The sequence below is a fragment of the Sturnira hondurensis genome, unplaced genomic scaffold (assembly GCF_014824575.4).
Source record: "Sturnira hondurensis isolate 20B ecotype Veracruz unplaced genomic scaffold, ASM1482457v3 Scaffold0007797, whole genome shotgun sequence".
NCBI classification, from domain to species: Eukaryota; Metazoa; Chordata; class Mammalia; order Chiroptera; family Phyllostomidae; genus Sturnira; species Sturnira hondurensis.
In genome coordinates, this window is record NW_028080428.1 from 3239064 (window position 1) to 3302043 (window position 62980).

General features: G+C 57.5%; 4 protein-coding genes and 1 long non-coding RNA gene across 13 annotated transcripts in view; 4 read left to right on the top strand and 1 right to left on the bottom strand.

Annotated features, from left to right (window-relative positions):
* The first annotated feature begins 308 nt into the window (after window positions 1-308).
* On the top strand, window positions 309-18402 carry GRK2 (G protein-coupled receptor kinase 2). The gene is made up of 21 exons (XM_037053350.1): window positions 309-421; window positions 9707-9783; window positions 11588-11661; window positions 11796-11897; window positions 11997-12071; window positions 12197-12258; window positions 13046-13097; window positions 13312-13403; window positions 13790-13889; window positions 13983-14061; window positions 14143-14273; window positions 14490-14584; window positions 14658-14765; window positions 14966-15032; window positions 15307-15407; window positions 15870-15936; window positions 16021-16116; window positions 16347-16509; window positions 16668-16804; window positions 16924-17037; window positions 17139-18402. Exons 1-21 carry the CDS (start codon window positions 309-311, stop codon window positions 17301-17303), a joined length of 2070 nt encoding a protein of 689 aa, XP_036909245.1. The 3' UTR covers window positions 17304-18402.
* A 3233-nt stretch (window positions 18403-21635) lies between these two features.
* Window positions 21636-33287, top strand: ANKRD13D (ankyrin repeat domain 13D). Of its 2 annotated transcripts, none has more exons than XM_037053353.1 (15): window positions 21636-21864; window positions 22425-22560; window positions 22667-22791; window positions 23785-23830; window positions 23913-24056; window positions 24286-24475; window positions 29823-29889; window positions 30285-30376; window positions 30582-30643; window positions 30791-30881; window positions 31788-31945; window positions 32072-32188; window positions 32270-32433; window positions 32512-32603; window positions 32918-33287. In XM_037053353.1, the coding sequence occupies exons 1-15, from the start codon at window positions 21775-21777 to the stop codon at window positions 33129-33131; spliced, it is 1788 nt and encodes a 595-aa protein (XP_036909248.1). In that variant the 5' UTR covers window positions 21636-21774; the 3' UTR covers window positions 33132-33287. The 2 variants fall into 2 exon arrangements, with proteins under 2 accessions (XP_036909248.1, XP_036909247.1); XM_037053352.1 differs by having other exon boundaries at window positions 30285-30366; window positions 30751-30881.
* An 874-nt stretch (window positions 33288-34161) lies between these two features.
* SSH3 (slingshot protein phosphatase 3) lies at window positions 34162-41799 on the top strand. Of its 3 annotated transcripts, XM_037053356.1 has the most exons (15): window positions 34162-34428; window positions 34858-34898; window positions 35487-35721; window positions 36644-36762; window positions 36842-36913; window positions 37281-37346; window positions 37456-37644; window positions 37726-37819; window positions 38056-38184; window positions 38266-38312; window positions 38953-39099; window positions 39273-39473; window positions 39572-39845; window positions 40825-41055; window positions 41298-41799. In XM_037053356.1, the coding sequence occupies exons 1-15, from the start codon at window positions 34363-34365 to the stop codon at window positions 41331-41333; spliced, it is 1947 nt and encodes a 648-aa protein (XP_036909251.1). In that variant the 5' UTR covers window positions 34162-34362; the 3' UTR covers window positions 41334-41799. The 3 variants fall into 3 exon arrangements, with proteins under 3 accessions (XP_036909251.1, XP_036909249.1, XP_036909250.1); XM_037053354.1 differs by having other exon boundaries at window positions 34163-34428; window positions 40825-41799; XM_037053355.1 differs by having other exon boundaries at window positions 34164-34428; window positions 34861-34898; window positions 40825-41799.
* A 4951-nt stretch (window positions 41800-46750) lies between these two features.
* Window positions 46751-52542, top strand: LOC118991807 (uncharacterized). Of its 3 annotated transcripts, XR_005067475.1 has the most exons (4): window positions 46751-47331; window positions 49764-49934; window positions 50286-50449; window positions 51141-52542. It is a non-coding gene; the product is annotated as an uncharacterized LOC118991807 (long non-coding RNA). The 3 variants fall into 3 exon arrangements; XR_005067474.1 differs by having other exon boundaries at window positions 50286-52542; XR_005067476.1 differs by lacking the exon at window positions 50286-50449.
* Window positions 52543-61864: 9322 nt separating this feature from the next.
* The window catches only part of POLD4 (DNA polymerase delta 4, accessory subunit), a 1883-nt gene continuing 767 nt past the window's right edge, over window positions 61865-62980 (bottom strand). For 2 of the 4 annotated variants that reach the window (XM_037053360.1, XM_037053357.1), the window contains exons 3-4: window positions 62738-62808; window positions 61865-62325 (exon numbers count right to left, since the gene is read on the bottom strand). In XM_037053360.1, the coding sequence (XP_036909255.1) occupies window positions 62137-62325; window positions 62738-62808 (260 nt within the window). In that variant the 3' untranslated portion in view covers window positions 61865-62136. Of the gene's footprint in view, window positions 62326-62696; window positions 62809-62980 lie in introns of all 4 variants that reach the window. The other 2 variants (XM_037053361.1, XM_037053358.1) reach the window with 1 other exon arrangement.

Here is a 62980-nt window from a genome sequence, read left to right on the forward strand (position 1 = left end):
CCGTCGCGGGCTCGCTGGCGCTGTGCGCGGCAGGCGGGGCCGGAGGCGGCTGCGGCTCCGGGGCGCGGGCGGCGGCGGCGGCCCGACTGCAGTCCCGGCGGGAGCGGAGCGAGCCGGGGCCGGGCCCGAGCCGGCGCCATGGGGCGGCGCCGCCTGTGAGCCGCGGCGAGCGAAGCCGCGGGCGCCGAGCGGGGCCGGGCGGACGGCGGCGCCCGAGGCCGACGGAGCGGCCGGGCCGGGCCGAGCGCGCCGAGTCGAGCGGAGCGGAGCGGAGCTGAGCGGCGGGAGAGGCCGCCGCCGCCGCCAAGATGGCGGACCTGGAGGCGGTGCTGGCCGACGTGAGCTACCTGATGGCCATGGAGAAGAGCAAGGCCACGCCGGCCGCGCGCGCCAGCAAGAAGATCCTGCTGCCCGAGCCCAGGTAAGGCGGCCGCCGGCTCCTTGGCCCCGCGCCCCGGCGCCCGGACCCCGCAACCCCAGTCCGCTCGGGTGCTAGCCCGTGGCCCCTTCTGCTCCAGCCGCCGCTCCGGGTCCAGCAACCCTGCCCTGACCCCTGCGACTCAGGCCCCCTGCACCTGAACCTCCAGCGCTCCAACGCCAGGGCTTTCCAGCCCCAGCGGCTCCCCAACCGTCTCAGTGGCCCCTGCCCCGCCGCTCGGCCTCCCGGTGCCCTCCTGCACTCCACCTGGTCATCGTCTCTCCCTTCTCCCGGAGGAGCCCCGCGTGCCCTCCATCCTCCTCCGGGCAGCCCTTGGTCCCTCCACAGCCCCCTCCTCCGCCTCCTACCATCTCCCTGGCCTGACAGTGTTGCCCATCATTTTGCTGCCCCTACACCCAGCCCATCTCCCCTTGGGGTTCCTCTACGTCCACTCTCAGCCCCTTCTGGTGGACACTTGTGTGAGATTTGGTGGACACAGAAGTCTTCCCCACCCTCTGATGGGTCCCTGGCTTTGGAGGTCGGTGTGGTGAGGAGCAGGGTGTGGTGTGTGCCCCAGCCCAGTGGAGGAGGCCCCTCACTGCCCCCTCGCCTTCTCTGGTGGGCCCTGCATATGGTGCCCTGTGGTGCTGCTTGCTGGGGACATCGCAGCACCCCTGCAGCAGCTGGACCACGCCGCCACCTCTCTGTGAGACAACTGATGTCATTAGACCTGGTATCAAAGTTTAAACTGCATGCAGGATGTAAGTGCAGGAGGGTACGGGATGCAGATGGTAGCCGAGGCGTGTCCAGCATGTTATGGCTTCTAGAGCATTTTCCCAGTGTTTGAGCCTCGTGACCACCCACGGACAGGTAGGATGGGTGTGGTTTTGGCCTCTCTGAACAGGTGGGGCACCTGAAGCCCCAGAAGTGAGTGGCCTGCCCATTGTCACAGGTGATCCAGGGTGGTGCCTGGCCACCAGGTCGGGGCTTCCGGCTTCTAGTTCCATGTTTCTTCCATCACTGTGGCCAGAGCCAGGGCCTGGCCGTTCTGCATCTGTGAGAGCCATGTGCCACTGCGATTTCTCGTGTCACCTGGTGAGGCCAGTCCCAGTGACTCCCCCATACCTGCCCGAGAGTTGGCATGCTGGGCCCGGGCAGCCCAGGAGCCTGGGCCTGTCCTAGCTGTCATGGCCTGATCATGTGACTTTGGGCAAGTCCCTTCGTGTTTCTGGGCCTCGATTTCCTCATCTGTGAAATGTGAACAGTGAGGCATAGGCTGTGGCTGTGCAGTGCCCCGAGGCTTTGAAGCAGGGCCCTGAGCTGCGAGGGGTGCTGTGCTGTCGCCGGTTGCCGTGTCTTCCTCAGGGCCCTGTTCACTGGGTTTCAGATTGACTGGCCACCGGGCCTGGGAGAGGAAAATCGGTCTGCTTTCTGAACAGGCCGTTAGGGCCCTTTTTTTCTAGACATTTGCAATCAGATTTCTCAAAACAGGAACCAGACTGACTGTCAGCTGGGGGCTGTCCAGGGAGCAGTGACAGTTGGAACAAAAACGAGTTCAGAAATGACAAAGCCGCGAGGGAGGAAATGGGGGAGTCGGCCTCTGGGGCTTGCAACGGTTCTCCTTGCTGGCTGAGACCTCAAGACCCTCCTGCAGGTTGGAGTTCTGCAAAGGGTGAGGCGGGGCCTTTTCTGGAACTCTCTCTCTGCCTTTGGGCAATCTCTCCCCAGAATGCATTGCCCCCGATGGGGCCCCACCTTGGGTTGGCTCTGCAGGTGTCAGCACTCTGAGAAACGAGACGTTCCTCTTTCCCTGTCCTCTTTACCATCTGCAGCAGTGATGGTGGTGATAGGAATGATGGTGGAAATTATAATAATTTATTATTTATTTTGACATCTGTCATCTCAGTTGATCCAAAAACCAACACGCAAAGTTGGCAAGGCCACGCCTTGCCTATAGCAGCTGCATGAGAACTGCTAGCACTGTGCCATGTCTGACACCAGGGTGGCAGTGGGCTGTAGGCAGGACACCGAGGGCCCGGGGTCGTGGGTTCTTGTATAGGTCACCATGCTGGCAGCATGGTGCTGGGTGTACTGCCACTTCTGCAAGACGAACTGGAGGCTCTAGGTGGGGACCTGCGGTGGGCCGAGGCCCGGAACGGCCAGAGCTGCTCCGAGCAGCATCCCTGAGCTGCCCCCAGAGTCCAGGCCTCCTGCGTCTGAGGACCCGCCGGCCTTTGCTCTGTGCTTCCCACACCCAGTGGGTCGGATGCCTCCTGCCCTGGAGAGTCACCATGACTGTATTGTTGCCTGGCACTTCCCAGTTTGCAAAGTGCTTTTTACTCCATTTATCTTTTTCATGACTGTGGGAAGCAGGCACAGCAGGTGATATTCTTCCGTTTAATAGTTGAAGCGACTAAGAGGAGATTTGGTGATGGGGGTGGGGGAGGGGGAACTGGAACCTGGACTTGGGTTGCTGGACTCCCGGGTGCTCTTCCCTGCTGTGGTTTCTTTCCTCCACACGCCCCTCTACAGCTCTGCTCTCCCCTCGCCCACGTTTTCTGGAATGTGCCAGCCGGCACCCCTTCTCCTGGGAGCCATGGGGCTGGGGAGGCAGACTGGAAGCAGTAGGGCAGCACCCGGCTCTGTCAGCTGGCCTGGTCCAGGGGCCCGCCCCTGCCCCATCGGCTGCCCTGGCACAGCGAGTGCCCAGAGGGGGCAGCTCCACACCTGGGGCCCCGTCGTCCCTCACACACAGGGCCAGGGTCCAGGAGAAAGGCTGTGGCTTGTCCGGGATGGGGCGCCATTTGGAGTCCCTCCCACCTGCAGGTGATCTTTTTTGGTGGCTTGGCTGTGCACAGCTGTCATCACAGCTCTGACTTCTCACGGCTGGGGAGCATGAGCTGTTGGGCACAGGGGCCTTCGCTCTGTCACCCTATAGAATTCGAGAAAACAGACCCATTTCTCCACCTTCTCGTGGAAGGAAGCAATGTTGTGTAGCTGGAAGACAGGAGACTCGGCTTCTAATCCTGCTGGGATACCAGCTCAATGGTACCCAGGCACGTCCCTTTCCCTGGATGAGCCTGCCTGACTCTGCTCGGAAAACCAGGAGCCGCGCCTTCACTGATGGCCTCTCGGGGTCCACGGTCTGTGCCTTTCCCCAGAGGAGCTGCTCGCTCTCCCCTTCTCAGCAGCAGCAGTCCCGTAATTACGGTCGTTTGCTTAATATGACCTTGGAGGCCTTGTGTAATTAATCTCTGGGCTCCTGGGTGAGGAGCCCGGCTTGGGCGGTCCCAGGAGGTCCCCCTGCCCTCCCCGGTGACAGTGGCAGTCCCAGCAGCAGATTGCCAACACCGGGTGCCTCTTGCAGCCTCCCATTTTCTCGGCTGCTTCCTGGTCCCTCCCCCACGTGGGTTTCCTTCCTCCTGCCCTCTTCTGGCTTCCCTGTCTCCCGGACCGCACTCCTCTGCTGCTTCTTCGTTCCTGTTAACTCTTAGCCTCCAGGACTTCCTGCCCTTGATTGGGGGGGGAAGGGGTGCAGGGGAAGTTTCCCCCCAACTCCCCCCTCTGCTTCTTCAGCAGCAGCCTCTGTTCCTAATCCAGAGCGTTCCACTCCAGTGGCGGCACCCTCCCTCCGCCTGCCCTTGAAAACAAGACCGTCTTCTCCGCAGTCTTTCCCTGCGGGCCTTCGAAGTCCCACGTTCCCCAGCAGTGGGTCTCTGGGCTGTCTTCTCCCATCTGTTCACCTCTCCCCAGTACTGGTGTTAGTTTTTGCCATGAAGTTGCTCATCTGCCCGTTTACCGAGGGATTGCGGAACGCAAGCATCCCAGGCAGGCTGGAATCCGTGCGGGGAGTCTGGGCTCTGTCAGCTGAGGAATAATGGATCCTATTATCCCCCAGTCAGTCCCTAAGGGTAAATGGCTGGTGACGCCCGTGCAGGTGCCCTCTGCAGCTGGCGGTCCCTCCTGCCCCGGGCAGGCACCCAGGTCGGTTCTGTCGAGGGTTTGAGCATCTGGCCTCGGGGGTTCGGCTGCCGTCTCATGGCCAAGGGACGCTCTCGCCTTGGACCAAACAGCGGCTGTGGCCCAAGGGCGTCTCTGGGGAACACACAAGGTCTGTCACACCTGCCCTTTCTTCCTGTGGCCCATCCCACTCTCCTGCAGCCCCGGGGGACCGAATCCTGCGCTCATCACAAAGATGGAGTTACATTCAAGTTATCGCTAAGCTGCTTCAAACCGTGACACCAAAACAGGGGTGTCGGGCAGCAGCTTTCCTAAAACTGTAGTAGGCCTTTTCCTGGGCGTCTACACGGGCAGGGGAGCCCGGCTTCAGAGTGGGTTTCCTGGTGTCGGCAGCACGTGGGAGCACGTGGGCAGCGCTGTTCCCCGAGGGGCAGTTCTCCCAAGTCTGGGCCATCCTGGGTTTGGGGAGGGGCGGCCCTGGAGCCACGGAGCGCTGGAAGTGTGCTGCTGATGCACTCTGACGCCACCAGAGCAAGGTGCAGGGTGCAGTGTTTGTGTCACATTCGTGTAGAGGCTGTGGCACATGACAAGGCCACCAGAGTGTCTCTTCCGCACACCCCAGAGCCACTCCGTGGCCCAGGTTGCCGCTGGGAACCTGGCCGGTGTGGACTGGACGTTCGTGCTGAGGAATAATGGGCCTGAGTGCAAGGTGCCCGCAGGGTGTCCTTGTCCCTCCCGGGCTGGGTCTGCCCCACATCTGGCCCGTCTTTCCCAATCGGTGTGTGTGCCCCGTCCTCGAGCTCCGAGGGCACTGGCGGCCCCAGGGAGAGTCATTGAGAAATATTTATAAGCCCCAGGAGACTTCCTCCTTCCACTGCCACCGCGGTGCCAGGTTTCCTGGAAATACCGCAGAGGAGTGCCTCAGCCTCCCCTCTGCTGGCTCATTAGCTGTCACCTCCCAGAGTGTGGCAGCTGCGACGTGGCTGCCCTGGACCCGCCAGTCCGCGGCCCCCACACCAGCTTGCACTGTCCTGGGACTTCAGGGCTCCGTTGTCCCTGTCACATGGGCACAGGAACCGTGGACCTGGCCTGCCAGGTGCCAGCCACAGCTGCCCCCAGCCTTACGGGCTCCCAGGAGAGATGCCACCTGCTGCCCACAGCCACTGCCGGGTCACAAGCCAGGGTCCCCTGAGACCCTGCACCCTGCTCTGCCACAGAGGTCAAGGGGAGGCTCCTGCCTGGTGCGAGGCCCTTTCTCAGGGAGGGTTGGCCGTGTTCTGGCCACTAATGCTGTGTGGGGCTCTGGGCAAGCTGCCAGATTCTTCAAGTCTTGATTTCCTCACCGTCCGAATGAGTGTGTTTGCCTCTGACCCACCCTGCGTCCCTCCCAGTCCACGTAGGCTGCCGTCTGTGACCCTGTATAGGGGTTACCTGAGAGGCCCAGTGCAGCCTGCCGGGCCACTGTGCCGAAGAGTGCGGGCTTTTGCTTTTCCTGTGAACCATGTGGTGCCAGAAGGTACCGGAAGTTCTTACCCCCTCCTTGCCTGCCGACCCATCACCCCAACCCGCACTCTGGGCTGAGAGGGAGGAAATGCCCCCCCAACCTGTGTCAGGCTGGGCCTGCCCCTCTGAGCAGCTGGAACCGGTGTGAACAGCCCTGGCTGCAGGTGGCCGTGCCAGGCAGCCGTCTGCGCAGCGCCCTGCCACCACGGGGTGGGCCTCCTACCGAGGGGCCCTCTGTACTTTGGCAGGGCAGGTACTGGGCTCCGCTGGGGCCCCTGGGCTAGGCAGCCTGAACGTGTGAGGCTGGTGTGAGCAGGGCCAGGCAGCAGCCCACGCGCGTGGCCCTGGCTGCGCTCCTGGGCCAGGCCCTTCTCAGGGCCCACTGTCAGAAGGCCACCAGGCCACAGGCCCGACTCCCTGAGAGCACGGCAGGTGTGGGACAGAGACCCGAATGAGACAGCAACTTATCACGGTCACCGGTCAAAGTCTAGAAGGAACCACAGGCTGTGGGCTCCCGGCAGGTGGGCTCCCTCCGAGGGGGATAAGCTGGCAGCCCTCACCGCCGCAGGGCTGCCTCTGTGCCCTCTCGGGCTTCTTAAATGGCCGGACAATTCAGCGTTTTGTTGACATCCGCATTTTACGAATGAGGAAACTGGACATTTAATGTTGGTGACCTGCCTGGCCTCTGGGGAGGGATGGGGGAAGAGCCATTTGGCACCTGGGTGCCCGGCGGCCACCAACCACTAGGAGAGCACAGGCAGCCCCAAGCCCGCCCCCAAGGCGCCCAGCTGTCTTTACACCCCAGGGGTGGCCCAGGGGCCACGTGCTCCTGTCTTGGGGTTGCTGACCCGGGTGGGCTCAGGAATGCTCCGGGCCCCCACCGCCCCAGACTCCACCAGGATCAGAGAGCAGGTGCTGGAGACAAAGGCGGCCCAGCACGGGAGGCCGTCACTGCCTCCCCTGCCCGCCTGCACGTGCCGCCCTGGCGGGAGCACCCCCCAACACGTTTCCTCCCCTGCCAGCTGCTTCGGCTGCGGGCCCTGTGGGGTCGGACAGGGAACTCCACAGCTGTCACTTGGGGGACTTCTGCCCGAGTCTGACCTTGTGTTTGGTTGGGGTCTGTGTGTATTTTATTTAGAAAACACCTTTTCCTTTTTAAGGAAGAAAGGGAAGTGCTGCGGCTGGGAAGAACGCTGCGGCCTCCCATGCAGGCCGCTGCGGGGCCCGCGCAGGGGGTGGGGTGGGCCTGGCTGCCAGGGAAGCTCAGGTGGGGGCCTCGGTGTGTGTGGTTCTCTGCGGCTCTGCGGGGCCACCGAGTCTCAGGGTGCATGCTCCCGTGGTGTCTTCTTTGCTGAGCTGGCACCTGTCTGGCCCGTTCCCAGGAAGCGAGATTGGGGCACAGGAGGACTTCCCAGTGATTATTGCAGGGGTCATGGTGGGGTCGCACGGACAGGCGGGAGTCACTCCACCTGCCATCTGCATTTCCTGGCTGGACATCCCACCTGAGCACACCTGACTGCCCTCTCACTGTGTGTCTCCCAGGAGGACGGACAGCTTATGATGCGTTTCCCTCGGTTGCTTTTCCTCTTCCCCTTCCACAGGAGGGAGGGGTGGCTGACGTGCAGAGCCCAGGGCTGGGCCAAGGGCCAATAAGGGCCCCCTTCCGGGTCCCCTCACAGGAGAAGTTCAAGCACTTGGCCTCTGCAGGGTGCCTGGGCCCATGCCTCTAACTCCCAGCTGCCTGGTCTTGCCACCTTGTGAGCCTTTGCTGCCTCGGACTGGCCTTCCCACTGAGCTCAGTCCCATTGTGCCCCCAGGCTGTCCCAGTGCCTGAACCAGAGGTTCCAAGCTGCCCTCGCAGAGCTGGGAGCCCTAGAGCCCCGCGAGGACTGTGGCCTGAGGCCTCTGGTGCCCAGGCAGGGCTCTGTCCCCGTTCCGCAGTATTCAGGCTCCTGCTGCGACCGCCGCACCTTGGGACTTGGGATCGGGCCTTCTCTCCTAGGCTCTGTCTGCCCCTATGTTCTCTTACGCGGCTTTTCCGTGCACGGCTCAAACACGAGCAAAGGCCCAGGGAGGCCGGGGCCTGGGCCAGACCATCTCAGAAGGAAAGTGCTGAGTGGAAAAGGGCAGGAGTCCTCTTCCTCCGAGCCCAGGCCCAGAGGCTGCGCAGGCTTTGCCGGTGCACGGCCGCCTTCCAGCTGGCCTGGTGCACCTTCTTTCATCCGTCCGGCAGCTGGAGCCTTCTAGCCGCCCGTTTCTTCTCTCCTTCCTGGCCCAGTGTCTTCAGGTCCCGGCGCTTCCCCCAGTGGGTCCACCCAGCGGAGCCAGTCAGCTCACTCCCTGCCCAGCTGTTCTCTGCCCAGTGCGCCCACCACGGCTTCTTGCTCATCCCTGGCCTGGCCTTCCCCTCTCTGTCCTCAGTCTACCCACCTGCCCTGGGCTGCATCGCCTGTGGACATCCTGTCCATGCTTGTCCTTCCCTCTCCACAGAGTCAGCCCGGAACATTCTTCCCTTCCAGAGTCTCTTCCAACTGACTGGGTCCCACTTGGGCTTTGGCACAATCTGTCCAATGTCACAGAAGCAGGACTGGTGCCCTGGGAGGACCTGCCTTGAGGACAGGGGTACATGGCACCTCGCCTTCTGGAGGGTGGTGGACAGCAGGTCCTGGTGGCCAGGGCCCCGTGCTGGGCTCTGAGAGGGACCTGGAGAGGGGAGGGCCCAGAGCCTGGACCATTCGTTCTCCACGTGTCCTAAGGGTCATGTGAGCCTCTCATGGTGTCAGGTGTGACTGCCCAGCGTGGCCCTCAGTGCAGGCAGCTAGGAGTCTTTCTTAGGGTCCTGGCCTAGTGAGGGCCGGATGTGACTCCTGCTGGCCACCACGACAGGCAGGCCTGCAGGGCTGCCTGCACTTGCAAGGGGTCGGGGGTGGGGGGGAGAAAGGTGTGTGTGTGTCATGAACTAGAGAGGCCTGTGTCACTTTCCCAGGCAGTGCTCGTGGGGGCCATGAGACGGGTGGGCGGGAGTGTGGGTCTGGGCCCCTGCCACCCCAGGGCAGGTGTGGGGGACCCCAGAACTGAGACTTGGCTTTGTTTTTTTAACTATTTAAAAAAGTTGAGGTGTAGTTCAGTGTAACGCAACATGTGTCGTCTCAAAGGCTCCAGTCGAGTAGGTTTTAGTGCACTCGCTGTGTCGTGTGGCACTCACCACACCTCCGGACCCCACAGCACCTGCACTTCCCCAGAAAGAGACTCGCCCCCATTAGCAGCCCCTCCCCCTCCCCCAGCCCCTGACACCCGCCAGTCTGCTCCCGGTCTCTGTGGATGTGCCTATTCTGGACACGTCGTATAAATGAAATAATACGCTACTCAGCCCCTGGTGACTCTTTCCCTGAGCAGAGCGCTTTCAGGGTTTGCCTCGATGGTAACACGTACGCCTCGCTGCGGCTCCGTTTTGTGGCCGAGCAGGATGCCTTCCATGGCCAGAATGGGCCGCGCTTTGGTTACCCATCCTCTGCTGGTAGGGAGGCCTGGCTTCTGAGGTTTGGCCGAGTCCCCAAAGCCAGCATGAGACAGCACTGGGACCACACTTCTGAGCAGCCACCTGCTGGCCACCCTAGCTTTTGGGCACAGAGCCTTAGGGGGCAAGCAGAGGCTTCCTCAGGTCCCTCCGGTGTGACTTTCCTGGAGGGAGCAGCGACACCCTGCCAACAGGGCCCTCCACTCCGGACTCAGGGAGAGAAGGCAGCGGCCTTCCAGGGAAGTCGGGCCTGGAGGCCTGACAGGCACCATGGGACGGCAGATCACCACGGCCCCTCTGTCTTTCAGCATCCGCAGTGTCATGCAGAAGTACTTGGAGGACCGGGGGGAGGTGACCTTTGAGAAGATCTTCTCCCAGAAGCTGGGTGAGTCCCTTGAGGGCCTCGACAGCCCCAAGGAAGAGGATGTGGGGGCAGGAGGACCCTGAGGCTGGCTCCCCGGAGGTTTGCCCCCTCCCGTCCCATCCCCCGGGGCAGGACCACCAGTGAGCCCTTGGGTGGCAGCAGGCCTCTGTCCCGCTGTGCCGCCCAGCCCCTGGCTGTCGGCCCAGGGAGCCCTGGGAAGGGGTGGGGGCCCAGCAGTCTTCCAGGGCCACGGGGGAAGTTCCTCCTTTGGGGTTTTTGTTTTTGAGAGTTGCAGCTTCCCCTTGGCGCAGGCACGGCTGCTCCGGCTGCTGGTAGAGCTGACAGGAAGGGGCGGGGCTCTTCCTGTGGCTCCTGCCTCGCTGTGGTCGCCCGGGGTGGCCGGCCGTGAGCACTCTTTGTGAGCAGCCTACTCGGGCTGGCCGGGTCCCTGTTCCAGTCTCCCGGAGCCTGTCATCTTAGAGTGGGGACCTGGCCTAGGGCACAGCTGGGGCGGCTCTCAGGGAAGCCGGCTGCAGCCACACATGGCTCTGGCTCTGTGACCCGCTTTCCGGAGAACGGGTCTCGGCTCCGGGAGGGGAGCAGCTTGGCCTGGAGGTCAGGCTTGGGGAGCCAGTGTGTAAGGAAGCACGCCCCTTGGGTCCCCTGCTTGTGCTGTGTGAGCTCGGACACATTGCTTAACCACTCTGAGCCTGCTGGTACCCTCACCTGGGACCTGCTACTCAGGAGCCCTGCTTGCTGGGCGGGCCTATGGGAAGGCTGGAAGAGACGATGACAGTGAAGGCTCCGTGTCCCCCTGGGGAGCCCTGTCCCCAGTCACTCAGACGTAACACTGAAGCACCAGGCCTCCCTCCCAGAAGTGATGGCCACACACTCTGACAGAGGTGCCCACGCTGTGGGGTCAGTGCCCCAAAGAGGCACAGAAAACTGCCTGTGCCAGCTGGTCACTCAGGTTGGGCTGGGGGGGGGTGCGGGACCACCCTACTTCTCCTTTGCTTTCCATCACTGCTCTGAGTGCTCTGAGGTCAGGCCTCAGGCCCCCGCTCCCTGGGAGGGGCGAGGCCTAGCCTATCTGGGGTCTGCTGTGAGCTCTTGCCACAGCCTGTGCACCTCTTCTCCCCCCCCGCCCCCCGTGGCCTGTGCCCTTCAAGGCCCACTCCCCAACCTGCCCTTCCCAGGACCTGCCACGGGGTCAATGAGCCCCATGTTCTCATGGCTGCCATGTAACGCCTGCCTGCCACACCTCCCCGAGCCTCAGTTTCCCCAGTTGGATCAGAACTCCCTGTCCACCTGTTTCTCAGGGCTGCTGTGTAAAGCAGCCAGATGATGGAAGGGGCCCCGAGGTGTGGGGAGAGGGGGCAGCCCCTCGGAAGCTGCCTTCATCCCCCTGTGCTGCAGCTCTGGCCTGGCGCGGGTGAACCTACTGCACCCGCACGGCCTGCCCGGTGTGGGCATCACCCTCTGGGAGGAGGTGCCGGCCCCTGGACCGCAGGGAGAGGGCAGGGGGTCCGGGTGCAGAGCCCACCCCCACCCCCAGCCTCACCACAGCGCTTGCCACTTTCCAGCCACCCCCCGAGGAAGTAGATTCTGAGAGGAGTATGAGTGCAGGCACCCGACCCGGCACCCAAGAGTCTTTAGTGGGTGGCTGCCTTCCCCGCCGCCTCACCCAGCCTGGCCTGGGGCAGAGGCCGCCTCCACCCCCTCCTCGTGCAGGAGCTCTGCCCAGGGAGTGCCGAGCCCACACCGCCCCTGGTGATGGGAAGCCTCTGCGGCAGTGTGGCCAGTGTGACCCTGAGCTTGTTTTCAGGGTACCTGCTCTTCCGAGACTTCTGCCTGAAACACCTGGAGGAGGCCAAGCCCTTGGTGGAGTTCTATGAGGAGGTGAGACGGGCCCTGCTCTGCCCGCAGAGGGGGGACGAGGTGGGGCTGCTTTCGTTGAACCTATGGAGTGCTTGGCCTTGGCGCCCCTAGGCTCTGCTGGGCCAAAGGTCACCCTCGGGGATCTCATGCTTTAGATCAAGAGATATGAGAAGCTGGAGACGGAGGAGGAGCGCCTGGCCTGCAGCCGGGAGATCTTTGACACGTATATCATGAAGGAGCTGCTGGCCTGCTCGCACGTGAGTGCCCCGGACCTGCGTGCCGGCCCAGAGTGACCTGGGCGATGGGAAGGGATGACGGGACCCTGTGGAGTTCACAGCCACCTCTGTTTTCTCCAGCCCTTCTCGAAAAGTGCCATTGAGCACGTCCAGGGCCACCTGGTGAAGAGGCAGGTGCCTCCGGATCTCTTCCAGGTGTGTGCTGAGCTCATTCCCCACTGCCTCCCAGCCCAGCCTGGGTTGCCTTCGGCCCTGGCCACGGAGCTGATGAGCTCCCCCTCGGGCCCAGTCACCAACCTCTGCCTCCCTCCCTCCCTCAGCCATACATTGAAGAGATTTGTCAGAACCTCCGAGGGGACGTGTTCCAGAAATTCATTGAGAGGTGAGAGTGGAGTGCACCGGGGAGAGGAGGGGGAGGAAGAGGCCATCCTGAGAAGGGGTGTGGGTGCTGCGGGGGGAGAAGCCGCCCGGCTCTAGGCCCTGGGCTCATCTGCACCCCAGTGCAGGGACTCCTGAGAGGTTAGGCCAGGTCGTCATCTGGTCCACACTCCTGCCCCCCCATCTCGGCACCAGGCCTGTCCCAGAGGATTCTCCAGGGACCAAGGGACCATCCAAGAGCCCTTCCCTTCCACGGACTGTCTGGCACCCCGCTGGGCCTCTCTGGGCCAAGAAGCATCGGGTGGTGGTAGGGGCAGATACCAAAGGACACACTGTCCCCCTGCCCCCCACCCTTATGGCCAGAACCCACCCAGTGGGTGGGAATTGTAGGCAGATTTAAGCTTGCAGTAAGGAACAGTTTTCTTAGGGTCTCAGCTCCCCAGCCATGGCGTGGTGGCTTCACAGGGAGTAAGCGCTCTGTCACTGGAGGTGTGCAAGCAGGGGTGCGATGAGCACCGTCAGTGTCGTGGTGGCAGGAAGTCTGAGTCAGGTTGGAAGACCTCTCTCTCCAGGCTTACCTGATCACAGTAGCAACCCCGGCAGAGGGGGCTGGCCCCGCTCAGCTAGCGCTCAGGATGGGGGCCCAGCTCAGGGTGGCCCTGTTCCTGGGCAGTCCCAGAAGAGGACACTGAGGCTCAGGACCCCAGGGAATGGCATCAGAGTGGGGCAAGTTGTACCTGGCATTATTCCACTTTCTGAAACTCGTCTGAGGCCAGGTTCTTCTCTTACAGTGATAAATTTACACGATTTTGCCAATGGAAGAACGTAGAGCTCAACATCCATGTGAGTGGGCTGGGTGGGTGTGGGAGCCGGGCTCCAGGGCTGGGCAGGTTGGGGCATCTGCCCTTCAACCCCCTGGGGTGGTGGCTGTGGGGTCAGGGCCAGGCTCCCTACGGGGGTGGCTCAAGGCAGGTAAGCATGTGGTGAGGGCGGCCCTGGGTAAGGCCCAGGCAGCCTGCAGTGACCCCGGCCCACCGGCTGGTTGCCGCCCCTGCAGCTGACCATGAACGACTTCAGCGTGCACCGCATCATTGGTCGAGGGGGCTTCGGCGAGGTCTACGGGTGCCGGAAGGCCGACACGGGCAAGATGTGAGCACCCATGTAGCCGCCGTTGGGTGGGATGCCAGAGGGAAGGGAGGTCCCCTGTGGGGGCGCCAGGGCCCCAGGTTGCAGGTGGCAGGGTCCTGAGTGGGCGGGTCTCTGCAAGGGGACGTGTGCCCGCTGTTTGTCCCGTGCCACCGCCCCCGTCTGCGCCTGTGCTGCTTCACCCCGGAGCCTGGAGCCCCAGCCCGCCAGCACTGTCTCCTGCCCTCTCTCTGTCTCCTGTGTCATAAGCTTGTCGTGGTGTCCCCTCTTTCCCGAAGGAGCCCCGAGGACTCGCTCCGCCCGCAGCCCTGGGCCCCAGAGCAGCCGTGGGCTCTGCACTGGGGGCACCTCTGGACTGACTCCCTGACCCCCTCGCCCCCATCCCCCAGGTACGCCATGAAGTGTCTGGACAAGAAGCGTATCAAGATGAAGCAGGGGGAGACCCTGGCCCTGAACGAGCGCATCATGCTGTCCCTTGTCAGCACCGGGGTGAGCTGGGCGGGCCAGCCACCTGGGCAGCCTTTGGCTCTGGGACCCGGGGCTGCACCTGGGCTGACGTCCCCCGGTCCTGTCCCCTTCCAGGACTGCCCGTTCATCGTCTGCATGTCGTATGCCTTCCACACACCGGACAAGCTCAGCTTCATCCTGGATCTCATGAACGGTGAGTGTGCGTCGGGGCCCCGGGTGCTCTGGGGGCCTCCCGGCAGGGCCCCGGGCGGATGCTGAGTGCTGCCTCCCCCAGGCGGGGACCTGCACTACCACCTGTCCCAGCACGGGGTCTTCTCCGAGGCCGAAATGCGCTTCTACGCAGCGGAGATCATCCTGGGCCTGGAGCACATGCACCATCGCTTCGTTGTCTACCGGGACCTGAAGGTGAGCCCGGCCCGGCCCGCCCGGCGGGGCAGTGGCACTCCTCCCCACGGTGCCCTCCCACCCGCCAAGCCATTTTCCCGATTCAAAGACCCTGCCGGGGCCTGGGGCCTGGACACTCGTCTGCCTCTAGAGTGAAGGCAGCGACCCCACTGGCATCTTGCCTGGCTGGGCACTGTCCCGAGCTGCCAGGGGCCACTCACTGGCCTTTCTCCGCAGCCCGCCAACATCCTGCTGGACGAGCACGGCCACGTGCGCATCTCGGACCTGGGCCTGGCCTGCGACTTCTCCAAGAAGAAGCCCCACGCCAGCGTGTGAGTGCCCAGCCCCTGCCTGCCCCTCCCACACCCTCCGCCGCACCTGCTCACGGCCTCTTTGCTTCCACAGAGGCACCCACGGGTACATGGCCCCCGAGGTGCTGCAGAAGGGTGTGGCCTACGACAGCAGCGCCGACTGGTTCTCCCTGGGCTGCATGCTCTTCAAGCTGCTTCGGGGGTGAGCGGGCCATCCCGAGTGGGCGGGTGCGACCGGACAGAGCAGTTCCACCCAGCCTACGGAGGAGGCTGGGGGAGGAGCCCACAGCTGCCTGGGCGTTAGGAATGGCACCGACCCTGGTTTTGGAGGATTATTGATGCCACCTGCCTCAGTTTTCCCATTCCTGTCCTGTGACCTCAGCCTTGGCCTCTCTTGCCCAGGCACAGTCCGTTCCGGCAGCACAAGACCAAAGACAAGCATGAGATCGACCGCATGACGTTGACAATGGTGAGTGTGGGGCAGCTGCCCAGCGAGCTGGGTGGAGTCCGTGGCAGGCCACAGTGGGGCTGGGGTCCCTGTGGGTAAGGGTCGTGGACTCTTGGTTCTCACCACCGGCGACCTCAGGCTGCCCATTCTCACTCTAGCCTCCTGCCCTGGAGGCTCCCTCTCCCTGTGCTGTCAGAGAAAGCATGGCCGCGGATGGCAGCTAGGAAACTGGGCCTGCCTCTCCTCTGCTCTTCCTCAGCCCCTACTTCTAGCGGCCCACTCCCCCTTCCCGCAGGCCGTGGAGCTGCCGGACTCCTTCTCCCCCGAACTCCGCTCCTTGCTGGAGGGGCTCCTGCAGAGGGATGTCCACCGGAGACTGGGCTGCCAGGGCCGAGGGTGAGTGCTGGGCACTAGGGCCACTGCCCAGCCAGGCCCCTGCAGGGGCTGCTGGGGCCGCTGGGCCTGCGCCTTTGAGGAACTCACAGGTTGGGGCACAGCCAGCTCCGCGTCCAGTGTCCTCGGGGTGCAGCTGCTGGAGCCAGCTGGAGACTGGTTTCTGGAGAGGCCCTTGTAACAAAGGTGGTGGTAATGGTGATGACAGCAGCTTTTCGTGTTTATTAAACATTTACTAAGTACAGGCACGATGTTGCAAGACGCGCAATACGAAAACTCCCAACAACCACCCTGCAGCGCGGGGACGCCTATCCTCCCCCGTTCGGAGATGAGGAAACAGACTCAGGTTTCAGGAACTTGCCCAAGGTCGCACAGCCAGAAAGTGGCTGAGCCAGGACTTAGCTGGGGCCACCTGCCCCACCCCCGGACACAGCCCCTGCCTAGATGACCTGGGTCTCCCCACAGGGCCCAGGAGGTGAAGGAGAGCCCCTTCTTCCGCTCCCTGGACTGGCAGATGGTCTTCTTGCAGAAGGTAACAGTGGGGGCCAGGGCTGGTGGGGGGCGCTGAGCCCGGGTCCGGCGGCCCGTGCTGACGCCCAGCCCTGTGCTGTTGCAGTACCCACCCCCGCTGATCCCCCCGCGCGGGGAGGTGAACGCTGCCGATGCCTTCGACATCGGCTCCTTCGATGAAGAGGATACAAAAGGGATCAAGGTACTGGCCTCACCTGTCCTCGCCCCTCAGCCCTGAGCCCTGAGCCCTGAGCCTCGGCGAGTCCTCGTTCCTCCTCTGCCCTCGTGAGACCCTTCAGCCAGCCCTGTCAGCTGCTGGGCCCCAGGCTTCTTGTCCCCAAACATCCACCCCCGAATGTCCCTGGGGGTGGGCCAGATTGTCCTGCCCAGAGCCCATGGTGATAAGTGTCCCTGCCCCTCCCCACGATGCAGTTACTGGACAGCGACCAGGAGCTCTACCGCAACTTCCCCCTCACCATCTCCGAGCGGTGGCAGCAGGAGGTGGCCGAGACCGTCTTCGACACCATCAATGCTGAGACAGACCGGCTGGAGGCCCGCAAGAAAACCAAAAACAAGCAGCTGGGCCATGAGGAAGGTGAGCGTTTGTGGCTGGCGTGGGTGCCCACCGCCCATGTTAGATACGAGAAACAGGCTCGGGTTCGGGAACCTGGCCCAGGTCGCAGCCAGGGAGCAGCCAAACCGGGTCCCAACGCGGGCGGGGCCCCTCTCGCCCTCCCTCCCTCTCTCTGCAAGACTACGCCCTGGGCAAGGACTGCATCATGCACGGCTACATGGCGAAGATGGGCAACCCCTTCCTGACCCAGTGGCAGCGGCGCTACTTCTACCTGTTCCCCAACCGGCTGGAGTGGCGGGGCGAGGGCGAGGCCCCGGTAAGGACCCGGGCCGGGGGCCGTGGGGCCCGGGGGCCGCGGGGGCCCCGGCTGGCTGGGGCGGGCTGGGCTTGTCCTGTGCCCTCACGCCCCCCTGCCCACCCCTCCCCGCCCTGCAGCAGAGCCTGCTGACCATGGAGGAGATCCAGTCGGTGGAGGAGACGCAGATCAAGGAGCGGAAGTGCCTCCTTCTCAAAATCCGCAGCGGCAAACAGTTTGTCCTGCAGTGCGACGTGAGTGGGGCTGTGGGAGGCTGGTGGGCAGGGGTGGCGTGGGGACAGAGTGGCCTTCGGGGCACCCAGGCCCCACCTGATGGACCCCTGGGCGTGTGCAGAGTGACCCGGAGCTGGTCCAGTGGAAGAAGGAGCTGCGGGACGCCTACCGAGAGGCTCAGCAGCTGGTGCAGCGCGTGCCCAAGATGAAGAACAAGGCCCGCTCACCTGTGGTGGAGCTGAGCAAGGTGCCGCTGGTCCAGCGCGGCAGCGCCAATGGCCTCTGACCCCCACCCGCCCGCCTTTTATAAACCTCTAATTTATTTTGTCGAATTTTTATTATTTGTTTTCCCGCAAAGCGGAAAAGGTTTTATTTTGTAATTATTGTGATTTCCTGTGGCCCCAGCCCCCAGGGAGGGGCCCGCTTGCCTCGGCTCCTGCTGCTGCCAGCCCAGCCATTCTCCAGCCACCCTGGCTCTGATGCCCCGGGGGCACCCGCTCCCAGCGTCTTCCTGTGGGGGAAGGGCAGCAGCCCCCGCAGTCCCTGCCCCTTCCTGGGGACAGTGCCACGTCAGGCCCTGCAGGCTGTGCTCTGCACCCGTGGCACAGTTGGGTGGCACAGTTGGGTGGCTCGGCCTCCCCGCCCCGGGGGAGGTGCAGCCCGGGAATACTACCTGACTTTCCCCACCTCATCCCCTCCTGTGACAGGGACACAGCCCTGCACTGTCCTGCCTCTGGCCAGTTGGAGGAGGAGCCCTTGTCTCCCTGCCCCCGGGGCCGCCGCAGTGACTTGGACCCCTGCACCCTCACTGGGGAAGAGTCCCCGAGACACTGGCGGCCTTCATTCCCGCCTTCCCTGGACGCTGGGGTCTGCCAGGAGGGTACCGTCGGCAGCAGCACCTGCCGTCCCCACAGCCCTGCTCTTCCTCCCGCCCCAAGTGCCCGGGCTCAGGAACCGTAGAAAGGCAACTACGGGTTGTGCCACACTGGCCTAGCCTGGCCCTGAGGCCCCTCTGTCCCCAGGCTGGGCAAGGCCCTGTCCACCGGGACCACAGGGGTCAGCCTGGGTGGCCTGGCAGCACAGTGAGAGGGGCCAGTTGGGCCGGCCCTTGCCACCGCAGGCCAGCCATTGTGCCCCCTGGGCTGTCCAACCCCGATCCCCATGTCCCGTCAGTGCCACCACCCACAGGGCGCCACCTCGCCCGCCGCATGCCCCCTCGTGCCAGTCGCGCTGCCGTTCGTGGTGTTGAGCCTTCTCCCCCAGGGGCTGGGTTGGCTCACCCCCCACATCTGCTCACTCCCTGGGGCGTTTCTTTGCCGATTTTTGAATGTGATTTTAAAGTGGAAAAATGAGACTATGCGTTTTTATAAAAAAATGGTGCCTGACTCCTCGGCTGTGTCAGACTCTTTTGTGCCCAGTGGCCATTCCCAGCCACCATCGGGCTGGGGCCTGATGGGAGAGCGTCTTGCCGCTGCCAGGTCCCCCCACTGCCATAGCAGGCGTCCCGGGCCAGCCCTCTCCAGGGTGGGGGTGGAGGCGGAGGCTCCCACTCCCCCTCCTCCCATTCTGGAAGCCGGCAGGGCCTTCTGCCCGCTGCCCAGTGAAGCAGAAGGAGGTCCCCGAGTTTGGTGCTTGGTGTCGCATTTGGTCTGAGTGAGCACCCCAGCTCACCAGGCACGGTACTAAGGATGCTCGTGGACACACGGGCACCTCTGCCCTCAGCCTTCTCAGGCTGTGGCCTCCCCTCGGGCCTCTCAGCATCAGTCCTCTCGTCTACCAAGAGACTCTGGTCAACTTCCTTTTTCTTTTTCAAGTTATTGATTTGAGAGAGAGACCAATTTGCCGTTCCTCTTATTGATACCTCCATTGGTTGAGTCTTGTATGTGCCCTGACTGGGGATTAAACCCTGCAACCATGGAGAATCTGGATGGCACTCTAACCAACTGGCTACCCGGCCAAGGCTGCTGGGCAATTTCCTTTTCTCTGAGCCCTGCCCTGCAGCCCCCCATGGGCGATGTCTCTCGCTGCCCACCCCATGTAGGGCTCTGCTGGGCAGGGCTCAGGGAACCACCTCCAGAGCACAGTGTGGCGGAAGGTGGCTGCCTGGGAAAAGGCCCTTTTGATTTTTAGAATTTTATTTATTTTTAGAGAGAGGAGAAGGGAGGGAGATAGAAACATCAATGTGTGAAGGAGACATTGATCAGTTGCCTCTCACACGCCCCCAGCAAGGGACCTGGCTCACAACCCAGGCATGTGCCCTGACTGGGAATCAAACCAGTGACCTTTTTGCTTCAAGGTACCACACCCAACCAACTGAGCCACACCGGTTAGGGCGGAAAAGGCCTTTGAACTGGGCTTCCAGTGTTGGGGTGGGGAGGTGGGGGAACGTTTCTGATTCAGGGAAGGGTCAGGCGGTTGGGAGTGCTTCCTGGCAGGAGCACAGCAGGAAGGAGCCAGGCCTGGGAGGCCTTGAATGCCAGCCTCAACCTGGCCCAGAGCCCAACAAGCAATTTGTGACTACTGAACGAAGAAGGGAATGGACATGGAGTCTCAATGAACTTGGATAGGCTCAGGGAGGTCCTTGCAGGCCCTGGACAGGGGCTGGGGTGATGAGACCTGGCCCATGTAGAACAAGTCGTTGGTCATCGTGTGTGGGATGCACGGAGGGAAGCAAAGCATAGGAGGCCAGGAGACAGCTTCCGTCCAGGGAAGAGGTCACTGTGGCAGTGGTTGTGGCTGCACCCAGAGAGGTGCAAAGAGGCCTGATGGGAAGAGCAGGGCCTACCAGGAATGGGTGGGACTTAGGGGTGAGAGGGGGAGGAGTCCAAGATGCCACCTGGGGAGGTCCATGGCACCATTTAGAGTCAGGACAGCGGGAGGAGGGGGGCACCACTGATCTGAGGGAAAGGGGGCAAATGTGGCCTGGTCTGGTTTCAGACATGCTGATGTAATAGCATGGGACACCAGGTACAAAGATGTCCCAGAGGGAGCTGAAATGCAGTTGTGAAGGTGGCATCTGGGTGCTGGTGGAAACAGACAAGCCTTCAGCCAGGAAGATGCTTGATGAGGTTGGGAGTGGGGGGAGAGGCCCTGGAAAAGAGTTGAGAGGACAATGGAATTGGGAGCCAGGGGTGGATGGGAGGTGTGTTCACGATGGCAGAGGTCAGAGGCGCTGGGCCTGAGAAAGTCCTGATAAGGCGGAGAGGGCTTGCTGGAAGGACAGCCCCTTTGAAGAAAGGTGGAGGCCTAGGAGGACTGCAGCAGCGACAGCCAGCAGGGCCTGACTGTACAGGTCCGGGCATTCAGAGGCCTCTGTGCTGCTGTTAGACCCAAGGACATTACCCACTGTCACCTAAGTGACCTTGTAACACCACAGGATGGGGTGGCAAAGTGACCCCAAGCCCACAGATGCCACCTGGCCATGTGAGAGGGCAGGGTGAAAATGGCCACCAGCCTCCCAGCCCAGAGAGGAGCTCAAACTTCCTAGATCAGACTGTCTGGTCATTTTACCAACAGGGACATTGAGAACAGAGGGACCACCTTGGTCAGCCCTGGCCCTGCCTCATCACCCAACAAGACCAGGACCAGACCCCTGGCTGAAGCGTGGGTAACAGGGCCAGCGCTCGGCCAGTGCAGCCTGCACTTCGGTTTTACTCAGCGCGAGGGGTCGGCTCTGATTTCAAAACTACCCTTCCCCCTGACACTCGCAACAAAGGGCAAGCTCTGCAAAAAGGGATCCACGCGGCGGGTGAAAGCCCTTCACAGTGGGCAGTCATCCACCAGGAGAGGTCTAGAGCTAGCCAGGCCTGCTCTCCCCACTCCCCAGTACTTCTGTCCCTGACTCCAGGGCCCCGGGGCGGGGGGGGGGGGGGGGGGGGGGTGGTGCATCTCCCTGCAGCGCTGGGCTGTCTTGGGGTGCGGCCACCACCAGACGGGCTCTGGGCCCTGGGGAGAGTGCTTCATGCTATGCTGGCCATCATTTAGAGGCATCTTGAAGGTGCCCGGGAGGCCAGCCAGCACCTCCCGCCTCCCACCCGCACTCACAGGCATAGTCGATACCCATGGTGTTACGAGGGTAGGAAGCGAGAGGGGGCTAGGTTAGGAAACCAGCGGGTGGAGGGGGAAACGGGCAGGACAGCCGCAGAAATACGGTAACCCAGGGGCAGCCGAACGGCGACCCACTGCGCGCACACTTCCCGGTCCCATTCCCCGCCCCGCGCCCAGCCGCCCCACCCCCGGTCCCCCTCCTTCCCCTGCGAGACTCGCTAAGAAGGGTCTGCCCTGGGCCTGGGACGCCCCCTGCAGGACGCGGACAGCGCGGTAGCCAGGCCCCGCCTTCCGGACCGCCCCCTGCAGACCCTTGTTTCGCCGAGGCCGAGACCGGTGAAGACCGAGGCCCGGCTTCCCTCCGACGCGCGTGATTGCCCCGGTTGCTGCGCAGCGCCCCCGACCCGATCCCCCGGCGCACGAGTCCCGGTGCAGTTGCCATGGCTGTGGGTGGAGAGGGGCGCGCGGCCCGAGGCCCCGCCCCGGCTCAGCCCCGCCCTCCTGGCCCGCCCTCCTGGCCCGCCCTCCGCACCGCCTGCGCCGCCTGCGCCGCCTGCGCCGCCGCCGCCAGCCGCCGCCACTGCCGCCACTGCCGCGGAGGTGCCGGGGTTCAGGGGCTGCGGTGGGCGTAGCTCAGACCCGCTGAGGCTGGGCCGGACCGCCCCCGTCACGCCCGCCCGCCAGCCCGGGATGCGGCGGTAAGGTCCAGCATGGCGGGCCCGGGCCCCACCTTCCCGCTTCACCGGCTCGTCTGGGCGAACCGGCACCGCGAATTGGAGGCCGCGCTGCACAGCCGCCAGGTGAGGCCCGCCGGGCACCCCGGCCGTCCCACGGGCCCCCCAGCCAAAGCCGTGGCCTCCATCCCTGCTCAGAGCAGGGACCTGAAGGCCTCCGGTCCCTGCTCAGTGCCGCAGCCGCTAACCCGCTCACCCTTCCCGGCCTGATCGGAGCCTAGGTGATCTGCCCCTCTCACTTGAGCCTCTTGGTCTCGGCTCCACCGCGCAGCCTCGCCTGTCTCCCGGCTTCACACTGCATCCAGCCTCTGATCTCTTGCGCACCACCCCTAAGCAGGCTGAGAACGGGCGGCCCGGTCCTTGACACCCGCAGCTCCACCTCTGCCTGACCAGGCCCCACCGCTGGGCCCCCAGCTCTGTCACTGGCAGGGCACCGGAGAGGTGGGCAGGTCCTTCGCACCTGCCCCTTCCCCATTCCTGCAGGGACAACCAGGCTACCCTCTGCCATTTCCACCGCCCTATCTGCCTTATTTCTCATAGCGACTCCCATCCCTGCCCAGCACAGTGGTCTTCTTATCTCTGCCTTTTCTTGCTTGCCCTGTGCTGAGTTGTCCTATCTCCCCCAGCATGACATTGAACAGGAGGACCCTCGGGGGCGCACCCCCCTGGAGCTGGCGGTGTCCCTGGGGAACCTGGAGTCTGTGAGAGTCCTCCTTCGACATAATGCCAACGTGGGCAAAGAGAGCTGCCAGGGCTGGGCAGGTACTGCAGAGGGCCAAGGGGCTCCCCCAAGGCCCACTGTGCGGTTGGTGAGGGGCCAGGCCTGGGGTCGTCAAGAGAGTGCCGCTTAGCAGCTCGGTGCCCCCAGTCCTGCAGGAGGCGGTCAGCACTGGGGACCCCGAGATGGTGCAGCTTGTGCTCCAGTACCGGGACTACCAGAGGGCCACGCGGAGGCTGGCTGGCATCCCGGAACTGCTCAGCAAACTCCGCCAGGTACAGCAGGGCGCGGAGGTGTGGCCCGGGAGAGGGGTGAAGTGCCATGGCAGGGGGCAGTGACAGACTGCATGGGGGTCACCCTGGTCGCTCATGCCGTGCTTGGTGTCGGAAGGGAACCTCACTTGTGCAGCATGCTCTCCCTACCCTGTCCACAAGGTCCTCTCTTTTGACCCCAGCCTGGGGTCGTGTAGGAAAGAGAAGTGCAGGCCCCTATGGACAAGGGTGGGCCCTTTGGGAGCGAAGTCCATTCCAGAATCGAGGGTCTCCTAGTGCTAGAGATCTCAATGGAGCTATAGACTGGGGGCTTCCTGGAGACAGCAGATTTTCTGGAGGGGGGTTTCACCCAACTCCACGGTTGTGGCCTGGACTGCCTGTCTACCCCTCTCAAAACATGCGGGGTCGGGCCAGAGTGGGGGCTGGGGCTGGGGGAACATGTCACCTCCTGCTCTCCAGGCCCAGAGGAGGTCCTTGTGTCGCCTTTACAGGAGACAAGTCTAGGACCCAGAGCAGACAGGAGCTCCCCCAGGGCCTCCCAGTGGGCCAGTGACCAGGTTGAGCCTGGCCCCCAGGCCTCCGGAAGCTTATAGCCAAGTGCAGGGCATCAAACTCATTGTCACCAGGGGCCACATCAGCCTCGAGGTTGCCTTCAAAGGGCTGAATGTAACTTTAGGACTGTATAAATGTAACTACTCCATAGCAGTTAAGCGAGAGCTTGGTGCTGCTGCCAGGTGCCAGGCCTGATGAAACAAGGTGGAGTTGGCCCGTGGGCCTTGTGTTTGCCGCCTGTGGTTTAGGGGCTTAAAGACCTTCTTAGGCCCCACTTGGCCCACCCTCTCCTGGGTGGGGCTTGGTTATGGTGGGGCCACAGCAGTGCATCAGGACTTGCTGAAGGGCTGGGCTTCCAGGAGCTGGGCTGCGGACCAGAAGCCACCCAGGCCCAGTGGCTGCCCGCACTAGGCAGGGCCCTGACGGTGCTCTGGTCTATCCCAGGCCCCTGATTTCTACGTGGAGATGAAGTGGGAGTTCACCAGCTGGGGTGAGTGGGGACTGCTCGACTCCCAGGGGCCTGGGGTGGGGCCCTTGGGAAAGAACGCTGGTGACCTCTGTGCCCTCTGCAGTGCCCCTGGTGTCTAAGATGTGCCCCAGCGACGTGTACCGCGTGTGGAAGCGGGGTGAGAGCCTGCGGGTGGACACCAGTCTCCTGGGCTTCGAGCACATGACCTGGCAGCGTGGCCGGAGGAGCTTCATCTTCAAGGGCCAGGGTGAGCTCTCGGGGAATCACTGCGGGTCTCAGAGAGTCTCCTGTCTCTTGTGAAGACAAGGCTGTCCTTTCTGTCCCTTCTCCAGATGTGGAAACAGGTTGGGGGTGGAGGGGGCACAGGGGCTGTGGCCGAATCTGTTGGCCAGGTGGCCGAGGGTACCATGACGGCCCTCTACCCACCTCCTGGGACCTACTGATTTCCCTCCCGCTTCCCCTGCACTGGCTGGCAGAGGCAGGAGCCCTGGTGATGGAAGTGGACCACGACCGGCAGGTGGTGCACACGGAGACGCTGGGGCTCACCCTGCATGAGCCAGAAGCGCTGCTGGCCGCCATGCGGCCCAGTGAGGAGCATGTGGCCAGCCGCCTCACCTCTCCTATTGTCTCCACCCACCTGGACACTCGAAAGGTGGCCTTTGAGAGGTTAGTCAGAACCTGGCCACACTGTGGGCAGTGCCCTTGAGGTTCCTGGTTCGGGACTTTGGGAGGCTAAGCCACTTGCAGAGGCTGCCTACGTGGGGGACAGGGACCAGTGTCCCCCTGAGACTGGTCACCTGCACGTCCTGTGGCAACCTTGGAGCTCGTGTGTGCCTGTCCGTACTGGAAACTGGCTTCCTGGGGAGAAGGCTGGGTCAGGGTGTCGCCAGTTCCTTGGCTCCTGACCTCACGTTTTCCCATAAAAACAGGATTCAGGCTGTGGTTCAGGGCAGCTGTTTGCACCCAAGTCCACTCCTTGGCGGCACAGCTGTGCCTGGGCCAGAGTCCCTAGTGCGCAGCCTTGGAACCCGACTGTCCCCACCAGAGTGGCATCTCTGGGACTGCGTGTGCCCCAGTTCCAACAACGGACATCAGAAACACTTAAAAGGGAAGCCAGTTTTATTGAGATAAAATTTTCATATACCATCCAGTTCACCTATTTCAAGTGTACAATTGAGTGGTTTTTAGGGCATTCACAGATACGTGAATTTTAGGACACGTCAATTTTAGGACATCTCCTCATCTCAGACAGAGACCCCATCCCCGATCCCTCCCCCATCCCTAAGCAACTACGATCTACTTTCTGTCTCTCTAGATTTGCCTATTCTGGACATTTCCTGTGAATGGAGTCATGTAATATGTGGTCTTTTGTAATTCGCTCCTTTCACTTAGCATAATGTCCTCAGGGTTCATCCAAGGTGAAGTGTAGAACTACTTTGTTCCGTTTTATGGCTGAATACGTCGTATGAGTATTCCACGTTTTGTTATCCGTCCGCCCTTTGACATACATTAGGATTGCTTCTACCACTGGACCATGTGGAGAATGCTGCTGTAAACATTAGTTGTAGAGATCTTTGTATGCATGTTATGTTTTGATTTTTCTTGCGTATATATACCCAGGAGTGGAATGGCTGGGTCATGTGGTACCTGGATGCTTCATTGTTTGAAGAACTCATGGCTGCTCGCCCAAGGGGCTGCAGTATCCCCCCCCCCCGCCCCCTGCCGCCCTGTGTGTGGCTTCCGGGCACCGCACATCCTCCTCCACCGCTTGCTCGTTGTTCGCTTAGTTGCTCACTGTGGATTATAACCCTCCTCTCGGGCGGGGTGGTATCCGGTCGTGGCTTTGACCTGCAGTTCCCTGATGAGTGCCAACAGTGGGCACCTCCTCACGCGCTTTGGCCACTCGTGTGTCTTCTCTGGAGAAGTGTCTGTTCAGACCCTTTGCCCATTTAAAAAATCGGGTTATCTTGCTATTATTAAGTTGTACGAGTTCTTTATAAATTCTACATGGGAGTCCCTTATCAGACAAATGATTTGCAAATGTTTTCGCCCGTTCTGCGGATTGTCTTTTCACTTTCTCGACGGTGTCCTTTGAAACATAGTTTTTAACGTTCACGACGTCCAGTTTACTTACTTTTTTCTTTTGTTGCTTGTTATGTTTTGTTGCTTGTAAATTTTTAGTCTCATAGCAAATAATGCTTTGCCAAATGCAGCCGAAGTCATGAGGATTTTCTCCTGTGTTTTCTTCTGAAAGCGTTACAGTCTTTGCTCTTACATTTAGGTGTTTGGGCCATTTTGAATTAATTTTTACATGTGGTGGGACGTACAGGCTCAGCTCCATACTTTTGCCGTGACTCTCCAGTGGTCCCGGCACAATATATTTATTTATTTATTTTAAATATTTTATTTGTCTTTAGAGGGGAAAGGAGGGAGAACGGGAGATATGGATGTGCGGTTGCTTCTCGCATGCCCCCCATGAGGAACCCGGCCCACAATCCAGGCACGTGTTCTGACTGGGAATCGAACCAGCAACCCTTTCGTTCACAGGCCAGCACTCTGTCTACTGAGCCACACCAGTCGGGGCCCAGCACGGTTTACTAAAAGAACTGTTATTTTCCCATGTGACGTTCATGACATCCGCGTGGAAAATCAGTTGACCATAGATGTTGGAGTTTATTTCTGGACTCTCGGTTCTACTCCATTCATCTATATGTCTGTCTCTGTTCCAGGACCCCCCTATCTTAATTGGTATTGCTTTGAAATAAGTTTTGAAATCAGAATGTATGAGTCTTCTTACTGTTTATCTTTCTCAGGATTATTTTGGATATTCTGGGTCCCATGCAATTTCATATGAATTCCTCATTCAGCTTCTCAGTTTCTTCAAAGAAGTCAGTTTAGATTCTGATTCAAAAAAATTTTTTTAGCCCTGGCTGGTGTAGCTTAGTGGATTGAGCACAGGCCTGTGAAGCAAAGGGTCACTGGTTCGATTCCCAGTCAGGGCACATGCCTGGGTTGATGGCCAGGTCCCCAGTAGGGGACACATATGAGGCAATCACACACTGATGTTTCTCTCCCACTCTCTCTCCTTCCCTTCCCCTATATCTAAAAATAAATAAATACAATATTTAAAAAAGTTTTTTTAGATTTTATTTATTTACTTTTAGACAAAGGGGAAGGGAGGGAGAGAGGGAAAGAAACATTAATGTGTGGTTGCTTCTCACATACCCACTATTGGAGATGTGGCCTGCAGCCCAGGCATGTGCCCTGACTGGGAATTGAACTGGCGACCCTTTGGTTCACAGGCCAGCATTCAATCCACTGAGCTACACCAGCCAAGGCTCTTTCCTTTTTGAAAAAAAAGAAAGTTATTGATTGATTTGAGAGAGAGAAAGAAACATATTTGTTTTTCCACTTATTTACGCATTCACTGGTTGCTTCTTGTGTGTGCCATGACCAGGGATTGAACCCACAACCCTGGTGTGTCAGGACAATGCTCTAACTGCCTGAGCTACCCTGCCAGGGCTTGGACTTCTTTGATTTCTTTTTCTCGCTTGATTGTTTTGGCTAGAATCTCCAGTAAAGTTTGGCATAGAAGTGGCATGAGGATGTCCTTGTCTTGTTTCTGACCTCAGGGGGAAGGGGTTCAGCCTGTCACTGTTAAGTAGGAGGGCCCTTTAGGCTGAGGAAGTTTCCTTGTATTTATACTTTGTTAAGTGTTTTTTTTTTTAATCAAGAAAGGGTTTGATTTTGTCAGATGCTTTTTTCTGTCTGTTGATGATCGATCCTGTACCTTGAGAAAATTCTACTGCCTTGTGTTATATCAGTTGATTTTGAGATGCCGAATCAACCTGTACTCCCGGGATAAACCCCACTTGGTCGTGGGGGTGATTCTTCTCCTGTGTTGCTCGGCTTGGTTGGCTCGTATTTTATAAGCATTTAGTACAGGATTCGGGCCGTCGCTGTCACGTGGTGTGTCTGGTTTCGGTGTCTGGGCAGCGCCACACAGGATGGGTCAAGCAGTGTTACTGCCTTGTGTGTTTTTTTGCAAGAGTTTGTGAGTAATTGGTATTAATTCTTCTTCAGCGTTTGGTGGGATTCATGGGTGAAGCCCTCTAGCCTGGGCTTTTCTGTGTGAATAGTTATTTCATTACCGCTTCAATCTCTGTACTTTTTACAGGTGTATTAGGTTATTTCTTCTTGAGTTTGTTTTGGCAGTTTTTGTCCCTTTAGGATTTGTCCATTTCATCTAAATTATCGAATCGGTTGGGTACAATTGTTCATTGTATTCTTTTATAATCCTTTCTATTTCTGTAATGTCAGTGGGAATGGCCCCGCCTTCATTCTGATTTCAGTAGTTTGAGTCTTGTGTCTTTTGTTGGCCAGTCTAGCTGAAGGTGTGTCAGTTTGGTTGACCTTTTCAAACAACAAGCTTTTGGTTTCATTGATTTTCTCTGTTGTTTTTCTATTCTGTATTTCTTTAATTTTCAATGTCGTATTTACTTTATTATTCCCTTCCTTCTGCTTGCTGTGGGGTTAGTGTGCCCTTTTCCCAGTGCCTTAATGCAGAAGGTTAGACTATTGATTCAAAATTGTCTTCTTTCTTAATATTGTCATTGACAGCTCTGAGTTTTCCTTTAAGCGCTTCTTTAGCAATGTCCCATGAGTTTTAATATGTTGTGTTTTAACTTCCACTCATCTCAAAGTACTTTCTGACTTCCCTTTTGATGTATTCTTTGGTCCTTTGGTTATTTAGGAGAGTGCTGTTTGCTTTCCACATATTGGTGAGCATCCCAAATATTTGTTTCTGTCATTGGATTCTAAGTTCATTCCATCGTGACTGGAGAACACGCGTGGTGTGACTTCTCCCCTTTCGATTTCACTGAGGCTTCTTTCACGGCCCAGCAGACGGCGCCCCCAAAGAACGCCCCATGTGCCCCTGAGGGGACGAGCGCCCTGCTGTCGGTGCTGGAGTGTTCGAAGGAAGCCCATCGAGTTCTGTCTGTAGTGGTTGGTGCTCAGGGCTTCTGTCTTCTTGTCGGTCCTCTGCCTACTCATCCTCTCCATTAATGAAAGGGAGGTGTTGAAGTCTCTAACTATTACGTCAAGTCAGACATACTTTTATTTTTAACTTCTTATTATGGAAAATTTCAAACACATATGAAAGAAAAGAATATTATGATTACTCATTACCCAATTTCAACATTATCAGCATTTTGCCAGTCTTGTTGAATGTGTCCTTCCTGACCTTTTTTCTTTTTTTCTGGACTGTTTTAAAGATTTTATTTAGCCCTGGCTGGTGTAGCTCAGTGGATTGAACATGAGCTTGCAAACCAAAGGATCGCGGTTCGATTCCCAGTCAGGGCACATGCCTGGGTTGCAGGCCAGTTCCCAGCAGGGGACGCACGAGAGGCAACCATACATTGATATTTCTCTCCCTCTCTCCATCCCTTCCCCTCTAAAGATAAATAAATAAAATCTTTACAAAATAAATAAAGATTTTATTTATTTATTTTTAGAGAAAGGGGAAGGTGGGGGAGAAAGAAAGGGGGAGAAACATCGACGTGAGAAACATTGATCGGTTACCTCTCGCACGTGTCCAACGGTGGACCGAACCCGCAACCCGAGCATGTGCCTCGACCAGGAATCAAACCAGTGACCTTTTGCTTTGCGGGACGACGCCTGGCCAACTGAGCCACACCAGCCAGGGCTCCCTGGACTGTCCTGAAGCACATCCCAGATGGCGTATCACTTCAACAGCAAATGCTTTTGCACGTGACTCTGACAGACAGGGGCGTCTTTATATCCAGCCCCAACGCCATCATCATACCTAACAAAATAAAGTGATTCCTCAGGACTTTCAAGTCCCCAGTCCTTGTTCAGTTGTCCCAGCATCCTCTTCAAGATCCCTGCGGTCTCACAGTGAGAAGGCTAATTGGAGGGGGTCTTCAGAAGGGAAGGCTGTGGCGCGGGTTGGCAGGGGGGATCCTCATGAGCCCTGTTTGGTCTGTTTCAGGAACAAATGTGGTATCTGGGGCTGGCGGTCTGAGAAGATGGAAACCGTCAGCGGCTACGAGGCCAAGGCAGGAGATGCTGGTGGTGGGGGCTGGGGTGGGAGGCAAGGCCTGGGAACGCCACTGCTTCCCCACATCCACTGTGTGGAACGGGAGACAGAGGAGCCCGTGGGCTTGGGAAGCCCTATGCGGCCCCGGGACTCCATGGGGCCCGAGCACCCAGCCCCTGCTGAGCACGTAGGGATCACCGACAGCATGGGTCCCCACCCAGGGTCCCAAGATGAAACTGGGACCATTTTCCCCTCATTACTAACTTCCTGGGGTTCAGAACCTGCCCCCCTCTCCACTGCGCGGAGCAACATCTCCTCTGTTCCTGGGGACAGCAGGACTTGGGCCCTGGCTGGTGCGGCTGAGTGTGGGGAGCAGTCTCTGAGCCCCCAGCACCCCTGTGCTCTCCTCTCCAGGTGTACAGTGCCACCAATGTGGAGCTGGTGACACGCACACGTACGGAGCACCTCTCTGATCAGGACAAGTCAAGGAGCAAAGGTAAACTCAGGTGCGCCTGCTTGCTGCCCAGTCACACCATGCGGTGGGTCGCCCGGGTCTGGGAGGGCCAGAGTATCCGGACAAGCCGGGAGGCCATCCCATTTCTGCTTGTTCTGCCTCCCGCCTGACAGGAGGCTCCCAAGGTCAAGGGTGGGTGGGGACAGTCTGGGTGCATGGCTCAGAGTCTCCTGATGGGCCCCTACTCTTCTCCTTAGGGGGAAAGACTCCGTTCCAGTCCTTCCTTGGGATGGCCCAGCAGCACTCCTCCCACAACGGGGTGAGCCGAGGCCGGGGGCGGGGCTGGGGCCGCTGGGCAGGGCAGGGCAGGGCAGGGCCGGGCAGGCACTGACAGGGGCACTAAGCCAGGTCCTGGGGCCCACCCAGGTCCCCGTGCAGCAGACAGCCAGCCCCACCAATCCCACAGCCATTTCCCCGGACGAATACTTTGACCCCAACTTCAGTCTGGAGTCACGGAACATCGGCCGCCCCATCGAGATGTCCAGCAAAGTGCAGAGGTGAGGTCTGGGGGCTAACTGGGGACTTCCCTCAACGACAGGGACCCTGCCTGATCTCCCTGGTTCTAACCGACTCCTGTCACAGATGAGCCCACTGGAGTGGGGGACCTGCTCACTCAGCTGACTTCCCTCTAGACTCCACTCCTTGGGGACAGGAGCCAGGTCTGTGTTAGCTGTGGTCCTCGGCACCCAGCTTGGGGCTTGGCCCAGAGCACTGGTCACTCTCCTTTGGGGAATGAGTGAATGAATGGGTGAGCTACACCACCCAGGTATGGTTTTCTATTCAGTTTAAGGAGCACTTGCTGGGGCCAGCTTGGAGCAAAGTGGGAAGGGCCCAGAGCCCTACCACCTCCTGGCTTTATGGCCCTCGAAAGCTTGGTCTCCAGTAAAGGAGAAGTCACACTTGGCCACCTGCTCACAAGGGCGCTGTGAGGGTCTGATGAGCTATGACACAGAGCTTACAATGGTCCCAGCACCGTCCCAGGCACCTCACGTGACTCTCAGCCACCCAGTGCATTTGAACCCCAGCAGTCCTGGCCCGTGGGCTGTGCTGCGCCCAGAGGTACTGCAGAGTGGGAGGCGCCAGCCAGCTGCAGGCTCAGGAGGACGGGGCTGCGGGCAAGGCCAGACCGAAGCCGGCAGCCCAGCCTTGCCCTTACCCAGACAAGTAGAGCTGGCACCGACCGTCATGGCTCCAGCCAGAGCTCAGGGCCTGGGAGCAGCTCAGGTCACAGGGCCAGAAGGACACAAGGTCCTGGGGGAGGCAGGCAGGGGCGGCTGAGCAGAGAAGAGGGTACCCCAGGCCAGGCGAAGGACAAGAGTAAAGGCAGGTGTTTGGAGTGGGTGGGCTGCAGCAGAGAGGCCACCAGAGGTTCCTTGACCCACGTCCTGTGGTTGGCTGGGCAGATTCAAAGCAACACTGTGGCTGAGTGAGGAGCACCCGCTCTCCCTGGGTGACCAGGTGACGCCCATCATTGACCTGATGGCCATCAGCAACGCTCACTTTGCCAAGCTGCGCGACTTCATCACCCTTCGCCTCCCACCTGGCTTCCCAGTCAAGATTGGTGAGCAGGTGGTGGGGAGGCAGGGTGCCTTGGGCAGCTCCGGGGAGTGGGGTGGCTGTGGCCACAGGGGCCCAGCACAGGTGGGTCTGTGGCCACAGTGGCTCAGGCTTGGCTGTCTCCTCACAGAGATTCCCCTTTTCCATGTGCTCAACGCCCGCATCACCTTCAGCAACCTGTGTGGCTGTGATGAGCCTCTGAGCTCGGTGTGGGTGCCGGCCCCTGGCTCTGCTGTTGCAGCTTCAGGTACTACTGCGGAGGGAGGGGCCCTGTGGCCTGCAGGTATGTGAGTCCTGGGGTCTGAACGTGGCCCCTCTGCCACCCCAGGGAGCCCTTTCCCGTGTGAGGTGGACCCCGCGGTGTTTGAGGTGCCTGAGGGGTACAGTGTGCTGGGCGCAGAGCGCAGCGAGCCCCTTCGTGACGAGGACGATGACCTGCTGCAGTTCGCCATCCAGCAGAGCCTGCTGGAGGCAGGCACAGAGGCCGAGGAGGTGGGCCGCAGGCAGGGCTGGGCCCTGGGTATGGGCAGGGGTGGCAGGGGTGACAGCTCCGGGCTCTGGCTGCTGCAGGTGACTGTCTGGGAAGCCCTGACCAACACCCGGCCTGGCACCCACCCTCCTCCCCAAGCCACGGTGTACGAGGAACAGCTTCAGCTGGAGCGGTGAGGTCCTCTGGGACCTACTAGGTCCCTGTCTCAGCCCTGCCCACCCTCTGGGACATGCTAGCCAGGAGGTCCTTGGCTGGTGGGGGTGGGTAGCCGGGAGGTGCCGGTTCCACCAGCATCACAGCCCACCACCGAAGGCGGCATGTGGGATGGGAAGAGAGGGCCCCACCTTGTCTCTTCTCTCTGGTCTCCCAGGTCCCAGCTACCCTGTCCTCGTCCCTGTCCTTTAAAGCCCTGTCCTAGCCCTCAGCCGCCTCCCCCCAGCCTTGGTGCTCACGGGTCCCTTTCCCCTGTCACGTCTTGCCTGGAAGGGCCCTCCAGGAAAGCCTGCAGCTGTCCACCGAGCCTGGAGGCCCGGGCCCCCCTCACAGGACACCCCCAGCCCCAGCCCCACCGAGCTTTGAGGAGCAGCTTCGCCTGGCCCTGGAGCTGTCCTCGCGGGAGCAGGAGGAGCAGGAGCGGCGAGGGCGGCAGGAGGAGGAAGACCTGCAGCGGATCCTGCGGCTCTCGCTCACAGAGCACTGAGTGCCCAGCCCCTGGGAGGGCTGTCGGGGCCACTTCCCCACCCGCTTTTGTAATTTATTTATTTATAAACTGTCTGCTACTGAGTTTGGGGCCTGGAGCCCTGGGGGTGGGCTTGCACTGGAGACCAAGATGGAAATAAAGAGACCTTCAGCAGCAGGCTTGCTTGCTCAGTGTGGGGAAAGCTGAGGGGAGACGAGGTCGATGGCCTCAGACCCAGGTTCGCATCCTGGCTGCGACCCCCTTAGCTTCTCTGAGCCTCAGTTTCCTGTAAAATGAGACCACTTTCCACCCCCACCCCCTCAGCTGCCGGGAGGGGAAAATGAGCCAACGTGTCAAGTACCCACACAGAGCCGGTGCTCCGTAAAAGCCAGCTCTCCTGAGCCCCGTCCCACCTACTGGAGACCCGGGTTCCTCCTGCTACCCAGTCTCACTTCCCCAGAACCCACTCGTGCTCTCGTCAGGAGGGGGAGAAGCTGGGCTTCCGGACCCTACTTACAGTCAGAAGCCCCTGCACCTCAGGCCTGGGTTCCCGCTCTGACTCCAGCGTATTCCGTGGGAGTGCTCGGGGCAAGTCACTTCCGACTGTGACCTGCTCAGCCCTGCCCTGCCCACCTCCCAAGGTGGCCTTGAGGATTCCCGCGGGCCTCAGGGGTTAGTCCTAAGCTCTGCTGACTTCCCCTGAAACTCTGCACGTCTCCCAGTGATTCGTGCAGACAGTGGAAGCACCCACCAGCATGGAGAACTACGTTTGGGGCACCCCCAACTTAAGAGCCACTCAGTCTCTCAGACCCGCGTACCCGCCCTGCTTTCCCCACCTCCGCTGGGTAATAGACCCGCTGCGGCCCAAAGCTGAGCCCAGGTGACCTAACTGGGCGTGGCAGGGACGGAGGTGTTTCCTGGGAGGAGGGACCGAACCTTCCGGCCTCTACCCTGCAGGTCCCGGGTCTCCGCACCTGTGCCCCGCCCCCGGCTCCGCCCCCAGCGTGTTTGCGGGGCTGGGGCGAGGCGGGCAGAACCGGAGGAGACGGGAGGGGCGGGGCGGCGGCTGCTTAGTGCCGGCTACGCTGGCCGGGCTGGACGAGCGTCTGGCCCTTTAAGGGCCGCCCCCAAGGAGGTGCCAGGCCCTGGTGGCTCCCGTCTCTCCTTCCTGGTCCTGCAGGGCAGGGACTGTCCTGTGGCTGTAGGAGGGCTCTGTGCCCAGTGCCGGCCCGGGTGTCTCCCACCTGACCCCATGGCTCTGGTCACAGTGAGCCGTTCGCCCCCGGCCAGCGGCTACTCCACGCCTGTGGGTCCCCCGGTGAGTCTGACTTTGCCGTGGTGCTGCCCACGTAGTCAGCGACCAGCTGGGCCCGGGGGAGTGCGTCCCGCCTACGGGCAGCCACCTCTCGAGGCTGCGGGTGTGGGGTGGTGGACCCCAGGTTTTAGGCTGTAGGGGATTGGGGCCGGGGAGAGGGCTTGCGGCTCCCACGTACTTTGACCAAGGCAAGACCCTGAAGCGCTCGCTGAGCGCCAGAGCAACCAGTGGAGGTCCTATCCCCTTCTGGCCCAGATCTGTGCCAAACCCTAGCACCTCACCCACATTTATCCCCCTGCCGCCCTGGGGGCGAGTAGATTGGGGTGAGAAGGGTATCTGACATCTTTTCTGGTTCACTCCCCACAAGGGTGGGTGGGGCAGCAATTCCTCCCACCCGCACCCCCAACTCTGCCCTGGGGGCCACTTTCCCAGCAGGACCAGGTCTCTAAGCGCAGAAGCCGGCTCCAGAGAAGGTGAGCATCTCCCTGCAACCTCCATCCAGCCGCCAGGCCTGGCCCCTGCCCTCCTCGAGGGCTCCGCTGGCTGCCAAAGACAACCGCCAGATAGGTGGGGCGATGTTGCCAGTGCGCATGGCTGCCTTTGCTTTCATCTTCCCCCTGGTCATTCGGGGTACCTTCAGCCCTTCTTCTAGACCCTGGCTCAGGCCAGTGGTCACAAGCCAAAGAGCAGGGTGGGGTCACAGGGCCAGAGGACTCCTGGGTCCCTATCAAGTTTACAGCATCTTCTGAGTTAGGTAGGTGGTAAGGGAAAGGGAGCGACAGGCAGTCCCCTCAGACGAGAGTAGGTGAACTGGGGTGCTGAGAGTAGGTGAACTGGGGTGCTCGGGAGCCTCCAGCACAGTGCCTCTCGAGGTGTGGAGGCGTCACCTGGGCACTAGTAGGAAAGTCACCTTCTCAGGCCTCCACACTCCATACCTGCTGACCCAATGCAGGTGGGGCCCAACACCTGTTTTAACGGGTCCCCTCCAGGGGTTTCTGATGCACCCCTGTCCTGAGGGTCTCCTACAACAGGCCCTGAGGGTTTCCCCACTGCCCTGCCAGGCAGAGCTTTGCAGTGCTCCACGGGGCCGTCCTGGGACTGCAGGATGGAGGCGACAGTGGAGATGCAGCCGAGCCCAGCCCTGAGCCGGGGGAAGAGGAGCCCTTGGGTGACAAGCAGCTCCACAGGGACCAGACAGACAATGGGCATGAGCCCCAGAGTCCCCAGAAGCAGGAGCAGAGTCAGCATCTTCATCTCATGGTGGAGCTGCTGAGACCGCAGGATGACATCCGCTTGGTGAGGGGCCCTCTAGAGACCTCGAGGGGGGAAGAGAGCCACCCCTGGGGTGGGGGGAGGAGAGGCCAGAATGGAGCCCAGTGTGTGTGTGAGTGTGTGTGTGTGTGTGTCTTTGGGGAGCAGCGGTGGGAGGGAAGGGAGCACCCTTGGGAGTGAGGGGGTTACCCCAACCCTGGCAACCATGCTGGAGTTGTTTTAACAGGATGAAGGCCTGTCTTCAGGTCTCTGGAGGGCTGGGGAAGGACGAGGTTTGTTCTGCCCGAGTTCTGGGGGCCCAGTTAGGCCCAGGAACTGGGGTTGCACAGGGGCAGGTTTCTGTGCACCCCCAGCAAGACCTTCCTGATGGTGTGAGTTGCCCATAAACAGACTGGAGCTCAGGGGGCCTGCTGAGCGCCCACCAGGAGCGGGTATGCGGGAGGGGCCAAGTGGGCTGGGACGCAAGGGCGGGTGGGAGGACTGGTTCCCAGCTGCCTGTGGGACATCTCACTGCAGCAGAACGGGTAGAAAGAGGCTGAGCTAGTTGCACAGAAACACCGTCTTTTATTGTGACATTGTGTTCTTAGTATTTCTTTGGTGAGAAACATTTCTGGAATGAAATGATGGTAAGGGCAAGTGAAAGGGTTATTTTAAACCTCCTTCTTGGGCTGAAGTAAAAAGTGGGCAGTCTTTATTAGGCTTCTTCCTTTTTTTCCACATGCACATACCCTTTAAGAAAAATCTAAGACATTTTGTTGAACCATGAATCCAAAAGTTGGGAACCACTGGAATGTAACCACGGATCTGGTATCTGGGAAGAAGGGGATGGGCATGGAGGGAGCAGGCAGCGGGTCTGTTCCAGGCCCAGTGTGTGTCAGGCGGGGATAGGGACGCAGGGCCCTCTGGGCCACTGTGACCCTGGGCTTCTCTCTCCCCACTTTCCCAGGCGGTCCAGCTGGAGGCAGCACGGCCTCCCCGGCTCCGCTATCTGCTGGTAGTTTCCACAAGAGAACGCGTGAGCCAGGATGAGACGGTCCTCCTGGGAGTGGACTTCCCTGATAGCAGGTGGGAGCAGGGAGAGGCAGGGGTGCGGCGAGGAGGTAAGGTGCTGGGGGACAACAGCTTTTCCTCTGTGTCCTTTCAGCTCCCCCAGCTGCACCCTGGGCCTGGTCTTGCCTCTCTGGAGTGACACACAGGTGTACCTAGATGGAGATGGGTAAGAGGAGGAAACTGGAGCGAGGGGAAAGGAGAGAGGAGGGGCCAGAGGGTGTGATGTGTGTGGTGGGGGCAGGGCACTGGGGAGCCGCAGGGCACTGGGGAGCTGCTGCAGAACGCCAGGCTGGGTGTCTGGGGCCTGGGCCTACTCTCGGCTCTACCTCAGATTTGCTGTGTGATCTTGGGCAAGTCACTTAACTTCTCTGAGCTTCAGCCGCCCCATATCTGGCAAAAGGGCTTATTTTGAAGCTCAAATGATGGGCACATATTCTGAGGGCCAGCCTCATGAGGTGTCTAGTGGGTGGGCTTCTTAAAGGCTCTGTCCCAGGGCCCAGAGTGGGGTTCCACCCCTGCCTGGTCTCCCTCAGGGGCTTCAGTGTGACGTCTGGTGGGCAGAGCCGAATCTTCAAGCCGATCTCCATCCGGACCATGTGGTGAGAGCCAGGGCCGTCAGCCTCGGGCTGGCCTCTCTTTGGAGGTGGCTGCAGGGTCTGGGTAGGAGCAGCAGGGAGGGCAGTGTGACCCACCTCTCCTCTGTCCCAGGGCCACGCTCCAGGTATTGCACCAGGCGTGTGAGGCAGCTCTAGGCAGTGGTCTTGTGCCAGGAGGCAGTACCCTCACCTGGGCTGGCCACTACCAGGACAGACTGAGCTCTGACCAGAGCTGTCTCAATGAGTGGATGACCATGGCCGACCTGGAGTCTACGCGGCCTCCAAGCGCCGAGCCTGGCCGGTCAGTGTAGGGAGGGGAGGAGAAGGGGGTACCATGGCAGAGCAGGAAGGGGGCCCCTGGACTGACGGGCTTGGCTCCCAGGTCCTCAGAACAGGAGCAGATGGAGCAGGCAATCCGGGCTGAGCTGTGGAAGGTGCTGGACACCAGTGACCTGGAGAGCATCACCTCCAAAGAGGTAGGCAGGGGGCTGGGACCAGGGCGGAGCTGGGCCTGGAAAGGGTGAGGGGACCCTCCAGCTGGGGGCCAGAGTCTTCCTCTCTGTGGGGCCTTCCCACCTAGCTTCCCTCCTGTCCTAGCCAGTCCCGGATGCTTGGCCTCAGCTCTTAGGTCTAGAGGGGATGGCTGCTGTCCTCAGAAGCTCTGGAGGGAAGGGTGAGGCCTCAGAAACCTCTCGTCTCCTTCGGCCTGCAGATCCGGCAGGCCCTGGAGCTACGCCTGGGACGCCCTCTCCAACAGTACCGTGACTTCATCGATAACCAGATGCTGCTGCTTATGGCTCAGCAAGACCGGGCCTCCCGCATCTTCCCCCACCTCTACCTGGTGAGCTGCAGGGTGAGGGGTGGGAGGTAAGGACCACATGGCCGGGGCGGAGGGAGACCACTGCTCTCTCCCTGTGTACAGGGCTCGGAGTGGAATGCAGCAAATCTGGAGGAGCTGCAGAGAAACAGGTAGGGTCCTGAGCCCCCTCAGGATTGCCCACCCTCTGTCATGCCCCATGCTTAGCTGCCCCTCGAGGGGCCACCTGGTCAGAAGCCCCCAGGCCCCCTTCAGCAGCTGACAACTCAGCTTCCAACTCTGGTCCTGGGGCCCTTCCTCCCCTCAATGCGGACTTGGGCCAGGCCGGAACAGACACCATGCTGGCCTGCTGGCAGCTCCCTGGCCCACTCTCCTCCCTCCCCATGCTGTAAAGGGCAGATGGAAGTGCCTTTCTCCAGGGACCCCTGGCCACCTGCTCCCGTGCATTCCCGTCATTTGTCCACCATGGGCTGCTGGGAAACCGAGCTGCTGCAGACCCACCCAATCTCAGCTATGCTCAGAAGTTGTTCTTGAGCTGACTTCTGAGACTAACAGAGGGCTCAGGGTCGCAGGCAACCCCAGCAGCCACCTGGACGAGTGGGGAAACAAGCCCGCTGGGTGAAGCGATCGGCTCGGGGTCAGAGTCCTCTCCTCCTCCCACCAGCCCTGTGCCATCCCCCACCGGACTCAGAACCAAGACCTGAACAGAAACACCCAGGTTGGCCGGGGCCGCTGGCCAGTGGGCCAGGGGCACCTGGCCACGTCAGCCTGGCCTCGCACTCCCTGCTACAGGGTCAGCCACATCCTGAACATGGCCCGGGAGATCGACAACTTCTACCCCGAGCGTTTCACCTACCACAATGTGCGCCTCTGGGATGAGGAGTCGGCTCAGCTGCTGCCTCACTGGAAGGAGACCCACAGCTTTGTGGAGGCTGCGAGGTCAGGCTGTCCGAACCCCGACTGCCTACCCTCCTCCTGGGTGCTCTGGCCCTCAGGATCCTTCCTTCCCTCCCTGTCTTGGGAATGAGCCTGTTGCCTTCCCTGCCCCCACGCTGCAGGGCCCTCCCAGAGAGGGGGCAGGGAAGGGGGCTGACCGCGTCCTGCACCCACAGAGCGCAGGGCACCCGAGTGCTAGTCCACTGCAAGATGGGCGTCAGCCGCTCGGCAGCCACGGTGGTGGCTTACGCCATGAAGCAGTATGGCTGGAGCCTGGAGCAGGCTCTGCGCCACGTGCAGGAGCTCCGGCCCATCGCCCGCCCCAACCCCGGCTTCCTGCGCCAGCTGCAGACCTACCAGGGCATCCTGACTGCCAGGTACAGAGTGGAGGGCAAGGGGGAGACCAGTGGTGGAGGTGGCTGCTGGGGGTGGCTACTGGGTCCCTCAGAGCTGACTCAGGGCCACCTTCCCACAGCCGGCAGAGCCATGTCTGGGAGCAGAAAGTCGGTGGGGCCTCCCCAGAGGAGTCCCTGGCCCCCGAGGTCTCTACACCGTCCCCACCTCTTCCGCCAGAACCAGGGGGCAGTGGGGAGGTGATGGCTGTGGGGTCGGAGGAGAGCCAGGCATCCACAAAAGAAGAGCCTGGGCCAAGGCCCCGCATCAACCTCCGAGGAGTCATGCGGTCCATCAGCCTCCTGGAGCCCCCCCCGGAGCTGGAGAGTGCCTCAGAGGCTGGTGACCTGCCAGAGGTGAGGCTGGGGCTAAGGAAGGAGCCCAGGCTGGGGGGGGGGCGCGGTTGGATCCAACAGGAGGAGGGGCAAGTGGCAGGAGGATAGAGAAAGAGCAGGACTGATGCTCAGCTTTCAGCCCCAAGCGAGGGGCACCCGGGCAGGGGGACCATACCCTAGGCAGCTCCCTTTGGTCCCCTCAAGCAGCCAAGCAGACCTAATGGGGTGGGTGAGGGCTGCCTTCCATGGGAGCTGGAGAGCGGTTGTGGGACCAGGGGCACCCAGGGGACTCTCTGGGACCCAGCCCTGGGCTGGAGGCTGCGGGCAGGATTTGCTCCCGAAGGGACAGGGCTGCCCCGCCATGCAGGAGCATCCTCCCCAGGCCAGGAGCTAGACCACTGACTGCTGACCCCAGAGGGGGCAGATGGAATGATTGCAGCAGCCCCTCCCAAATCTGAGAGGCAACACGTTGGGGGCCGTGCAGAGGGGCTGGAGTGCCAATGCACCCAGAATCCTGGCTGGCCTGGGGGGCAGAGGGCTCATCTCACAGAGGGCGGGGATGTTTGGGCGAGTCTCCCTGGAGGGGTTGGCACTGTGTGTGGAAGGACTGGGAAGGACGGATGGCGGGTGGGTGTGGGTGCTCCTAAAGGCAGGGTGTGCTCACTCTGCACCCAGCCCAGGGCCCGGCACCTGGAAGGTGTTTCACAATTGACTGTTCAAAGGCAGAGGGTACAGGAGGAGGAGATGAGGACCTCAGTGGCGTGGCAGGTGCAGGGGAGCCGGTGCAGGGGAGCCGAGGAGGCTCCTGGGCTGGAAAGAAGCTGTAGACGGGTGAGCGCTGCCAGGCGAGCGCAGTAGGGTTGGGGTGTTGTCTCCCTCCTAGGGAAGTGTGACTCATGAGTAGCTCAGTTTTTTTATTCAGTCAACAAACACTCTGCACTTGCCCTTTTCCAGGCGCTGTGCTCCATGACTCCTCTTCCTTATACTTTCACTCTTCCAGGTTTTCTCTTCAAATGAATCTTCAGAGAAAGACCCTCCTCAGCCCTTCCCTCAGCTCTCAAAGGCCAAGGGAGGCCTGCAGGCCCACAAGGGGTCTTGGCCTGCCCTGAAGTCTCGCCAGTCTGTGGTTGCCCTCAACAGCGCCGCCCTGGTAGCCAGCCGGACCCGGGCCTTCCAGGAGCAGGAGCAGGAGGAGGCTGGCCATTCCTCCACACCCAGGGTCAGGAAGGTGGTGAGGCAGGCCAGCGTGGATGGCAGTGGGGAGGAGGGCGAGGCCTGAGCCCTCACACACGCCCACGCCCCCTTAGCCCCAGATAGAGATGCCTGAGCTCAGCCCCTGGGAAGAGCGCCCTCACTCCTGTTGGCCCATCCACACTCCTCTTAGCTCCGCCCCAGGAGGTCTGGATCCCATCACTCAAGCCTCAGCTACCACAGCCTGAAGTCTCAGACCTGTTCCCCCCACCTCGGTCCGAGGGCTCAAGACTTTCTCTGAAACTGGGGGTTCGGTAGAGACTGAAGGTGTTCTGGGGGCATTCTCAACTGCTGCCTGAGACACCTGCAGCCACAGAATAAAACAGTTTCCCGGTACCCCCTCATGCTCCCTCCCTCCCCCACGCCTGCCTGCCTCACCCTGGGGCCCTCCAGGCCAGAGTCCCAGTGGCCCCCAAAGGCCTAGGGTAACCTCTGTCCTCAGCCCCAGGTCCTGGGAGGCTCTGAGGGACAGAGAGCTGGGCGCTCTGACAGGGTGGGCAGGTCGACCTCCCTCACACACCTACAGCTGGCCTGAGTGTCTGCTGCTGCCCCTCCAACCCCCACCCATGTCCCTCCCTCCTTGACAAGGCCCTGGGACACAGGGCACCTGGCCAGGAGAGCCTTCTGTCTGTTCTCCATGGCCTCTGACCAGTTTTCGTAGTCTTAACAGTATATGGCTTTGTACTCAGAAATAAAAGACATTTTCATATTATTTTCAATTTTATGATAAAGCCACTTCCCTGTCAGTAGGTTCCTCTGGTTGCACGAGGAATTGGCCTCTTTTTGCCCCTTCCAGGCTCCTCACAATTCGCAGGTGTCTCAAGACAAGCCTGTTTCCGGTGGGGTGCAGGGAAGAAGGGGAGGAGGGGAGGCCAGTGTTGTCCCCTAATCGCAGAGGGCCGGGCCTGGGTAGATACTAGCTGCCCACGGCCCGTCAGGCGGGGCAGGGCGGCCGGGAACAGGTTTGCACTGGGCAGCAGGGGTTAGGCGTGGTTGGACAGCTGAGGGGGGTCACCTGGGAGGGAGTGGCACCAAACGTTGTCACTGACTGAGACCTCGTGCCTGGTTTTAAGAATGAGTCTCTCCCCCACCCCTGGTGCTCTGACCCTCAAGTTCCCAGGGGCAGGAGACTTGGTTTCTAACCCTGGCTCTTGATGACTTACAAGTCACTGCACCTCGAGTCTCTGTTTCTTTCTCTAAAACAAAAGGGCTTAGAACAGAAAAACCCTGGGTGCCCCTCCCACTTTGACATCACATGCTCTTCTGCATTGACAGAATTCGTCCTCAACGTGCTCTCCAGAATCATCATTTCTACCTGTGCTTGGCATGCCTGTGGTCACAGGGGGCGGGGGACGGGGAAGCTAGTTCTGAGTCCTGGTCCACTTGGCTGGTCCGCCCTGCTGAGCAAACACTGGGGCTTGTCTGCCACCCACAGCCAACCAGGACTCCCGCCCAGACCGCGCTTCCAGTAGCCCCAGGCTGCCGCTGGGGACAGACAGGAGCGAAGCCGAGGCAGGGTCCAGTCTCGAACTCAGAACTGTGGGCTCTGTGCACCTACACTGTCCTAGCATCTGTGGAGGGCTCTTGAGAAGTAAGAGTTCAGCATGGGGGGAACGAAAACTGGAAACTGCATTAAAATGCAAATGATTGAGAACTATTACGTATATACAAACACAAATTGCTAAAGGGGCCAAAAAGTGTTTTTTTAAAAAAGATACAAAATGAAAAGTGTCTTCCTCTGATTCTGTCCCCCAATTCTTCACAGGCAACCATTGTTACCAGCTTCCTGAGTCCCCCTAGAAATATTCCATGCTTATGTCATCAAATATATTTGTGTATTGTTTTTAAAAATATAAATTATGGACTTCCAGGCATGGCTCACCTCTTCGCACAACCACATCAAAATTACAACTAAAATATTGCCCTGGCTGGCGTGGCTCAGTGGATGGAGCACTTGGCCTGAGAACCAAAAGGTTGCAAGTTTGATTCCCAGTCAGGGCACATGCCTGGGTTGTGGGCCAAGTTCCCAGCAGGGGCTGTGTGAGAGGCAACCACACACTGATGTTTCTCTCACTCTGCTTCTCCCTCCCTTCCCCTCTGTCTAAAAATAAATAAAATCTTTTAAAAAAGTTATAACTAAAATATAGAGCCATCACTCAGAACCATCAGAAATCAGCTCAATGGAAGTCTGACAACTACGGAATTAAAGGAACCACATCTATCCAGACTTAGCCAGTGGGCTGGTGCCACATCTGAGACTCCATCAACCTGGCCAACACTGTCTGACCCGCCTTAAAGATCCCTAGAGACTCTGTCCCACGTAAATCACTGAATCACCAAGCTGCTTTTCTATGTGAATGGCTGGTCTTGGCTCATGCCTCACAACCTCCTAAATCCTATCAAACAAGCAACAGACGGCCTCAGTGAGCCCCAGGCCCCGCACTATCAGCAGTCAGCTTAGATTCCCAGCTTGGCTTTGCCTGGGAAGTTCGAAGCCCAGCACAAGTAGCAGCCACCTCAGATTGTGTTATAGCTCAGGCAGGGGGGCCCGGGGAAAACACGGGTGAAGGCTGACCTTGGCCTGCACCACCCGGGAAACCCCAAAGCCTGTGCACCCAGTGGACAGCTAGAGACCACACTGAAGCATCACCACCCTGACCCTGCACAGCCGATCCTCCCTGGAGGGCAGAGGCTGGTGACCAGTGGGCACAGCCAGTCCTTGCAGCTGACTGGCCTGGGTAAATCCCTCTCATTGACCTGCCAACAGCAGCCAAGGCTCAACTACAAGAGGAGGGTGTTCCCAGCCCACAGGAACGGCATATACCTCGAGTACCCAGCTTGGGTGTTAGGGGAGGCTGTGCCACCAGACCCTACAGGACACCTGCTACATTAGGCCGCACTATCAAGACATGGAGTCGAAGCAGCTCTACCTAATACATAGAAACAAACACAGGGAGGCTGCCAAAACCAGAAGACTAAGAAACATGGCCTGAGTGAAAGAACAGATCAAAACCCTAGAAAAAGAGCTAAATGAAATGGAGATAAGCAACCTATCAGATGCAGAGTTCAAAACACTGGTTATAAGGATGCTCAAGCAACCTGGTGAGGACCTCAACAGCATAAAACAGATCCAGGCAGAAATGAAGGATATGCTAATTGAAATAAAAAACAATTTACAGGGAAACAAAAGTAGAGTGGATAAAGCTGAGAATCAAATCAATGATATGGAACATAAGGAACCAAAAAACAACCAATCAGAACAACAAGAAGAAAAAAGAATTAAAAAAATAATGATAGTATAAGCAGCCTTTGGGACAATTTCAAGAGGTCCAACAAGCACATTATAGGGGTGCCAGAAGGAGAAGAAAAAGAGCAAGAAATTGGAAATCTCTTTGAAAAAACAGAGAAAGAAAACTTCCCTAATTTGTGGAAGGAAATAGACATACAAGTCCAGGAAGCATGGAGTCCCAAATAAGATGGATGCAAATAGGCCCCAAGACACATCATAATGAAAATGCCAAAGGTTAAAGATAAGGAGAGAATCTTAAAAGCAGCAAAAGAAAAGAAGTTAGTCACCTACCAGGGAGTTCCCATAAGGCTGTCAGCTGATTTCTCAAAAGAAACTTTGCAGGGACTGGCAATAAATATTCAAAGAAGGGACTGGCAATAAATATTCAAAGTCATGAAAAGGGACTGGCAATAAATATTCAAAGTAATGAAAAGCAGGAACCTACAGCCAAGATTGCTCCACACAGCAAAGTATCATTTAGAATCGAAGGGCAGATAAAAAGCTTCCCAGACAAGAAAAAACTAAAGGCATTCATCATAACCAAGCCATTATTTTATGATATGTTAAAGGGATTATTTAAGAAAAAGAAGACCAAAACTATGAACAATAAAATGACAAAAAAATACATGTCTATCAACAATTGATTCTAAAAAATAGCCCTGGCTGGTATGGCTCAGTGGATTGAGCCTGGGCTTGTGAACCAAAGTGATTCCCAGTCAGGGCACATGCCTGGGCCACAGGCCAGGTCCCTGTGTGGGATGCACGAGAGGCAACCACACACGGATGTTTCTCTCCCTCTTTCTCCTTTCCTCCCTGTCTCTCTATAAATAAATAAATAAAATCTTTAAAAAAAACTCACTAAGCAAACAAGAAGAACAGAGACAGAATTATGGATTACAGAGAACATTTTGATGGTTGCCAGATGAGTGGGTGGGGAAGAATGAGTGAAGAGGTGAGAAGATTAAGAAGTACAGATAGGTAGTTATAGAATAGCCATGGGGATGTAAAGTACAGTGTAGGAAATGGAGTAGCCAAAGAACTTGTATGTGTGACCCATGTACCTGAACAATGGAGGGGGGATTGCCTGAGGAAGTGGGTATTGCTGGGTGGAGGGGGGCAAAGCGGGAAAAATCAAGACAATTTTAATAATGTAATGAATAAATTAAAAATAAATTATAACATTAACATTCTATTCTGCACTTTGAAAACATTCTAATATCATGAAGAGTTGCACGCCAGAAAAGCTCTGCCTTATTCTTATTTCTTTTTTTAAGAATAAAAAGCATTTATTTGAACAAAAGGAACTGTTGCTCTGCCTTATTTTAAAAAATAAGCCCTGGCTGGCGTAGCTCAGTGGATTGAGCGCGGGCCTGCGAACCACACGATGGTGGTTCGATTCCCAGTCAGGGCACATGCCTGGGTTGCAGGCCAGTTCCCAGCAGGGGACTCACAAGAGGCAACCATACATGGATACTTCTCTCCTTCTCTCCTTCCCTTCCCCTCTAAAGATAAATAAATAAAATATTTTAAAAAATAAAACGAAAACAAAAATGTTATTTAAAACAAATAACCATGCATTCCATTTTATTGAATCCATCACTTACTTAAGTGGTCATCTACTGATGAACACTTAGTTGTTGATGATATGTTTTTTCCCCACTCCAAGGAAGTGCCCTTATATAAACTTTCTTGTGTACACATGGCCACTAAATCTGTAGGACATACCTATTTCTAGAATTGCTGAAGCAAAGGCTCTGTGCATTTTTCATTTTGAAAGGCGTTGCCTAATTTCCTTCCAAGAAGTTGCACCAATATACAGCGATTGGGAATGGCTGTTTCTGTCCACAGATGACCGACCAGCCTACACATCAATGTCATCTCATTTGAACCTTACAACACCCCCAGGGAGAACGGGCAGGCATTATGACCACTGTTGCAGAGATAAGGAAACGGAGGCCCGGAGAAGTAACCGAGTCTCTGGCCCACCCTTGAATCAGATCCTAGGTTTCTAGGTCTCAGTCCAGAGATCTAACTAGGGAGTGGAGAGGGTGGCTGCGGGCAGTCAAGACACGGAGTTCGCAGTTCTGCCCCAGGCAGGCTCGGGGTCCGGAAGCATTAGGAGGAAGTGTGGGAAGGTGTGTGTGTGACCCCTGCGCACGTAGTCCCCATTCAACTCCCACCTGATACAGGAGCCTCTCAGGAGCCGGAGCGGTCGTTCAGCCCCCACTTAACACTCGTGCAACGAGGAGCTCGCGCCCCTCGGGCGGTCGCTACCACCTTCAGATCCTCCTCCCTACGTCGGGCTCGGCTCAGCCCAGGCTGGGATGGGACCAGAGCCAGGGCGGCCCCGCCTCTGAACAAGTTTTCGAAAGGCAAAAGTGAACGCGCCTAAGAGACCGCGCCCCCGTCTCTGCCTCCGGCATCCCAGACACCGCAGAGCCAAGAGAAACTACTTTTCAGGCCTCCGCGGCCTCTCCTACGCCGGCGGCGCACGGTGGCCCGGGAACCCAGCGACTTGGAAACGACCGCGACGCTCGGGCGCCATCTTGCGTCAGTTCCCCTCGCCACCGAGTGACAGCCCGGAAACCACATTTCCCAGAGTGCCTAGCGCGTCCGCGCAGGCGCCTAGAGCGTCCTTAGGTTTCCATGGGAACCTGGCCCTTTCAGAGTCCGGGCAGTTAGACCCTGGAGTGCCAAGCTGTCGCTTCCCCTCAGGTGCCTTGGCGCTAGGACGGGGTCAGCCGCCAGTTAAGGGAGAAAAGTAGGGTACCTGAGGGGAGGAGGCCAGACGGCCTTGCCTCCCGGGACCGGCGCTCCCAAATTGTCCCGGCGTCCTCCGCGTGCTCCTGGGGCCTCCGCGCCCCTTTGGCTGGGCGAAGTCAGTATCTGTCTCTGGTCCTCACAGCCCCGCCCGCTCGGTGCCAGCGCCTTGTCACCCCTGGCCGAGGGCCTGCGCGCCGCCGACAGGTATTCCCAGGGCGCGGGCCAGGCGCGGCAGGTGGACGCGCAGGGAGAGCCGGCCACGGCAACCAGCGCGTCCGGGGTGGGGTCCGGCTCAGTCTCTGCAGGATCCTGGACTCGGGGCTCAGCCTTCTGGGCGTCAGGTCTCCTTCTTGGAAAACGGGGCTTGGGCTGGAATTCTAGTGCATGCTTTGATTCCGCTGCACAGTGGCTCCATGTGACCCGAGGAACAAGCCCCTCTATCTCTCTGAGCCCAGGTTTCCTTCTCTCTAAAGAAAGGAGGCTGAAGCCGCCGATCCCTAAGGCCTCTTCTAGCGGGTATGGCAGCGTTGTCCCTCACTGCCGGCCACGTTCAAGGAGAAAGGGAATTGATGGGTTGGGCTAGAGTCTCAGCTCAGGGTCTAATCAGAGGCACGTGGGTATGTGACTTCGGCACAGTTATTATATCTCTTGAGCCTCCCCTTTCTCATTTGCGAAACGGGTAATAACAGTATCACCTCAGGTTTTTGAAAACTAGAGGAGACAATCCATATATAAGTTTAGCCAGAGGACTGTACATAGTAAGCAGCGTCCCGAGTCCAGTTATTATTTGATACTTTAAAAAAAAAGTCCCTTAGCCACTATGAGACTTTTTCCTAATTGTTGGAGCCATTTCTTTTTATGCTGGGCAAATCCCGTTTTCTAGGCAGGATGGTTTTGTAGGCCGATGCTGATGGGGAGGCCCATGTCGTCTTACCCGAGACTAGATGCCCTGGCTGGTGCATCTCCTCCCTCAGCTGTGGCAGCACCCGAGAGGGTGCCAGGCTCCGTACCACTACTGCCGGAGATACTGTACTTTCCCTTCCGTCACATTCATAGATCTAGGACGTCAGCCTTACGTATTGTGACGCAGAAACAGCTGAATACAGAACGATAATCTCTGTGTACTGTTGTAACGATCTTACATAAGGCTGGACACACACAGTTGGAAGAAATACGTGAGAATCCTATGCTACTGGCCCGGAGCTCAAGCTTTGTGTTAGTTGGGAAAATCCTAACAAAGAGTTTTAAATTAGTTAATAAAGGTTTTTTTTTCCAAACCTGGAACTACCAGTAGCTCCACAAACAAGCCTTCACACAGGCAACAGGCATCCTTATGTGGACAACTGAGTATTTTGAGCTTTTCTCATCTCCCTGGTACTGTGTAGGTACTGAGCTGTGTAAGACAGTTTTCGTGCTAAGAAACGTAGAGTCTAGTAGAGAAGACCCACTGTGCATCCAAACACATCTACTGCAAGTACTTCTCATAATGTGTCCGGAGACAGCTGGGAGTAATTGTGCTGTGCGCATTCAGAGGCAGGACAGAACGCTGCTCAGTGGCTGTACAATGAGAGCATCATGGAGGGGACAGCATTTGAGTCAGGCCTTGAAGGATGCAGAAAATGTAGATATGCCAAGAAGTAGGGACAAGGTATTCCGGGCACCGTCCCCACAGCCCTGAGACCCAGCAGAGAAATATCTGCAGCACCGACTACACGGTGAGCTCCTAAAAGGCAGGGTCTGGGTTTTGGCCAGTATTTTATTCCAGCTCAAGGCATGGGCGGCGCACAGTAGATACTAGTGCAGAAACAGGAGTTAACGAATTTCCTGCAGAGAGGAACTGAGATGGTCTCTCTATTACCCTGAGGCCCTTCTGATAGGCTCACATGCCCCTTTACAGCCACTGTTCTCAGGGAAGGATGGGAACAGACAGATGATTATGGGATAAGGGCCATATTGTTGGCATATTTAGTGCAGTACCAGGCAACTGGGAGCAGAGTGAACAAGGTTTGGTGAATAAGTAGGAGGGTTTGTGAGCCTTTTTTCCTGGAAATGAACTGCAAAACACAAGGGGAGGAAACTGCAGCGCAGGGTCACAAAGCAGTTTTGACAACCCGTGATGGATATTTCTTTGGCATTTGTGGCATTTGTGTCTTCTCGTGGCCTTTCTTTTTCTGTGGCTCACTCCTCCTCAGAGACGATTTCTCCAGTCTGTGGTAGGAGACTGTGTTCACCATGCCAACAGATCACCCAGACCTGCTGCAAAGGAATGAAGTTGGCTTTAGCAGGACCATCTTCAGGCTGACTTCCGGGCCCTGGCCTTCGTCCTGCCCTGCCTAGGGCTGAACCCGTGCCAGGAGCCAGTACTGAAATAGGCCACTCAGAGCAGCGGCCTGTTCCAATGACCTGGGGAGGGGAGAAGAAGTACCTTAGGCCCTGGGTGGAGATGTCACTTGAAGAGGACAAAGCAGAGAAGATTAAAAGGAGAATATCTTGAGGACAGGGGAAATGCTCCTAAGTCCTATTTAGACTTCTCTCCTATTTAGGCTCGCAGAGGGTACAGGGTGTTCAGAACGAGGAATCCAGGGAGAGGTTTTAAGAAGGGCTGGGGCACTACTGACTGCCAGTCCCATCTCCAGGTGTGGGATGCTGCAGGACCTCTGGGAGCCCTAAAAGCCCTCTATCCCATTGCTGCAACCCAAGGGGAGCTGTTGTGCCATCTTCCCGACAGCGACAGTCTGTGCTCTGCCCCCGGAGCTGCCCGTCCTCTTCGTCCCGCCTCCAGCTCCTGCCCACTCTGCTGGCTGCGGGTAAGTGCCCGCCAGGTGTGCCCAGATGCCCTGCAGCTAGGTGCCACGTGGAGCCCTGGTAACTCTAGGGAAGAGGTTACTGCAGCTCAGCGCCCACCGTGGAGGCCGCTTCAGGCCACTTCGGAGGCATGATGATCCTTTACAATTTCCACGGCCAGAAAGTCTTGTATTACAACTTTTGCTTTTCCATCTGAGAGGCCTGAGTTTTCGGGTTGTCAGTCAAAGAGCATTGAGACCAGTGATTTTTCCAGTGCTCCAATTGTCGCTGAAGGGGTGCACTGCCTACTGGAGAGACTGCAGTCCTAGACTAACCCGAAGTTAGACCAAGACTCTCCTTCCTTCTCTTTTCAGCCAGAATTTCCTGTCCATCCTCCTGAGTTTTCCAGCCCAGCCAGCTTCCCTCTGTCAGAGACATTTGACTAGAGTCTCTCACTGTCCAGCACTTGCAGGGCTGGTGTGTTCCCATGGCAGCAGGTCCCATCAGAGAGCAGGTGCTCCTCCCCTTGCTCTTCCAGGTTTGTCCACTCCCAGGCAGTCACCCTGGGTAGCTGGGATACTTTAGGGGATTCTGTATCTGGGCTAGAGGACCAAGAATACAAAAGCTATTCTCCCACCGGGTAGGGAGGCAAGTTGGCAAAGTTTGCCCAGTGCGATTCCCTGGCCTGGGGAGTCATGCCACACCCCCGCCCCGTTGACACCCTGGCAGCAGCTCAGTGAGCCTCAGAGGTGAAGGTGGGGAGGTGGGAGTGGCAGAGACGGGCATGCAGGACAAGCCCAGACTAAAGCAAGGCCCCGCGTGCTGGCCTCCCTTGAGCTAGATGTGACTGGGGGGGTAGGCAACAGGCTGAGTGAGGGGGGTGCTCCTGAAGGCTGGGGTGAGGAGACAGAGCTGATTGTGATGTTCATGCATTATCTTGACGTGGCCTGAGAAGGCTTGGAGCTGGGCGTCTCCCCAGGCAGCGCACACTGCTGCGCAGCTCATCCCTGGGTCGGGCAGACAGACCCTCGACCTGATGAAGGCCTCAGAAGGCTTCTCCACAGCTTCCACTCTCACCGTTGGCTCAGCTAGATGCCTCCTCCAGGTATGTGGATGCTGTCCACAGGCTGGTGATCTCAGGCTCCCAAACGGGCCTGTGCTGGGCTGCACTCTCCCTCATCACAGCGTCTGCACTTCTGCCAACCTCAAACTCTTATTTTCTTACACAGAAATGGGAAACTGGAAGAGGGAGGTAGAGTGCCGTGACGGAGTGAGTGGTTTGGGGCAACAGATGGAATTATTCTGGGGTCAGTGGGATGCCTGAGCTGACAAGCAGAGATCCCCACCCCAGGACCGCCGGCTGTCCCATGTGGAGGGTGGGGCTGGTGAGAGCCAGCCAGATGCTCTCCCTGCTGCCCTGCCCGCCATTCTGCTGCAGCCTCCCCTCAGCCCCGCGCTTTTATCACTTTCCCCCTCCCTCCACCCTGCCCTGCCTGCAGATGAGCTTCTTAGGAGGGCTCGTCTTAGCCTGCGTGCTGCAGGGCTGGTGCTCCTGGGCAGGTACCTCTGATTCCTCTCTTACAAAGGGAAAAGGACTTAGATAAGAGAGGAGGTTATGGCAAGGAGACAGAACTACATGCAGGCGACGGGGAAAGGAACCAGAGTGATGGGACAGTACTGAAGGAGGACTGGAGGTACCAGGTAGCACTAAGGGCTTGCTGATCCCTGGGATGGGTTGTGGGGCCAGGTGAGGCTGGTCCGATGGGGAAGCTGTCCTTGGAAAGAGCATTCTGTTTCTAATTGGACCCCTCTTCGACAGGCTGAGGGCCTGCTAATGATCCATTTGACAGGAAGGCTGGGTAAAACTAAACCCATTCATCTTCCTTACGGTTCATTTTTCTGAGTCTTGAGCTGCAAACTGGCCCCTCCTGCTGACTTCCCATTTCCTCTATTCTTCTATACCCAGGTGTAAGCCTCGGGGTGATAATTCTCATTTAGCACATTTAACCAATTACCAAATTCTGCTGGTCCTTCGCAAAAACAGTTTCCTTTTATTCCTGCTTTCTCTGCCTAGCCCGAGGCCCTGCTCCCATTACTCCAAGCTGCTTACATCCTTTAGTCTGTCTCCCGAACATCATGACTAGAGTAATCTTTTTGGATATTTCATCGTTTTACATGTTACTCCCATGTCTGTTGCCTTCTGGGGGGCCCCCACTGCCTGCCAAGTGCAGTGCAGACTCTGTTCTTCTGCTCAGGGGCTGTCCCAGCCTGGCGCCAGCTGGCCTCTCTGGCTTCATCACGCAGAACGTCCCGTGCACACCTTCCGCTCAGATCCAGCAGACTGCCGGCTGCTCCTTGAAAATGCTCTTCCCATCTCTTCGCCTTTTTGCTCATACTGTTCTTTCTATCAGTGGGAAGGGAGGTGGGGGTCCTCTCTGACATTTATTTATTCCTTTAGAAAATTTGTTGAGTACTTTCTTTTTATTTTGAAAAAATTCAGAGCTACAAAAGTTGAAAGGATAGTGCAATGAATACATTTACACTCTACATATAGAATCATCAGTTGTTAGTCTTCTGCCACATTTCTCTCTCTCTTCTCTTTTTATCTGGACCCATTGAAAATAAGGTGTAGGCAGCCCTGGCTGGTGTGGCTCAGTGGATTGAGCGAGGGCCTGCAAACCAGCAGATCACAGTTCGATTCCCAGTCAGGGCATATGCCTCGGTTGCAGGCCAGTTCCCAGCAGGGGACGCATGAGAGGTGGCCATACATTGATGTTTCTCTCCTTCTCTCCTTCCCTTCCCCTCCAAAGATAAATAAATAAAATCTTTAAAAAAAAGAAAAGAAGGTATAGGCATTAAGGCACTTCACCCCCAAAAGTTTGGCCCATTTCTCTTAATAAGGACATTGACCTATGTAACCACAATATACTTTCTTTGAAAAATTGTGGTAAAATACACATAACATAAAATTTACTATTTTAACCATTTAAAAAATTTTTAAATTGTGGTGTTGAATACATTCAGGGTTGTGTAACCATCACCACTATTTCTAGAACTTTTTCATCACCATAAATAGAAACTCTGTATCAGTTAAGTGTCCCATCCCCCCATAGCCTCTATTCTACTTTCTGTCCATATTGTTTTGTCTGTCCTGTTTATACAGGTGGAATCATACAAAATTTGTCCTTTTGTTTCTGGCTTATTTCACTTAGCGTAATGTTTTCAAGGTTCATCCATGTTCATATATGTAGCGTGTATCAGAATTTCATTCTTTTTGAAGGTTACATGATATTCCAGTGTAGGTGCATGTGACATCGTGTTCAGCCGTTTGTCTGTTGATGGACCACTTGGGGCATTTCCCCCTTTGCTGTTGTGAACGATTCGGCTGTGGCCATGGGTGCAGTGGCCTCCGCGTGAGTGCCAGCTTTCGTTCTTCTGGGACGTACCTAACGTGGCACGGCTGGATCGTATAAGTCTATGTTTAACTTTTGGAGGCACCACCAAATTATTTTCCATAGCGACCAAGAAATTTCACAGTGTTGCAATATTATTATCTAGACTACAGACCATAATTACATTTCTCCAAATATCCCTAAATTTTCCATTACAGCTTCTTAAAAAATTTGATTCGGGATCCAATCCGGGATCACAGGCTGTATTTGGTTGTTATGTTTCTCGGTTCTCCTTTGATCCAGAGTAGTCCTGCCTTTTTGTTTTTCGTGACCCCGACATGTTTGAAGAACCCAAGCTGGTTGGGTTGTAAAACATATCTCCATTTGGATTTGTTTGGATGTTTCCTCAAATTAGATTTGGGTTAAATCTTTTGTAAGAATATTACATTACAGCCCTGGCTGGTGTGGCTCAGTGGACTGAGCACAGTGCCTGCAAACCAAAGGGTCACCGGTTCACATCCCAGTCAGGGCACAGGCCTGGGTTGTGAGCCAGGTCCCCTGTTGGGGGCATGTGAGAGCCATCCATTTGATGTTTCCCTCCCTCTCTTTCTCCTTCCTTTTTCCTCTCTCTAAAAACAAATAAAATCTTTTAAAAAAAGAATATCATGGTGCGTAAGTGACATGTTCTTTCTGTTGCATTTCTTTAGTCATTTAATCTTGCTTTACCCCGTTGTTGTCGATGCTGCGTTTGCGTCCTTGTTGAAGACGGGATCTGCCGGGTCTTCGTTGTCGAGAAACACTTTTCCTTTAGAGTCACAAGGGACCTGTTGGGTGACAAACTGCGACCAGGTGAATCTGCTGCCTTCAGCAGCCTGCCGGTTGTTAGTTTCAGCATCAAATAATGATCTTTGCCTAAATTATTGATGTCATTCTTTCTGCATTTAGCGTGCATTTAATATAATAAGCTATTATCTTCAGAAAAGAAATTTCCCTTGTTCCCTTCTCAGTATAATTATAGGTTAATGTATTCTTTTTTTTATTCCGTGTGTTATGAGCCAATACCATCATTATTGTTGGAGATGCTCAGATTTTCTTACACTGGTCCAGTGAGAGCTCCTTCAGGCTGGCCCCAAGTCCTTCTGTCGTATCCCTATTTGTCTCTGAGTGCTGCGTCGCACGACATAATGTTCCAGCGGCGGGATTTTCCCTGTCTTAAGTACGGAGTCAGCCATTTGTCCCAAGGTCTCTAGTTTTTCATGTGGGAAAAGGACCTTTAGAAACTGAGTTCCAGGTTCTAGGTTTACTTGTTGCTACTAGGGGTCTGTTGCTTCTAGGCTTTGTCAATGGGCAGAGAATGAATTTTTTTAAATCATTAGATTCTAGGACTCTGCTTTTGACCACGTCCAGCCTTCCCATTATAAACAGCTTTAAAAGTGGGATATGTATATGGGTCAACTAGTGTAAGGGTCCGAGCAGTGAGCAGAACTGTGAGCCCCGAGAGAAGGAAAACACTCGAGGTGGGCCCCTGAGCTTTTGCCTGGGGACAGGGTGCCGACCACAGCATGGAGGTGGGGTGCATGCAGAGCACAGCCCCTCTCCTGAGCTGATCAGACAGAGGTCGGAGTTGACGGCTGTTGAAGCAGCTGGCTTCAGGGCAGGGTGTCAGGGGGGTGGCCGCTGTGTAGGGGGCAGGATGCCCAGAAGTCCATGAGTGGGTTCTCTACAGGTCTTCAGCTGAAAGTTGGGCTGCATGTATGTTGGGTGAGACTCTGTCAGACCTGCAGGGAGCTGCTGTGCGGGTCTGGGAGCGGAATGGAGATGCTGGAGGCTGTGCAGGGCTGGGGCCGTCTGAGTCCCGGCCTAGCCAGACTAGAAATACGTCACTGATCCTCTGGGCGCTGGGCTGAGAGAGCAGGAAGGCCACGACCCAGAGCAGGGGTTGGCGAACTGTAGCCTGACAGAATCTTGCCCATGGTGGCCCACTATTTGTTTACGTATGTCAGTGGCTGGTTTCACCCTGCGGTGGCAGAGCTGAGGAGTTGTGGAAGTGAATCTTTGGTGTAAATTTCTAAAACTGGGATTGCTGGGCCATAGGGCGAGTGCTGTGCCTTAACAGTGTGACCGGATTCCGCCCCAGCCACGTAGCGGCTCCCGTGTGTTTCCCCAAGTCTGGACCACATACACCGTCCCGTGTTTTAGCCTTTGCCAATTGTACTCAGAGTGAAGGGTAGAGTGATCGCTCTTCTGGACTGGGGACCCGAGCTGTGTGCGCCTCATACTGTTCACTCCGACGTGTGGTCCGCATGCACCTGATAAAGTGAGAAAGGAATGAACTGGTGGGACTTACGCTGGACTCTTGTGAACCCTGTCACCGTGACAAGTGAGCTCCTGTCGCGTGTGCGGCAGTGCCCGGCGCCTGGCAGAGACTTTGCAGAAGAGGCGCCGGGCCTTCTAGAGGGCCGCTCTGGACCACCCCACTGCCAGGACCCCCAAAGGACAGGTAGAAGACATCCTCTCCTAGTGGGATGTGCTGAAATGAGGATGGTGTCGTGAGTCCAGGGACTTCCGCGCAGCTACTGCAGTGCCTGACACAGAACCCTTTTTACCTGGTGGGATCATTCCTGTTGTTAATGTTTGTTAGATGTGTTAACATGCGCACGGTAAGACTTTTTTTACTGATTGATCAATTAAATAGGTAATATAGGGACACAGTTCAAAACTCATGCTTTTTGGAAATCCTTTTTCTCCACCTAGGTATTTTAGAGATCATCTTACCTGTACCAGAACAAAAAGAGCTTCCTTGAACTTTTCACAGCACGGTACCCATTGTGCACTGGTTCCTGGTTCCTGATTGACAGCCATTGAGGCTGTTTATAGGCTTTGCTGCTGCAAACAGTGCTGTAATAAATCATCTTATATGTGTTATTTTACACATACACGTATATGTATAGGGTAAATTTCTAGTATCGACTGAATGGGGCACCTGCATTTGGATAAACAATGCCAAGTTGATGTTCTTGGAGTTGTGTTACTTTATGCCTCATCACTGTGGGACTGCAGTAGTAAGAGCCTGAGCAGCCATGGTCGAGAAAGCCTGTGAAGACGTGGGCAGGATGGCCCTGTGTTCTTGGGATATGATGACCGTGTCTACTCCGCATCTGAGAGGCCCTCAGATGAGCGCTCAGCTGACTGGCCTGGTGGGGGCACAGGCTTCGCAACAGGAGATGAAAAGGAGCCTGCTTGCTTCTGAAGCTAACTGCTTTGATGCCTTCCTTGCTGAGGAGGTTCTAGGAAAAGATGGCTTCTACTACCAAGGCGAAACAACCCCTCGGAGAACTGACTTAGATAGAGATCAAATTTCACTCAAGTTTAGGACCGGCCTTCACAGTTGGTGCCTCAGTGGTTCTCAGCCTGGACAAGACCAACAGACCAAACAGTAGGTACGAGTGAGGTGGAAAGGTTCTGTTGGCTTACTACCAGGGGGGTGCTTGCTGTGTAGCTGGCCCCGTGCAGGCACGCACAGATGTGGCTAGAGTATGCTCCAGCAGCGGAGGCCGCGAGATGCGTTGTTGTGGCAGTGCGATGTGCAATAGTAAAATATAAACAGGTTACCACAGGGAGCAGAAGGTGAATCCTTACCTCTCAGGGAAGACAGCACAGAGAGGAGCAGCATGAAATCAAGGGTGGGACTTGCAGGACCAGGGGCCACCAGAACCTCCAGGCGAGGTGAGGGAGGCATCCGCCCCAGAGGAGGTTTCTAGGACATGTCTTTGCCTTCAAGAAACAAAGGACTAGAGGAGGACTCAAGGACTCAGGACTCCACACATGGTCCAACATCACGTCCACCTTTTGGAAACTCCTGCTTGGCCTTGACACTCAGCTAGAGGGCCCTCTTCAGGAAGTCTGAGTTCCCTTCCTTTGTTTACTTGAGTTTCTTGGTAAATTAGCTCCTCTAAGCCTTCGCACTGCTAGTGAGTTTTTGTGGGTTTGAGGCTGAGTAAATGTTGCCACACCTGAGTCAATAAAGACTGAATCAGTAGGCTCTCACTGATGGGTGTGGCCCTGGTAGTCAGTTACTATGACAGCTGGGAATGCCAGAGGGAACTACAAAATGGGGACAGAATTAGGGGACAGAAACGCCATCCTGTGGCGTTATTTTTTGACATCTCGGCAGTGTCACACCACCCATTAGCACTGGTGAAGTTCTCGGGACCCTCCTAGACACCGCTCTCCCTTGCCTCTCCTGCCACTCTGACAACTCCCCTCTCAACCACGGTCTTCCACCCAAGGCCATTTTTGGTCCTGACTTTGCACCTTCCCCCTGTCTCTCTTCCCTCTCTCAGAGAACTCATCCATGCTCATGGGCTCCGGTGTCAGTTCTGAACAGCTGATTTCCCTTTGTGCCCTGGATACCACATTTTCTCCTGACCTCGCTGCTAGACTTGACCTCTGGATTTCCATGGCCAAGTAGATGTTTCCATCTGGGTGTCTTGTCGACATCTCAGACTAAACATGCCTGAAACTGAACCTCCCAGTTTCTGTTCCTCTGCCCGTGGTATGAGTATTCTCTCACCCACCCAAGTTCAAAACCTGAGTCATGTTCGACGCCTCCTCCCCATTCTTCCTTTCCCAAACGCAAGTCTTGCCAACTTTCTTTGCACATCTCTCTAGTTTTTCCATTCTGTCTGCTAATCCAGGACCCCAGGACCCCTGTCTTGAATACTGAACGGCTTCCTGCGTGGTCTTCCTGCCTGCAGTTTCTTCCCCTTCCCCTTTAGTCTTTTGTACCTGGTCAGAAACATTCTCTAGAATGATTATTTTTTTAATCTGCTCTCTCTCCTGCTCAGAAGCCTTCAGGCGTTCTCATCAGCACAGGTAAGTCCGAGCCCCTCAGGCCCAGACCCTGCGTTTGATCCCAGCCCATCTCACTGGCATCCCCCCTCACAATATGAGTGGAGGCTCTAAAGCCTCCAGGGTCATCTTATTCTTGACACTTCAATGCTGCATAACCCTGGGCAAGTTCTCAACCCCTCTGTGTCTGAATTTCTTCTTTAAAATCACTTTATAAAAATTGTATAATCATTTCTAGGTTTGCTGTGAGGATTAAAGGCATTTAGAACAGTGCTGGATGCATAAGCACTGAAACGCTAGTTTTTGTTGTGCTGATTTTCACAGAGTGTGTGCTGCAGTCTGCGCACCTCTCCCCTGGTGCGCCATGCCTTTGCTCAGCCCGCTCCTGCAGTCTAGAATGCCCTTCTCTGCTGGCTAACTCTTACTCACCCTTCAAGGGCCACTTATCACGCCTTTCCTTCCGGTAAGCGATTGTGTGGGGCTTTCTGCCACACTGCTCAGCCTGGGCTGGGTGGTGGTGGACATGTCAGGGTATCGAAGCCATAGGCCACACAGGGGGCATCCTCCTGGCGGCTTCATTTTTACTTGGTAAGTTCATTTTTATATCCACATGTATCATGGAGTAGCATGCAAAATTAACGGAAGGTTTTTAAGATCAAACACACAACGACTAAGAATATTCAGAGCGGAGGTGTCTGGGGCCACCCCCTAGATGTAGTGGGCAGTCTGGGCTCGCCCTGCTGCAGACGGGCCTGCCGGGCAGGGCCATGGTGAGCGGAAGGGGCTGGGCCCCGAGGAGGTGAGGCAGAAGCAGTGCCCGTGCAGTCGGGGTCCCTTTAACAAGTGGTGCTCCCGAGAGGATTTGTGTCCGTACCACTCCCAGCTGCCCCGAGGTGGCCCTCACATTGCATTGTTCTTTCACCTTTTCACGTGGGCAGGTCTGATCTCCCCAGCACCTTCCTAAGCACCTGCAGCACAGGTGCGGGTGGCAGTGCAGGTGCAGGGTGCTAGACTGGGAAGGCAGACCTGGGTCTTACTGGTGAGCAAGTCACTTTTCCTCTTAGCCTCAGTTTCCTCATCTGAGAAACATGAGTAATACTTACCTAATGAGATTGTCCTAAGGAGTCAACTAGATAAGCCATGCGCAGCAGATGACATAGATGGCACCTCGTAAACACCAGATCTGTCCTAGTCATACCTGGCTCTCAGCAAACATCTGATTCTCCAATGTTCTCACTCCCAACTGGATCCCTCTCCTGGGTCTAGTCCCGCATCCTTGGCCTCTCTCCCTGTCACAGCGGATGTTTCTATCTAAGGTCATCTTCTTCCTGGCTCTTCTCACCTCCACAAAGCCCTCCTTCATATAACTGCCTCCTCAGCTTCCCTCCCTATTGGCTCACTCTATTTACTATGTAATTATGCTGGACTTACTAAAACAAAAAACAAAACACGGTAAATTAAAAACCCTCCTTTGGTGCCACGTCCCCTCCTAGTTACCACTCTTTCTCTGTTCCCTTTACAGTCAAGGTCCCGGAAGTTGGCGCGCTCCCGGTTTGCACTTCCACCTTTCCCTCTGAGCCGCCCTAGGCACACTCCCCACTCGGCACTTCAGGACCTTGCTCATCTGCAGTGACCTCTGCATCGCATGTGCAGTGTGCTGTTCTCAGGCTTCTTTTACCATGAGACCTGAAACGCCTCCTGCCCAGGCCTCCCAGGCCCTAATTTCTCCTTATTTTCCTCCGTCCTGCAGCTCCTCCGCGTCCTTTGCTGCATGCCCTCTTCTCCCTCCTCTGTCAGTGGAAGGTCCCAGGGCTGTCTTTGGGCCACTTCTTGTCTCTGTCTGTATTCACTCAGGTAATCTCATTCACCCTCATGGCTTTAAATGTCATTGGAAAGATGCTCAAACTTATGTCTCAAATCCACAGCTCTCCCCAGAACTCCAGACTTGCGTATCCACTGCCTGCTCCCGTCCCTGCTGGGATGTGTCACAGATGTCAAATCCAAACTCTTAATTCCCACCCCACCCTTCCCTTCCCACAATCTTTCCCATCTTCGTAATGGGAACTCTGTCCTTCCAGTTGCTCAAGCCAAAACCTTTGGCGTTATCCTTGGCTGCTTTCTCATAACCCCACAGCCAACTAATCAGCAAGTCCTGTCAGTCAGTGATTCCTTGGAAATATAGAAGGAATCTGGCACTTTGTACAACCACCGTCTCCCGCGCTGGCCCAAATCACCGCTACCTCTCACGAGGCCAACTGGAATAGCCTCCCGAGTGGTTTTGCGTCTTCTTCTCCCAACCCCAGGATCTCTTCTCCAACAGCCAGAATAATGTTTTCAAAACATGTTTGGTTATGTCATTTATTGGCTTCATACCCACCAATGCCTTCCTCTGACTCAGAGTAAAATCCAGATTCCTATCCGAGCCTGCAAGGCCCTGCGGGACCTACCTGCCGCATTTCTGGCCTCATTTCCCACCACGCCCCCCTCGCTCCCTCCGCGCTGGCCGCACTGGCCTCGGTGCTGTCCGTGACCAGGCTGGAAACACTGCTGCCTTGGGGAGGGTGTGCTTGTTGTCCCTTCTGTCTGGAGCACGCACATAGGTGCAAGGCTCACTCCCGTACTTCCTTTAGCTCTGCCTCAAGGCTGTCTGCCGGAGAGCCCTCCCTGACCAGCCTCTCTGGCGCTGTCTGGCCTCTCACACCGATCTCGCTTACCATGGACCACCGCCCGACATATTGCGTACGCGTTTGTTTTTGTCCACCTCTTCACCACTAACAACACCCCAGGGAGCCTCTAGGTCCGGCACATCCGGGCTCTCGGCGGATGGGCAGGACATGGTGTAGATGGGAAGAGCCTGTGCACGCGGACCGCGTCCGTGCTGCCGGGTGATTTTGCACAACCTTCCTGGGTTTCAATTTCCCTCCCTGCAAAATCTGCCTTGAAGGCTTTTAAGGGAGTTTAGAGATAAAACATTTAAAGTCTTTGAGGCATGATGAGTGCTCAACAAAATGGGGGCTGGAAAGACCACTTGGTCATTCTCTAGGCCTGTTTCCCCAGGAATTCATCATACTTCTCTATCTGCCCCAGAACGGGGGTGGGGGGGGTGGGGGGTGGGGCTGGAACAGCAAACGAAGGTGACCTCATGTGAGTACTGATTACGTTCTCCGTCTCACACTGTCCCAGGGTCCCCTAAAGTTGCTGCTGGCTCCAGCCAGATCTCTTCCATCCCAAGTACTATCCAGTTCCCTACCAAAGACCCTCAGACATCGACAATCTCTGAGCAGGTCCTGTGGGTCAAAACCCCCCTCCAACCCTGCTTTGAACCCCCCATGTGGGAAGCAGAGGTGCTTGCTGGGAGCGTGTGAGTTTGTCTGGACTTTATGAGCCATGGGCGCCATGGATCCTCTGACAAAGGACCTATTTTTGTGAGAGGGAGAACACTTGGCAGGCTAGATGGCTGGTCTCATAGGTTTTCTCTGGCTGGTCCGTGTAGGTGACAAGAGTATTTTCCCTGTGCACCACCAGGGGGCGCCAGAGTTTGCGAAGGGCTCCGGAGGACCTGTTCGTTGGGCTTCAAAGATGTCTTTCTCTCAGGTCTAAGGTTAGGCAGCGGCGGGTACACGCACGTTGTAAAAAAGCGCGCTGCTGGCGCTCTCCCACCTCCCAACTTTCTGCGTGCTGCCAGCCCAAGCAGGGACACATTAAGGGACTGGAGTTTAGCCTTCCGGGCTGTGTTATTTATTGATAAGCATTAGTGAACCCCTTGCCCTGTGAGCTCCACCAGTTCTGCCATCAGATTCCTTAGGTGGGGATGTATCTGCCTGAGTCTGCTCAGCTAAGGCTGTGCCTAAATTGCTACCCCGTACCCAGGATCACAGTGTTTAGGTCAGAGAAGCGTGTGGCAAGCATCAGAATCGTCAGGGCTGGATCCTTGTCCTCAGCAACCACCCCCGAGGCAGGAAGGGCTCCTTGGCTCTGCTGGTTAGATGGAGGGCTGAGCGGGGAAACCCCCAGATTCAGCTCTTTCCTTCCCTGCAAGACTCCTTCCTGCCAGACGTTCTCCGCAGCAGAGCCCAGCTGAGGGGCAGCAGTGGGCTCTTACTGAGGTTCTTGGGTAGTGGGCAGGAGATCTCAGGTGGTGGTTCCTCAAAGTGGGTAGAAATGCCAGAGGCTGTACAAGGGGAGATGGGGGGAAGGAGAGACCAGAGAGGGTCGTTAAGTCCCTTGACCTGATTTCAGCAGCACCAGGTCCTGGCCATGGCCTATAGTCGTTGGTCATCCCCTCAGTACGAAGTAGTACCTTGCGCCTGGGTGTACCCTTCCCCCACCATTAGCTCAGAGATAGGAACTATTAAAGCAACAGCAGTGCTGCCCTCCTGAGCCAGACACCTTGTAGAACTTTCTTGCCTGCTCTGCCAGGACCTCCAAGCCAGCACCCACCTCTCCCTCAGGTCAGGGCAGCCCCCACCCCAGGGTCAGCAGACTGGCATGCCTGGAAGAGGCTCCAGCTCCCCTGAAAGCCCTCCCTGGCCTGTCTCTGACCTGAACTGGAAGCGGGGATCTCCGAGGTGGGTTTGCAGCACCTGACGCACTTCTGGGGGGGGCTCCAGGCCCATCTGCTGCGCCCGGTGCCAGCGCTGCAGCCTTGTGATCCCTGTCGGGGAGGGGAGAAGGCGGTGGGGCCTCAGGGTGGGTGGGGAAGAGTCCAGGCTACAGAATGTGTGTGGAGGGGTGTGGAGGGACACTCCCCAGGCTCAGAAGATGGTGCCCGAGAGGGTCAGGCAGGGGCTTGGGTTATTTCAGAGATGCGGGTGACAGGACTGGTT

What these genes read in the sequence shown, in the direction of transcription:
- GRK2 (XM_037053350.1), top strand. Translation starts at nt 309, where the DNA reads ATGGCGGACCTGGAGGCGGTGCTGGCCGACGTGAGCTACCTGATGGCC. An exon ending in CTCTTCAAGCTGCTTCGGGG is followed by an intron (nt 14,766 to 14,965) that starts GTGAGCGGGCCA and finishes TCTCTTGCCCAG; the next exon opens with GCACAGTCCGTTCCGGCAGC. An exon ending in GCAGCTGGGCCATGAGGAAG is followed by an intron (nt 16,510 to 16,667) that starts GTGAGCGTTTGT and finishes TCTCTCTGCAAG; the next exon opens with ACTACGCCCTGGGCAAGGAC.
- ANKRD13D (XM_037053352.1), top strand. Translation starts at nt 21,775, where the DNA reads ATGGCGGGCCCGGGCCCCACCTTCCCGCTTCACCGGCTCGTCTGGGCG. An exon ending in TCAGCGGCTACGAGGCCAAG is followed by an intron (nt 29,890 to 30,284) that starts GCAGGAGATGCT and finishes TCTCCTCTCCAG; the next exon opens with GTGTACAGTGCCACCAATGT. An exon ending in CTCTGCTGTTGCAGCTTCAG is followed by an intron (nt 32,189 to 32,269) that starts GTACTACTGCGG and finishes CTGCCACCCCAG; the next exon opens with GGAGCCCTTTCCCGTGTGAG.
- SSH3 (XM_037053354.1), top strand. Translation starts at nt 34,363, where the DNA reads ATGGCTCTGGTCACAGTGAGCCGTTCGCCCCCGGCCAGCGGCTACTCC. An exon ending in AGAAGCCGGCTCCAGAGAAG is followed by an intron (nt 34,899 to 35,486) that starts GTGAGCATCTCC and finishes CTGCCCTGCCAG; the next exon opens with GCAGAGCTTTGCAGTGCTCC. An exon ending in TCTTCCCCCACCTCTACCTG is followed by an intron (nt 38,185 to 38,265) that starts GTGAGCTGCAGG and finishes CCCTGTGTACAG; the next exon opens with GGCTCGGAGTGGAATGCAGC.